General features: G+C 44.0%; 1 non-coding gene across 1 annotated transcript; it reads left to right on the top strand.

The window, feature by feature from the left end:
* Positions 1–635: 635 nt before the first annotated feature.
* trnaf-aaa (transfer RNA phenylalanine (anticodon AAA)) lies at positions 636–708 on the top strand. Its single transcript has one exon. It is a non-coding gene; the product is annotated as a tRNA-Phe (tRNA).
* The last annotated feature ends 71,381 nt before the right edge of the window (positions 709–72,089 follow it).

Genomic DNA, 72,089 nt, shown 5'->3' with positions numbered 1-72,089 from the left:
TTCTTGTTTTTCACTTTGTCGATGCCTTTGAATAATTGTGGATCCTTCTTCAGGGTGTCTTCTTTCACCAGGTAGTTCTGACCTCTGATGATGTTGATTGTAATCAGCTTCAATTCGCTGATAGTTTTGCAAGTGAGCAGATTTCCTTTGCTTGAGTCTACGACATGGAACTCAGTCTGACATGTGGACCCATGGGAGGATTTGAATGCCATCCCTGCGTTGGAGTTGCATCCATCCAATAAGAGACCGAGTAGAAGTGACAGTTCTGTCAGTCGAATATGAGACTTTTAATGGCAGGGTTGTGAGTTTGAGTGCCATTCTGTTTTTCCCTTTTTTAAGGCTTCATGAGCAGAGAGTACAGGGAGTGTTTGAAATGAGCAAGTCTCGCTTTGATTCAGGACTCTTACCTCTCAGCAGCATCTCACTATGAAAGATTGAATTTGATCTAATTTCATTCTCAGCTCGGGGTCTGTGCGGCTCGGTGGCACTTCTGGCTGTCTCCCGCTTCACAATCCATCAGTACTGAGAAAGCAATGGGGAATATTACTCACATGTCGTGTTCTTTAATTTTTTGGAAAACTTGAATGTATGTATTTTCTTCCAAAACAAGGACACCAAGCCGGTGCTAATGTAGTGCTGAAATAGCTCAGTTGGGAGAGCGTTAGACTAAAAATCTAAAGGTCCCTGGTTCAATCCCGGATTTCAGCAATTTCGCTTCCTTATGCGTCCCTTGCCTTGGTTCTGATTTTCCAGTTGCACAATTTACTTTGAGATTATTTCCCAAGCACCAGTGGATTGAATTTGAGAAACAACACAGAGTCATTTACAACACAGAAGGTGGTCATTTGGCCTATCACGTCCATGCTGGCTCTCCCCGGAGCAATCTAGTCAGTTCCACTCACCAGCTCGATCCCTTTCCTCCTGCAAGTTTCTTTCCTTCAAGTATCCATCCAATTTCCTTTTCAAATCATTGATTGTCTCTGCTTCCACCACACTCGTGGGCCAAGGCATTACCACCCACAACATAAAAAATTCCACCTCATCAAGGATGGGAAATACTTACATCTTCTATATTTGCTTATTCTCTATTTCTATGAGAATAGACTGGCAGTCAACATGAAAGGAAACCCAAAAATCTTCGAGCAGCATGTAAATGATAAGTGGGTAGTAAGAGGTTGAGTCGGGCCTATTAGGGACAAAAAGGATAATATAAGCTTAGAGGTGCAGGACAATGTTAATCTACTTAATGAGTACTTTGTATCAGTGATCACTAAGGAAGTGGAATTTGACAAAATATCAGTCGAAGTGAAGAAAGTAGAGGCAATGGAGAGAGTACAAATTAGGAGAGGGAGGTACTAAAAAGGCTGGCTGTGCTTAGGGAAGATAAATCACCTGGTCCGGATGGCTCACATCCCAGGTTGCGAAAGGAAATGCGGATGCAGATAACGGAAGGGCTTGCTATAATCTTCCAATCTTCCCTTTATACGGGGGAGGTGCCAGAGGATTAAACAGTGGCAAATGCGACACCCTTATTCAAGAAAGGGTGCAAGGACAGTCCGGGTAACTACAGGCTAGTTAGATTAACAGCAGCGGTGGGTAAGGTTTTAGAAAGAATAATTAGGGTAAAAAATCAACAGTCACTTGGAGAGGTTCGAGTTAATTAAGGAGAGTGAGCATGGATTTATAAATGGGAGTTCATGCTTGACTAATCTAACTGCATTTTCTGATGAACTAACAGAGCAGGTTGATGAAGGGAATGCAGTGGATGTTGTTTATATGGATTTCAAGGAAGCGTTTGACAAGGTACCACATAAAAGGGCGGTTAACAAAATTGAGGTTCGTGGTATAGGAGGGTCAGTGTCCAATTGGATAGAAAATTGGTTTAAGGACAGAAAACAGCGTGTCTTATTAAATGGTTCTTTGTCAGACTGGAGGATAGTCGACAGTGGTGTTCCCCAAGGGTCAGTGCTAGAACCATTGCTTTTTTTGCTCAAGGTAAGTGACTTGGATCTTGGAATACAGAGTAGAATCTCAAAATATGCCGATGACACCAAACCTGGAGGAGCGGCAAACAGTGAAGATGATATGAACTGCCTGCAACAGGACAGTGATAGGCTAGCAGAATGGGCAGACAGGTGGCAGATGGAATTTAATAGTGACAAGTGTGAGGTGATGTATTTTGGCATAAGGAATAGGGAGAGGCAATATATACTTAATGGCACATTTCTAAAGAGTGTTCTGGAATAGAGGGACTTGGGGTTCATGTGCATCAATCTTTGAAGGAGGCAAGAAATATTGCGAGAGTGGTTCGCAAAGCATATGGGATCTTGGGCTTTATAAATAGAGGCATTGAGTACAAAAGCAGGGAAAGTATGCTGAACTATTATAAAACTCTGGTTATGCCCCAATTGGAGTGTTGCTTCCAGTTCTGCTCAGCAGACTTTAGAAAGAATGTGAGGGTCCTTGAGAGGACGCAGAGGCGATTTACCAGAATGGATCCAGGGATGGGGGATTTTAGTTACAAGGTTAGGTTGGAAAAGCTAGGATTATTCTGCCTTTCTCAAAGGAGATTGAGTGGAGAATTGATAGAGGTGTATAACACCTCTAGAGAACAGGCCATCCTGGACTGGGTATTGTGTAATGAGAAAGGATTAGTTAACAATCTTGTTGTGTGGGGTCCCTTGGGGAAGTGCGCCCATAATATGATAAAATTCTTCATTAAGATGGAGAGTGAGAGAGTTGATTCCGAGACTCGGATCCTGAATCTAAACAAAGAAAACTATGAAGGTATGAGGCGGGAGTTGGCTATGATAGATTGGGGAACGTTACTTAAAGGGTGACAGTGGATAGGCAATGGCTAGCATTTAAAGAGCGCATGGATGAATTACAACAATTGTTCATTCCTGTCTGTGCAAAAGTAAAACAGGAAGGGTGGCTCAACTGTGGCTTACAAAAGAAATTAAGGAAAGTATTAGATCCAAGGAGGAGAAATATAAAATGGCCAGAACAAGCAGCAAACCTGAAGATTGTGAGCAGTTTGGAATTTAGCAGAGGAGGACAAAAGGATTGATTAAGAAGGGGGAAATAGAGTATGAGAGTAAGCTAGCAGAGAACATAAAAACTGACTGTAAAAGCTTCTATAGATATGTGTAGAGAAAAAGATTAGTGAAGACAAATGTGGGCCCCTTACAGTCAGAAACGGGGGAATTTATAATGGGGAACAAAGATATGGCAGACCAATTAAATACATACTTTGGATCTGTCTTCACAAAGGAGGACACAAATGATCTCCCAGAAATGTTGCGGAACATAGGGTCTAGTGAGAAGGAGGAACTGTATGAAATCAGTATTAGTAGGGAATGTTTGGGAAATTGATGGGATTGAAGGCCGATAAATCCCCAGGGCCTGATAATCTACATCCCAGAGTACTTAAGGAAGTGGCCCTTGAAATAGCAGATGCATTTCTGGTCTTTTTTCAAAATTCTATCGACTCTGGAACAGTTCCAATGGATTGGACGGTAGTTAATGTAACTCCACTATTTAAAAAAAGAGGCAGAAAGAAAACAGCGAATTATATACCGGTTAGCCTGACATCAGTCGTGGGGAAAATGCTGGAGTCCATTATAAAAGATGTAATAGCAGAGTGCAATAATAACTCGTCTCCACTCCTAGTATTTCTAAATCCCACACATTCAATATAATGTGAACAATTATTTCCTGTTGTGTCTGTCTCAGATTTGTGAACTTCACTGTATTGGAGTGAGGTGACATCTACTGGCGGGAAGCAAGAACTGCAATCAAGCAGCAGAAACTCCACAGTCTGTCAGGGTTAAAGAAACATTGCAATGTGAGGAGACAGCGAAGTGGTTTGATTGGGTAGATGGAGACATGATTCCACTTGTGGTGGTGTCTGAAGCAAAGGCCAGAAATACAAAATTGTCATTAATAAAAGAAATGAGGAATTCATGAAAAATGTAGCAACGTAGTGAATGGTTGGAATGTGGATAGAATAGAAAGTGAGATTGGATGGACAGAAGCAGTCTGAAAGGATGGCTGAAACAAAAGGTGAGTGCCCTGAAACGTTAACTGTGTTTCTCACAGCACAGATGCTGCCAGAGCTGCTGAACATTTCCAGCACTTTCTGTATTTATTTCAGCATTTGCAGGATGTTGCTTTGATCTGAAAATAAATGGATGATTGGCTGGGGGGTTCCAGTGAAATTCCACAGCAGCTAATAAAGCCCGACCTGTCAGTGGTTCGTTGGTCTAGGGGTATGATTCTCGCATTGGGAGTATGGTTAATTAACATGCGAGAGATCCCGGGTTCAAGTCCCGGACGAGCCCTGGTCTGCTGGCATTTTTAGATTAAGGTGATCTATTGGTTTCAGCCTTGCAGAAGGTGGAATTGACTTCCATGCGGAGCTGGCTTGAGGACCAGACAACTGGATTCAAAGAGCTTGTCGACAAAATTGTAATTAACTAAATGTACAGATAGCCAAGTGGGAATATAAAGTTGTTGCTGTAATTGTGACCTGACTCCAAAAACAACAGGACTGGGTTCTGGACTGGAATGGAATGGAATTCTTCAGTGTTTCTGTTGTTTGGCTTGCATTGACTCATCGATTTTCTTGTTTTTCACTTTGTCGATGCCTTTGAATAATTGTGGATCCTTCTTCAGAGTGTCTTCTTTCACCAGGTAGTTCTGACCTCTGATGATGTTGATTGTAATCAGCTTCAATTCGCTGATAGTTTTGGAAGTGAGCAGATTTCCTTTGCTTGAGTCTACAACATGGAACTCAGTCTGACATGTGGACCCATGGGAGGATTTGAATGCCACCCCTGCGTTGGAGTTGCATCCATCCAATAAGAGACCGAGTAGAAGTGACAGTTCTGTCAGTCGAATATGAGACTTTTAATGGCAGGGTTGTGAGTTTGAGTGCCATTCTGTTTTTCCCTTTTGTAAGGCTTCATGAGCAGAGAGTACAGGGAGTGTTTGAAATGAGCAAGTCTCGCTTTGATTCAGGACTCTTACCTCTCTGCAGCATCTCACTATGAAAGATTGAATTTGATCTCATTTCATTCTCAGCTCGGAGTCTGTGCGGCTCAGTGGCACTTCTGGCTGTCTCCCGCTTCACAATCCATCAGTACTGAGAAAGCAATGGGGAATATTACTCACATGTTGTGTTCTTTAATTTTTTGGAAAACTTGAATGTATGTATTTTCTTCCAAAACAAGGACAACAAACCTCTGCTAATGTAGGGCTGAAATAGCTCAGTTGGGAGAGCGTTAAACTGAAGATCTGAAGGTTCCTGGTTCAATCCCGGGTTTCAGTAATTTTGCTTCCTTATGCGTCCCTTGCCTTGGTTCTGATTTTCCAGTTGCACAATTTATTTTGAGATTATTTCCCAAGCACCAGTGGATTGAATTTGAGAAACAACACAGAGTAATTTACAGCATCGAAGGTGGTCGTTTGGCCTATCACGTCCATGCTGGCTCTCCCCGGAGCAATCTAGTCAGTTCCACTCACCAGCTCGATCCCTTTCCTCCTGCAAGTTTCTTTCCTTCAAGTATCCATCTAATTTCCTTTTCAAATCATTGATTGTCTCTGCTTCCACCACACTCGTGGGCCAAGTCATTACCACCCACAACATAAGAAAGTTCCACCTCAACAAGGATGGGAAATACTTACATCTTCTATATTTGCTTATTCTCTATTTCTATGAGAATAGACTGACAGTCAACATGAAAGGAAACCCAAAAATCTTCGAGCAGCATGTAAATGATAAGTGGGTAGTAAGAGGTTGAGTCGGGCCTATTAGGGACAAAAAGGATAATATAAGCTTAGAGGTGCAGGGCAATGTTAATCTACTTAATGAGTACTTTGTATCAGTGATCACTAAGGAAGTGGAATTTGACAAAATATCAGTCGAAGTGAAGAGAGTAGAGTCAATGGAGAGGGTACAAATTGAGAGAGGGAGGTACTAAAAAGGCTGGCTGTGCTTAGGGTAGATAAATCACCTGGTCTGGATGGCTGGCATCCCAGGTTGCGAAAGGAAATGCGGATGCAGATAATGGAAGAGTTTGCCATAATCTTCCAATCTTCCCTGGATACGGGGGAGGTGCCAGGAGTAAACAGTGGCAAATGCGACGCCCTTATTCAAGAAAGGGTGTAAGGACAGTCCGGCTAACTACAGGCTAGTTAGATTAACAGCAGCGGTGGGTAAGGTTTTAGAAAGAATAATCAGGGTAAAAAATCAACAGTCACTTGGAGAGGTTTGAGTTAATTAAGTAGAGTGAGCATGGATTTATAAATGGGAGTTCATGCTTGACTAATCTCACTGCATTTTTTGATGAACTAACAGAGCAGGGTTGATGAAGGGAATGCAGTGGATGTTGTTTATATGGATTTTAAGGAAGCGTTTGACAAGGTACCACATAAAAGTGGGGTTTACAAAATTGAGGTTCGTGGTATAGGAGGGTCAGCGTCCAATTGGATAGAAAATTGGTTTAAGGACAGAAAACAGGGAGTCTTATGAAATGATTATTTGTCAGACTGGAGGATAGTCGACAGAGGTGTTCCCCAAGGGTCAGTGCTAGAACCACTGCTTTTTTTGCTAAAGATAAATGACTTGGATCTTGGAATATTGAGTAGAATCTCAAAATATCCCGATGACAACAAACTTGGAGGAGTGGCAAACAGTGAGGATGATATGAACTGCCTGCAACAGGACAATGATAGGCTAGCAGAATGGGCAGACAGGTGGCAGATGGAATTTAATAGTGACAAGTGTGAGGTGATGTATTTTGGCATAAGGAATAGGGAGAGGCAATATTTACTTAATGGCACAGTTCTAAAGAGTGTGCTGGAATAGAGGGACTTGGGGTTCATGTGCATCAATCTTTGAAGGTGGCAAGACATATTGCGAGAGTGCTTAGCAAAGCATATGGGATCTTGGGCTTGAAAAAAAGAGGCATTGAGCACAAAGCAGGGAAGTTATGCTGAACCATTATAAAGCTCTGGTTAGGCCCCAGTTGGAGTGTTGCTTCCAGTTTTGCTTACCACACTTAAGAAAGAATGTGAGCCTCCTTGAGAGGATGCAGAGGAAATTCACCAGAATGGATCCAGGGTTGGAGGATTTAAGTTACAAGGTTAGGTTGGAAAAGCTAGGGTTGTTCTACCTGCATCAAAGGAGAGTGAGGGGAGAATTGATAGATGTGTTTTCAGCTATGACAGTTTTAAATAAGTTGGCAAGGAAACATTGTTCCCGTTAACTATTGGTACAAGGACTAGGGGACACAGATTGAAGGTTTTGGACAGGAGATACAGGGGGAATGTGCGCAATAACTTTTTTACACTGATTGGTGATGATCTGTAACTCGCTGCCCACGAGGGCGGTGGAAATGGAGACAATCGAGGATTACAAAAGGAATTTGAATGGGCACTTGAAGGAAATAATTTTACAGGGCTATGGGGATCGAGCAGACACGTAATAACTCGTCTCCACTCCTAGTATTTCTAAATCCCACACATTCACTATCATGTGAACAATTCTTTCCTGTTGTGTCTCTCTCAGATTTGTAAACTTCACTGTATTGGAGTGAAGTGACATCTACTGGCAAGAAACAAGAACTGCCGTGATGAGATTAGCCATGATTGTATTGAATGGCAGAGCAGGCTCGAGTGGCTGACTTGCCGACTCCGGCTCCTCGTTCTTATGTTCATCGAATCATACAGCACAGAAGGAGGTCATTCGGCCCCATTGTGCCACTGCTGACTCTCTGACAAAAAGATGCAATTAGTCCAACCCCCTGTCTATTTCCCCATAATCCTGGAGAATTTCACTTTGAAATATTTGTCCAATTCCTTTATGAAAGTTATAATTGAATCTGTTTCCACCACCCTGTCAGACAATTCATTCCAGATCCGAATCAGTTACTGGGTTAAAAGATCTCTCCTCACCTCCCCTTGACATTTTTGGCCAATTATTTTAAATCTGTGTCCTCTGGTTACTGACCCCCAGGACAGTGGAAACAGTTTCTCCCTCTCTACCCGATGAAAATCCTTCATGATTCTGAACACCTCTATTAAATCTTCCCTTAACCATCTCTACTCTGAGGAGAACAATCCCAGCTTCACCAGCCTGTCCAGAGAACTGACACCCCTCATCTCTGGTATCATTCTAGTAAATCTCCTCTGAACTGTCTCAGAAGCTTTGATGTCCTTTCTAAAGTCTGGTGCCCAGAACTGGACACATTACTCGAGCTGAGATCGAGCCAGCGACGCCCACATCCCACGAACGAATAAAAAAACGCTCCCGAACCAGTCCCCAATTCTTAAGCATTTATCGACGCTCCCTGCCCAGTCCCCAAATCTTATTCATTTAGAAACGCTCCCTGCCCAGTCTCCAACTCTTATTCAATTATAGACACTCCCTGCCCAGTCCCCAATTCTTATCCATTTACAGACGCTTCCTGACCAGTACCCAAATCTTATTCAGTTCGAGACGCTCCCTGCCCAGTCCCCCAATTCTTATCCATTTGCAGACGCTCCCTGCCCAGTCCCCAATTCTTATCCATTTACAGACGCTCCCTGACCAGTACCCAAATTTTATTCATTTAGAGACGCTCCCTGCCCAGTCCCCAATTCTTACCCATTTATAGACGCCGTTTCGGGAAGCCTCACCGGGAAAAGCTTCACCACCGCCATCCGCAGGGATACAGATGGGATTGTTCCATCTTATTGTGGCCCTGAGGCCCTGCTCCAGCTGTGTGAGCCCGCAAAGTCTTCTCGCACTTTGTGAATATCCCGCTCCAACTCCGAACCCGCAGCTCTTGCTGCTGACAAAGCTCTCTACCGCGCCTGCGCGCCCCGCTCCTGTCACAGATAGGTCGGATTCTAGGCCGCCGAGCATTCTGGGTATCACACCTGTCATTAATGCTATTCTTTCAGCTGAAAGGTTTTATTACGTACATTTCATGACCTGGTATCGTCGTGAGTGTTTTCTTCTGCACCTGTCAGTGCCTGGGAGGATAGAGTCAGCTTCATTTTGTAGCCATGAGTTTCTGGTGTGAGAAAGTGGTGTTTAACTCAGTATATTTCAGTTTTTGGTCTGTGACTGTGGGTTTTATTCAGTACTTGTTTGTTTCTGCTATTGCTCTGTGAGTTTCACCACATATCTTTCAACAACTTGTATGTGAGCATCAGCTTTTGTCTATATCTATCAGTTTCTGAGAAGTGAGAAAGGGTTTGATTCTATCCCTATCTGTTTCTGTTACATGCATGTGTCTTTAATCTGCACCTCCTCTGAGTGTGTCTTCTTCTCTGTACTTGTAGGTGAATATGTGTTTTGCTTTGTATCTCTCAGTCTTTAAAGTGTGAGACTGGGTTTGTACCTAATTTCCTTTGTACCTTGCAGTTGGGATATGAAAGAAAGATTTTTACACGTTACCTGCCAACTGCTGCTACGTGACTGTGGGTTTCACACTGTATCTGTCAATTTCTTGTCTGGTAATGCGAAGTTTACAGTGTACCTGTCAGTTTCTTGTATGTGAGTGTTGATTTCACTCTGAAAAGAATCATAGATCATAGAATAGTTACAGAACAAAAGGAAGCCATTCAGCTCATTGTGCTTGTGCTGCTTCTATGCACGAGCAACTCAGCTCATGCCACAGACTCATGTATTCCATGAAAACATGCAATTTTTCCACTTCAGATAATTATCTTATACCATTTTGAAAGCCATGGTTGAATCAGCCTCCATCACACTCTCAAGCAGTGCATATCAGATCTTAACCACTCGCTGTGCAAAATAAGTTTTTCCTCATGTTGCCTTTGGTTCTTTTGCCATTCACCTTAAATCGGTGTCCTCAGGTTACAGAGCCGTGAATAATATTCCCCATTGCTTTCTCAGCACTGATGGATTGTGAAGCAGGAGACAGCCAGAAGTCCCACTGAGCCGCACTGACCCCGAGCTGGGAATGAAATGAGATGAAGTTCAATCTTTCACAGCGAGATGCTGCTGAGAGATGAGTCCCGAATCAAAGTGAGATTTTCTCATACTTTTGCTGAATTTCATTTCAAACACTACTTGTACTCTCTGCTAATGAAGCCTTAAAAAAGGGAAAAACAAAATGGCACTCAAACTCACCACCCTGAAATTAAAAGTTTAATGTTTGACTGACTGAACTGCCACTTCTACTCGGTCTCTTCTTGGATGGATGCAACTGTATTCTCCAACGCAGGGGTGGCATTCAAATCCTCCCATGGGTCCACATGTCAGACTGAGTTCCATGTTGTAGACTCAAGCAAAGGAAATCTGTTCAGTTCCAAAACTATCAGTGAGTTGAAGCTCATTACGATCATCATCATCAGAGGTCAGAACTACCTGGTGAAAGAAGACAATCTGAAGAAGGATTCACAATTATTCAAAGGCATCGACAAAGTGAAAAACAAGAAAATCGATGAGTCAATGCAAGCCAAACAACAGAAACACTGAAGAATTCCATTCCATTCCAGTCCAGAACCCAGTCCTGTTGTTTTTGGAGTCAGGTCACAATTACTGCAACAACTTTATATTCCCACTTGGCTATCTGTACATTTAGTTAATCAAGCTCTTTGAATCCAGCTCTCTGGTCCTCAAGCAGGCTCCATGTGGAAATCAATTCCGCCTTCTGCAATTACCTTGAACTAAAAATGCCAAAGAAGAAGGGCTTGTCCAGGATTTGAACACAGGATCTCTCACACATTAATTAATCACTCACTCTAAGCAAGAATCATACCCCTAGATCAACATGCCACTGAAATCAGAACTTCCTTTTAGCTCCTGTGGAATTTCACTGGCAGCCAAAGCCGATCATTCATTTTTTTTTTCAGAGCAAAGCAACATCTTGCAAATTCTGAAATAAAAACAGAAAGTGTTGGAAATGTTAAGAAACTCTGGCAGCATCTGTGGAGAGAGAAACCGAGTTCACCTTTCAGGGCGTTTAACTTTTGTTTGAGCCACCCTTTCACACTGCTTCTGTCCACCCAATCTCACTTTCTATTTTATCGAGATTCCACCCACTCACTACCTAAATACATTTATCATGAATTCCTCATATCTTTTAATAATGATAATTTTATATTTCTGGCCTTTGCTTTGGACTCCACCACAAGTGGAATCATGTCTCCATCAACCCAATCAAACCCATTCACTATTTCCTCACATTGCAATGTTTCTTTCACCCTGACAGACGATGGAATTTCTGCTGCTTGATTGCAGTTCTTGCTTCCTGCCAGTAGATGTCACCTCACTCCAGTCCAGTGAAGGTGACAAATCTGAGAGCACACAACAAGAAGTAATTGTTCACGTTGTTCATTGTTCAGTGAACAGGTCCCTCTATTCCTGCAAACTCTTTAGAACTGTGCCATTAAGTATATATTGCCTCTCCCTATTCCGTCTGCTAAAATGCATCACCTCACACTAGTCACTATTAAAATCCATCTGCACCTGTCTGCCCATTCTGCTAGCCTATCACTGTCTTGTTGCAGGTGATTCATTTCATCCTCACTGTTTGCCACTTCTCCAAGTTTGGTGTTATCGGCATATTTTGAGATTCTACTCTATATTCCAAGATCCAAGTCATTTATCTGTCGCAAGTAAAAAGCAGTGGTTCCAGCAGTGACCCTTGGGGAACAGCACTGTCGACAACCTTCCAGTCTGAGAATGAATCATTTATTACGCCTTGCTGTTTTCTGTCCTTAAGCCAATTTTCTATCCAATTGGACACTGACCCTCCTATTCCATGAACCTCAATGTTGTTAATCACCCTTTTATGTGTCGTTTCTTAAAATCCATAGAAACAACATCCACTGCATGCCCTTCATAAACCTTCTCTGTTAGTTCATCAAAAAATGCAGTTAGATTAGTCAAGCATGAACTCCCATGTATAAATCCATGCTCACTCTCCTTAATTAACTCAAACCTCTACAAGTGACTGTTGATTTTTTCCCTGATTGTTCTTTCTAAAACCTTACCCACCACTGCTGTTAATCTAACTGGCCTGTAGTTAGCCGGACTGTCCTTACACCCTTTCTTGAATAAGGGTGTCACATTTGCAACTGTTTAATCCTCTGACACCTCCCCCGTATCCAGGGAAGATTGGAAGATTATAGCAAGCCTTTCTGTTATCTGCATCCACATTTCCTTTCGCAATCTGGGATGAAAGCCATCCGGACCAGGTAATGTATCTTCCTGAAGCATAACCAGCCTTTTCAGTACCTCCCTCTCTCAATTTGTACCCTCTCCATTGCCTCTACACTCTCCACTTCTCCTGATATTTTGTCAAATTCCACTTCCTTAGTGATCATTGGTACAAGGTACTTATTAACTAGATTAACATTGCCCTGCAGTTCTAAGTATATATTACCCTCTTTGTCCCTAATGGGGCCCACTTTACCGCTGACTACCTGCTTATTATTTATATACTGCTCGAAGATTTTTGGGTTCCCTTTCATGTTGACTGCCATTCTATTCTCCTAGAGATAGAGAATAAGCTAAATATAGAAGATATAAATATTTCCCATCCTTGGGTGAGGTGGAATTTTTTTTATGCTGTGAGTGGTAATGTCCTGACCCACGAGTGTGGTGGAAGTAGAGACAATCAATGATTTGAAAAGGAAATTGGATGGATACTTGAAGCAAAGGAACTTGCAGGAGGAAAGGGATCGAGCAGGTGAGTGGAACTGAGCAGCTGGCTCCGATAATTGCTGCAGTCACTGCGATCCCCCTTAATTTTGTACAAGGTGACAATGTTTGCATCACGCATGTTTTGAGCCCTTGTTGAGCTGGACTATGGTGGGCTCACTGTCCAGTTCCTCCATGACAGGGAAGTCTGGAATGGAACTGAGAGCTACTTCAATGACAATGTTCTCCATTATGTAGAGTTCAAGATAATGCTCCACTCACCTTTCCATCTGCTTGTTAGGTTCAGTGATGATCACCCCTCTCTTTGTCTTCAAAAGGTGCTGATTTAGTTACTACTGGGCCCATTGCTTTCTTCATTCCTTCATACATCCCTCTAGCATCCCCGGATTCATCAGCAGAGTTTCAAACAGTATTGATTGGTGCAGTGCCGAGCAGTCTGCAGAGACTTGTTTCTGGCAGCTCTGAGAGCAATTAGATGTTGTTTGCTGGGGACTTGTTTGTAGTTCATGAGGGCTCTCCTCTTAGTTACAGTAACTGACTCCATTTCAGTCCAATAAGCCTCAAACCAGTCAGCATTCCTCCCATCTCTTTTCCTATACACAGTGAGTGCAGAGATATAGATGGTGGTGTGCAGAGGATTCCACTTTGACACTGCACTGAGGCCTTGAGCATTGTTGTCTGAAAGAGCCTGATCGAGGATGTTGAGGAACTCCTGGGTCCTTTCTGGATCAGTGGTTCGGCAAGTGTTGATCAGAAGACGAGCTTTCATCATGGATGGATGAAGCTTCCTTGGCTGAAGCCTGACCTTGTTACACACCAGGGAGTGATCAGTGTCACAGTCAGCGCTGTGATAGCTGTGAGTGATGAGGACACTGCTGAGGGTGTTATGTCTGGTGAAGATAAGGTCTAGCTGGTGCCAATGGCATGATCTCGGATGTCTCCAGGACACCTTGTAGCACAGCTTGACCTGGAAGTAGCTGTTCATCACACAGAATCCATGGTGACAGCATAGCTCCAGCAACCTCTGTCCATTTTCGTTCATCTTGCAAATCCCCTTGTGCTGTATGCACATTGGCAAAGCTGTGTAGTCAGTACCCAAGCTTGTGTTGAAGTCTCCTATAAGGTACAGTCCCTCAGTGCTGGGAATTCTACTGATGGCAGTGTCAAGTGTCACATAGAATTGATCCTTGACATCTGGGGTGGAGGTGAGTGTCGGGACATAGATGCACATGAGATTAACTGGGCCCACACTTGTTGACAAGTGAAGAGTAAGAAGTCTCTCTGAGCCTACTGTGGCTGGTTCACTCATCTCAAGTGGCGTGTATTTTACTGTGAAACCCACTCCATGCTCACGAGTTGCCTCTTGGGCTTTCCCCTGCCGGAAGAAGGTGTAGTGTTTCTCTTTGAGGGATCCACTTTGAACGAGTCTAGTTTCTTGCAGCACAGCAATGTCCACATTGGGCCTTGTGAGTTCCTTGTCGATCACAACTGTCTTGTGTGTGTCATCAACCAGCAGAAGGATGTCGGTAAGGCCAGGACACATGGTCCTTACATTCCAGCTTGTGATGCAAAGGACTGGTGTCTTCTTTGTTGAGTTTGTTTTTATTGGTGCATAGATTATCGATCCGCCTGTTGAGAGATGACTCTCTAAGCTCCCAGCACCCATTGAAGCAAGCAGGTCGTGGCTCCACAGCACCTAACTGACTGGGGGCTGCCCAGCTTGGAGTGAATGGTAGCTATCCAATGAGACACTAAGAGCTCTCCCACTGTCCGAAGTAACCCCTGGCGCTCATACTCTACACCAATTCAATGAGAGCTTATAATCAGTAACTGTTTATTCCCGGGTTGTGCTCATGTTTAACCACGAAGCTGGAGTGTCCTCTCTAGGGCACAGGCCTGGGCAAACAGTATGGAGACCCTGAGCATCAGGACCCCCTCTCAGCATTGCTCGTATTGTCCAAAGGAAAGGAAAAACCAGTACTGTTTGTTACCAGTTCTGCTGTAGGGGTTGCTGGAAAACTGCCTGATAAGTAACAGGTAACTGCCTCCAGGACTCCACTCCGGATTTACTGTCCAGGTTTACTCCCTCAGCCTTCTTATTTATTTATTTAGAGATACAGTACTGAAACAGGCCCTTCCAGCCCACCGAGTCTGTGCCGACCATCAACCACCCATTTATACTAATCCTACATTAATCCCATATTCCTACCACATCCTCTCAATTCCCCTACCACCTACCTACACTAGGGTAAATTTACAATGGCCAATTTACCTATCAACCTGCAAGTCTTTGGCTGTGGGAGGAAACCAGAGCACCCGGCAGAAACCCACGCAGTCACAGGGAGAACTTGTAAACTCTGCACAGGCAGTAACCAGAATCGAACGCGGGTCACTAGAGGTGTGAGGCTGCCGTGCTAACCACTGCGCCACTGTGTCTTCTCGGGACACCCCTTGAGAAGTGAGACTTTTTGCCCAGAGATGGGGCTCTGTTTCTTGGCATCAGGATGGAACCACACACCAGTGGGCCTGTATGACATGCACAAGGATATCACACACTGCCCCATCTCTGGTACAGATCAGAGTCAGACACTGAACAGATTGCAACCCACAAGGACATCACAACCTTCCCGCTCTCTGGGACAGGTCAGTGTGATACACCAAACAAACAGCCCCCCACAGGGACCTCATAAATGCCACGTCCCTGTGACAGATCAAGGTCAGACACTGCAAATATTGCAACCACAGGAACATCACAAATTGCCCCATCCCTCGGACAGCTCGGGGTCTGACATTGAACATATTGCAACAACAAGGACATTACTGTATTACTCCCTCCATTCTGAAAAACAAGCATTCACCCTACTTTTTACCCTGCAGCCAATTTTGGATCCACACTGCCACTGCCCCTTTAATCCCATCTGCTTGAATTTTGTTAGCAAGTCATAGAGACATGCAAAACTGAAACAGGCCCTACGGCCCACTGAGTCTGTGCTGACCAACCACCACCCATTTATAGTAATCCTACACCATAATCCCATTTTCCCTACCACGTCCCCACCATTCTCTTACCTACACTAGGAGCAATTTACAACAGCCAATTTACCTATCAACCTGCAGTCTTTGCTTGTTGGAGGAAACCGGAGCACCCAGCAGAAACACACACAGTCACAGGGAGAACTTGCAAACTCTGCACAGGCAGTACCCAGAACTGAACCTGGGTTGCGAGAGCTGTGAGATTGCAGTGCCAACCACTGTGTCATTGTGCTGCCCCAAGTCTAGTTCATGGTATCTTTTCAAACATAATTTTGATGTCCAGACACGTACCATCAACCTCACCACCCTCGTCAACTCTCTCTGAAACTTCATCAAAGAAATTAATTCATTAATTATTTCAGACACAATCTTCTGTTAACCAATCTGTACTGGCTGTCATTTATTAGCCCATGTTCTACCAAGTGACAGTTAATTTCCTCTTGGATAATTGTCTCTAAAAGTTTCCCCACCACCGACATTAGACTAATTGGTCTGTAGTTCCTGGGTTTATCTCTCTTTTTAAACAGGGCTGTAATATTCACAACCCTTGCAGACTTATCTTTTAATTCTGGAAAGTCTATTGTAGACAATCACTTTGGGCATGACTTTAACCAATTAAAGCAACAGGATACTTGATTAATAAGTCCAGAACTTTTATTGAGAGTAAAATAGTACTTAATAATTGAAAGTAAAATTATACTTAACAAACTTGGGGAATATAACTTTACAGCTCTGGGGACTGGTCGAGCTTGGTCTCAGAGTGTCACGGTCCTCTTTGTCCAGTCTAGATCCCTCGTCAGATGGAGAACTTGGTTGATGATCTGAGTCTTTACCCCTGAGATCTTCTAGTGTTCCTGCACACTGAAACCTTACAAGATCCCTACTTTTAACCCCTGGATGGCCATCACACCACCATGTAAAATAATAATTGGTCCTAGCTGTTGCTAGGTACATTTAATTAGTTCTTAATAATGTCTTCCACTAACAGTCACCTGTCCTCAGAATCTCAGACATGAGTACAATGGAGTGGTTTCACACTGTCTCACAATCTGATCTGAAACAAGTTTCCTATTCATTAAATCTAGACTCTTGAAGGTCACGATGTACCATACCATTGGTTTTATCAGGGGTCCGAGAAAGGTCCATTGTTTGAATACATTTAGCTGAAACTGTCCTTTCCCACACAGACACAGAAACTCACAGTAATTAGATTGAACTAACTTTAAATGAAAACCCATTCTCTCTAAAATGTTTATTGATTCATTAATTATAACTCAATCAAGGTTCATTACTTTTACAATCATCTGTTTCAGGATGGGTAGCTACTCATTAATTATACAGGATATAAACGTTTGTACTGAACACAAAATGGTTCCTTTGGTCATGTGTTCATTATAAAATGGCTTTATTAACGTTGTTAGTTATGACAATGGATACATGATAAAAATGGTCAAGTTGAACTGAGATCGAACTACCCAAGCTTACCTCCATCCTCCAGTCCTCTGGCATCATTCCCATATTCAAGGAGGATTGAAAGATTGTGGTTCGAGTCTCTGCTATTTCCACCCTGACTTCCCTCAGCAACCCAGGATGCAGCCCATCCAGACCGGGTGACCTGTAGACAGGTGTGAGCACTGCTAACCTTGTAAATGTCTCCTCTTTATCTATTTTCATCCCCTCCACATTCTCCACTTCCTCCTCCTTTACTGTGACATTTGCAGCACCCGTTTGTTTTGTGATGACAGATGAAATGTACTTAATTAGTACCTCAGCCACACCCTCTGCCTCCACAGGATCTCCTAATTGACCCACCCTTTCATTGACTGTCCATATGTTGGTAAAAGACTTCAGTGTTCCCACTTATGTGACCTGCTAATCTTTTCTCATACATTCTCTTGCTAATCTCATTTCCTTTTTCAGCTCTCCTCTGTACTTTCTGTATTCTGCTTGTTTCTCTACTGCATATGAATCCTCACATGATTTTTCAGTGAATGATTTTTGAACTATTTTGTAAAAGGATTTAGTTTTGTAAATTTCTCCCTAGCTCCCCTCATGGTCAGGCAGAAAGTTTAACTGCTGTGTTTTCAAACAGCAACAGCTTTATTTGAAAAGCCATTTTGACAGGATTCCGGGTTTTAATCCAGTCACAAATCTGGTTCTGATGTCTTGTGGCTCCAGCTGTCATATGACCAGTCAGAGGATGACCTCATAATTGACCCAGTCATGGAGCTGTGGGTTGATGTTTAAATTGTTTCAAAATAATTTTCCAGAAGGACAATCAAAATGAATCGATATATAAAAGGTAGATTTTGTGAATTTGTGCTCCCAGTGGAAATTCCTGCAGAGTCTGCTGGTTTTCATATCCCCAATTCCCCACAGGAAGCTCTGTGCTCGGAGTCTGTATTCATTACATCAACATTATACAGAATCATTTCATGGGAGACCCCAGTGTGAATTGTAGACAGGTGGGTCAGTTTTAACTTTCAAAGTAACACAGAAGCAAAATACTGCTGATACTGGAAATCTGAAATAAAAACAGAAAATGCTGGAAATACTCAGCAGGTCTGGCAGCATCTGTGGAGAGAGAGACAGAGTTAACGTTTCAGATCTGTGACCTTTCATCAGAACTGAGCTGAAATTGTCTGAGGGACTGCGATTGTGGAATCAATTTCAGGGTCAAAGACATTGTACTTGGTAAGGATAGGAAGATGGAGATTATTAAGTACAGTGCAAAAATATAGATGCTTTTACATTATTTTAATCAAAATTGGTTTAAACTTTGTGCTCATGAATCCTATCTTTTGATCACAATGACACTGATAACAATGGAAAAAGCATGACTTGCAATTCACGACCACAGGACATTGCAAACCCTTTTACAGCCAATGAAGGAAGGACTTTTAAAGTGTAGTCACTCAACAGTACAATAGAGTACCCTACAATAAAGATGTATAAGATTCTCACCACACAACTGCCAGACAATGACCATCCCAAACAAGAAGGAATCTAACCATCTCCCTTTGACATTCAATGGCATTACCATCGCTGAATCCCCCACTCTCAACAACCTGGGGGTTACCATTGAGCAGAAACTGAACTGCAGTAGCCATATAAATATTATGGCTACAAGAGCAGGTCAGAGACTAGGAATCCTGCGGCAAGTAACTCACCTCCTGACTCCCCAAAGCCTGGACATTAGTAAGGGGTATGATGGAATACTCTCCACTTGTCTGGCTGGGTGCAGCTCCAACAATACTCAAGAAACTCAACAGGACAAAGCAGCCCGCTTGATTGGCACCCCATTTACAACATTCATGCCCTCCATCACTGGCACACAGTGGCAGCAGTGTGTACCATCCACAAGATGCACTGCAGCAATGTGCCAAGGCTCCTGAGACAGCACCTTCCAAACCCGCGACCTTTATCACCTAGAAGGACAAGGGCAGCAGATGCATGGGAACACCACAACCTGCAAGTTCCCCTCCAAGCCACACACCATCCTGAATTGTAACTGTATCACCGTTCCTTGACTGTTGCTGGGTCAAAATCCTGGAACTCTCTTCATAACAGCAGCACATGGACTGCAGTGGTTCAAGAAGGCAGCTCAGCACAACCTTCTCAAGGCAATTAGGGATGGATAATAAATGCTGGCCTAGCCAGCGACACCCACCTCCCATGAATGAATTAAAAAAATGATAATATCCTGTAATCCTCCAAAGTAGAAAATACAGATGGAAATGAAAAATAATAAAACAGTCAGCATGGATTTCATAAAGAAAGACTTGACGAACCTTATCTTTGAAAAATCTACAGCAAGAGTAATATAGCAGATGTAGAAGAGTTTAAGTTAATAAAGCCTCATCCATTTATGTGCTTGAACCATCAAATTGTGGGTTAACAAACAAACACACTAACTGACAGAGCTGCATGTTGTGTTTTCGAAATTACCCTAAAGTAGGGTGTTAATGAGTTAAAGCTTCAGGTTGCTGCAACCAGAATAGCCATTGTCCACTATCAGTTTTACTTTTATAAATAAAGATGGAACATTCATTGTGAATCTATAGAAACAGTCAGGTCCTGCACACTGCAGACACATCCACGTCATCACCAACCAGCTCTCCTATAATTGGTGCAGTTATTTGACTTTGCCCCATTCGCTCCATGGAATTACTTTTAAAAGATTTTAAATTACAAGCAGTTTTGTTAATGTTCAGCCTTTGAGAAGAAATCATTCCCTGGCCACAGTGGAAACAGCATTGAATATAAACAGTAGACTACCAGGTAACACAGTGAAAGCTGATCAGCTAATCTATAATTACTTACATTTCTTAATTTTGCTCTTGCTATTCGGTTTTTCATCATTTTCAGCTCCTGACTGTGGATATTATTGTGATTAAATGTGAAAAGATGCACTGTGTCTCAGCCCCGGTATATTGGCTCTTTCTCTGTACAGTGCTGTATGCACGCAGATACTGACAGTGTCTCTCCCTCCCTCAACTTTCCAGCCCTGACGGTGCAGAAAGCGCTGCTCAAAGTTACACATTCTGACTGTTTGCAGTTGATTAGTGAGAGATTATTAACGTATCCTTCTGCAGCGCTGCCTCGGTTAATAACAGCAGATCTAAGTCACATTTCAGATACAGAAACAGATGCATCAATTATTCACTCTTTCCCAGAGTGAGTGAGGCCGGGACAAGCAGCAACATTCCGGCCCCACACTCTGCAATTACCCAGCACCAGTGGAAAGCAGTGAATACAGATTCAATCAGTGGGTTAATGTCCATTACAGGGATGCAAGATTCCACAGCCCAGGATAAACATCCCCATACACCGAGAACAAGCTCAGGAAAACCCGGGGGAGTTAATATCCCAGTCACTGAGCATTCCAGCAACATTGAACAAGTTCCTGAACTGAGTGAACCTTTCAAAGTACAGAAGTGAGGACGAGGTCAAAAAGGTCTGAACAGTTGAGGTGACTGAGCGGTTTCAGCTTCTCTGTTCAGGTTGCAGCTTTCACTGGAGGCATGTGTTTAAATCCCACTTCTGACAACTTGATTTTCAGTTACTTTGCAGAGCTTCCTTGAAGGTTTGAGGTAGAGTAAATACTGAGGAACTGTTTCTAACTGCTGAAAGGTCAATAACCGAAGGTTATAGATTTAAGGTGACTCACAAAACCAGAAGGAACTTGAGGAAAAATCGATTTCTGCAACATGTGGTTAGGATTTCAGTTATGTGGATAGATTGGAGAAGCTGGGGTTGTTCTCTTTTGAGAGGAGATTTGATAGAGGTGTTCACAATCATGAGGGGTCGTGACAGACCCGATAGAAATTGTTGGTAGAAGGATTGAGACTCAGGTAAAAGCTGTGGCTCAGTTGGTCACACTCACCTCGAAATCACAAGCTTCTGGGTTCAGATTTCACAGCTGACACTCCAGTGCAGCACTGAGGGTGTTGAAGGTGCTGCCTTTCAGGTGTGATGTTAAACCAAGACCTGGTCTGCATGTTTGGGTGAATGTAAAAGATCCCATGCTGCAATGTCAAACAAGTGAAGAGCAATTCTCCCTGGTGTTGTGATCAATATTTGCCCCTCAATCAGATCAGTTGGTCATTATCACATTGCTGTTTGTGGATATTAGCTGCTGCATTTCTGACATTACTACAGTGATTACACTTCAAAAGTATTTCATTGTCTACAAAGTGCTTTGATATGTCCAGTGGTCTTGAAAGGTGCTATATAAATGCAAGTCTTTTCTTTCTTTATCACAACACATTGCTGTGTAAACAATGGTTCTTCATGTCACCTCTGGTTCTTCTGCCAATCACCTGATATCTGTGTCCTCTGCTTACTGACCCTTTTACCACTGGAAACAGTTTCTCCTGATTTAAACTATTGAAGAACTTCATGACTTTGAACAAATGTGTCAAATCTTTTCTGAATTTTCTCTGCTGCAAGGAGAACAACCCCAGCTTCTCCAATCTCTCCACATAACTGAAATCCCTCACCCTGCTACCATTGTGGTAAATCTCTTTTTTATTCTTTCATGGGATGTGGGCACTGCTGACACAATGTGATTCCTGTCAATGGAGCGGCCCGCTGACATCATTGGACTGTGCCAAGCTGTGCATAGGCACAGCTACATCTTGCCAGGATTAAGTGGCACATGTGGAGGATGATGTCATTGCGCAGCGCCAACATCATCGCATATCCGCGCTTGGTCCATCTTCGCACATGTGCGCTAAAGCATCATCAGGTATCCAGCCCCTCACTCAGCTGGAGGAAGCGGCTGAATAGGAGACTTTGAGGCTGGAGCTCTCCCCCGTCGGCAACTCGCTTCAGGCCTCGACGCTTCCTCCCCTCAGCCGCTCGCTGTACACCTCGATGCTCCCCTGGACAATTGTTCCCCACTCGCGTCATCCAGCTCTATGGCCGCTTGCTCTCTGCCCCCCAACCCCCGCTCCAGCCGCCAGCTCTAGGCCATGCCACTTCCCTCCTCTCGGCCACTCACTACTCACTCCTACGTCACACTTTGCAGCCCACCTTGCTTCTTCGGGCGGCGCGTGGAGACTGGACAAACGTGGGAGCAAGTGGCCGAGAGAAGGGAAGCAGCGCAGCCTAGAGCTAGTGGCTGGAGGGGAGGGGGGGGTGGGGAGTGAGCGAACGACTGGAGAATGGGGTGACATGATCGGGAGACAATCGGCCAGGGAAGTAGAGGGGGGAGCAGCGAGGTCTGGAGCGAGCCACTATGGAGGGTGGAAGCGGCCGGTGCAAAGCAGGGGGAGAAAGCGAGTTGTGCCACCTAGTGGTTGCGTTGTCAGCAAACGCAGCCTTTATTGTCCATCCTTAATTGCCCTTGAGAAGGTGGTGGTGAGCTGCCTTTTTGGAGCTGCTGCAGTCCATGTGTTGTACGTAAACCCACAGTGCTGTTAGGAAGGGAGTTCCAAGATTTTGATCCAGTGACAGTGAAGGAATGGTGATATAGTTCCCAGTCAGGACAGTGTGTAACTTGGAGGGGAGCTTGCAGATGGTGGTGTTCCCATTCATCCAATGTCCTTCTAGGTGGTCGAGGTTGGGGGTTTGGAAGGTGCTGTCGAAGGAGGCTTGGTGAGTTGCTGCAGTGCATCTTGTAGATGGTACACACTGCTGCCACTGTTCACTGGTGGTGCAGGAAGTGAATATTTAAAGTAGTGGATGGAGTGCTGATCAAGTGATCTGCTTTGTCCTGGATGGTGTTGAGTTTCTTTGGTGTTGTTGGAGCTCCACTCATCCAGGCAAGTGGGGAGTATTACATCACACTCCTGACTTGTGCCTTGTAGATGGTGGACAGGAGGTGAGTTACTTGCAGCAGAATTCCCAGCTTCTGACCTGCTCTTGTAGCTACGGTATTTATATGACTGATCCAATTCAGTTTCTGCTCATTGGTAACCCCCCGGATGTTGATTGTGAAGGATTCAGCAATGGTAATGTCATTGAATGTCAAGGGGAGATGGTTAGATTCACTCTTGTTGGAAATGGTCATTGCCTGGCATTTTTGTGGCGTGCATGTTACTTGCCACTTATCAGTCCAAGCCCAATCTTGCCCAGGTCTCTCTACATGTGGACACGGACTGCTTCAGTATCTGAGGAGTTACTAATGCAACTGAACATTTTGCAATCATCAGTGAACATTTCCACTTCTGACCTTATGATGGAAGGAAGTTTATTGATTCTAGACAGATACATGAATGGGCAGGAAGAAAAGAGATACAGACCCTTAGAAAATAGGCGACATGTTTAGATAGAGGATCTGGATCGGCGCAGGCTTGGAGGGCCGAAGGGCCTGTTCCTGTGCTGTAATTTTCTTGGTTCTTTGTTTGTTCATTGATGAAGCAACTGAAGACGGTTGGGGCCGAGGACACTACCCTGAGGAACTCCTGAGCGATGTCTGGTACTGAGATGATTGGCCACCAACAACCAGCACCATATTCCTTTGCGCAAGGTATGACTCCAACCAGTGGAGATTTTTCTCCGTGATTGCCATTGACTTCAATTTTGCAAGGGCTCCTTGATGCCCTTGGCAAGAGCAGTCACTGTCACCTCACCTCACCTCCCGAATTCAGCTCTTCTGTCCATATTTGGGCCAAGGCCATAATGAGGTCAGGAACTAAGTGGCCCTGGCGGAACCCAAAATGAGCATTGGTGAGTAGGTAATGGCTGTGTAAGTGCTGCTTGATAGCACTGTCAACGACACCTTCCATCACTTTACTGATGATCAAGAGGAGGCTGATCGGGCAGGAATTGACCGGGTTGGATTTGTCCTGCCTTTTGTATACAGAACATACCTGGGCAATTTTCCACATTGCTGGGTAGATGCCAGTGTTGTAGCTTGGCGGGCGGTGTGGCTAGTTCTGGAGCACAAGTCTTTAGCACTGCAGCCAGGATGTTGTCAGTATCCAGAGCCTTCAGCCATTTCTTGATATCATGTGGAGTGAAGTGGATTTAGCTGACGATTGGCACCTGTGATGCTGGGGACCTCAGGAGGAGGCCGAGGTGGATCATCTACTTGGCACTTCTGGCTGAAGATGGTTGCAAATGATTCAACCTTGTATTTTGCACTGATATACTGGTCTCCCTTATCATTAAGGATGGGGATATTTGTGGAGCCTCGTCCTCCTGTTAATTGTTTAATTATCCACCACCATTCAGGACTGGATGTGGCAGGACTGCAGAGCTTTGATCTGATCTGTTGGTTGTGAGATCACTCAGCTTTGTCTATTGCATGCTGCTTCTGCTATATGACATGCAAGTAGTCCTGTGTTGTAGCTTCACTCATTTTTAGGTCTGCTTGGTGCTGCTCCTGACATGCCCTCCTGCACACTTCATTGAACCACTATTGCTCCCTTGGCTTGATGGTAATGGCAGAGTGAGGGATATGCCAGGCCATGAGGTAACATATTGTGTTTAAATACAATTCTGCTGCTGCTGATGGCCCACAGTGCTTCATGGATGCCCAGTTTTGAGCTGCCAGTTCTGTTCATTTCTTCCCTCAGATATAATTGAAAAAAAAATTCTGAAGAAATGCATGAACTAAATAAAATGGAGAGAGAAATAAATACTGACAAAATAGATGGCAGAATTTGGAAGGTAAAAAGATTTCAGTTTTATTATTGATGAGTGAGAGGAATATATCACACTTTGGGGCTTCTGGAAGTGGATTTACTGATAATCTGGGGAATTGATGGGAAACTGCTTCATAGTTGGTGGAACAAATTCCCGCCCTTGGGGTGGAGCCAACAGCTGCACCCGTCCAATAACAGACAGAGTAGCAGTAATGTATCAGGAATTGTTAGCTCAGTTGGTAGAGTATGAGACTTTTAATCTGAGGGTCTTGGATTTGAGACCCTTGTTGTGTGGTTGTTCTTCCCTTTTTCAGTCTTCATCAGCAGAGAGTTCAAGGAGTGTTTGAAATTAAATTCAACAACATCACCAGATTTCAACTACTCCCACCCCGCCCCCTCCCAGTGTAATTGACAGGACCATCAACCTTTGCCTTCCCCCTTCCCCTCCCTCCCAGAACTGCGACAGGGTTCCCCTTGTCCTCACTTTCCACCCCACCTGCCACCACATCCAAAGGATCATCCTCCACCATTTCAGCCACCTCCAGCGTGATGCCACCACCAAACGCATCCTCCCCTCCCCTGTCAGCATTCTGAAGGGATTGTTGCCTCCGCGACACCCTGGTCCACTCCTCCATTACCCCCAATACCTCGTCCCCTTCCCAAGGCACCTTCCCATGCAATCGCAGGAGATATAATACCTGCCCTTTTCCCTCCACTCTGCTCATTATCTAAAGCCCCAATCATTCCTTTTAGGTGAAGAAGCGATTTACTTGTACTTCTTTCAATTATGTATACTGTATTCACTGCTCACAATGCGGTCTCCTCTAAACTGGGGAGACCAAACGCAGATTAGATGGAACACCTCTGCTCAGGCCGAAAGCATGATCCTGAGCTTCTGGTTGCTTGCCATTTCAACACTCCCCCCTGCTCGCATGTCAACATTTCTGTCTTTGGCCTGCTCCAGTGTTCCAGTGAAAATCAACCCAAGCTCGAGGAGCAGCACCTGACCTTTTGATTCGGCGCTCTACAGCCTTGTGGATTGAACATTGTGTTCAATAACATCAGAGCATGACTGGTGTTAGGCAACCACAAGCATTAACACACTCTTTACATTTGTCCCAGGACAGCTTTGTTATTTAATCTCTCCTGCCCTCTGCACTATCAAACACCTTCCCCTTTGTTCTCTCCCACATGCCCCTCCCCTTCACTTGTTCAAAACCTAATTCTTTTCTAACCGGTGTCAGTTCTGATGAAAGGTCACAGACCAGAAACGTTAACTCTGTTTCTCTCATCACTGATGCTGCCAGAGCTATTGAGTATTTCCAGCACTTTTTGTTTTTATTTCAGATTTCCAGCATCTGCAGTATTTTGCTTTTGTTGTGTCAGAAAGTCTTTCCTTGTTTCAGGACTCTTACCTCTCTCCAGAATCTCTCTGCTAAAGATTGAACTTTATCTCATTTCACTCACAGCTCAGGGTCAGTGTGGCACAGTGGGACTTCTGGTTGTCTCCCACTTCACAATCCATCAGTACTGAGAAAACAATGGGAATATTACTCACATGTTGTGTTCTGTAACTTTTTACAAACACTTTAATTGTCTTTAATTCACTTTAATGACACATATTGTCTTCCAAAGCAGTGACAGAATGGTGGCTTTAGTGTGTTGTTGAAATAGCTTTGTTGAGTTCGTGCTGTACTAACAGTTAAACAGTTCTTGGTTCAATACCAGGTTTTGGCACTTTCAACCTCTCCTGTGTCTTTTTCTTTGGCTCCAATTGTCAAGCTGCATGATTTACTCTGAAATTAGCACCAGAGAACCAAGGCACCAGCGAGCATGAGGAGCTGAAATGAGCACAGATCAAATCCACTTAATATTTCTGACTGAAGATGGTTGCAAATGCTTCAGCTTCATCTTTTGCACTGACGTGCTCAGCACCACCATCATTGAGGATGTGAATGTTTTTGGAGCCTCTTCATCTTGTTAGTTATTTAATTATCCACCACCATTCACGACTGGATGTGGCAGGACTGTGGAGCTGTGATCTGATCCTGAGGGAGATATCCGTGCGTGGAGTGGCGGGATGTATGGAGAGTGATCCTGAAGAGGGTGTCCGAGCCTGGAGTGGAAGCTTTCCGTGGAGGTGCAGGAGTCGGCCATTCAGCAGCAGTGTTTTATAAAGGTTTAGAATAACTTATTTGCTTTTACTCTATGCCTCTATTAATAAAGCCAAGTGTCCTGTTTGCTCTGAGCAACCTTTTCAAACCTTGATCAAAAAAGATTGGTGTACATTGTCTCATTCTTCCTCCCAAACTGTATCACTTCACAATTCTCTGTGTAAAATTTTATCTGTTGTGTGAAAGCCCATTTTACCAGTGTGTTTAAGTTCCTCTGAAGTGTGTTACTGTCACTGGCATAGGACGAAATTCACGAGCATTCTTTGATGCTATCTCCGTGGAAAGAGCAATCTTACACACTAGCTCAAATTGGGATTTTGTGTGTTTAGTATCTTTCCTCATCCACCAATATACGCCCAAATCTGTCTCATAATGTACGGTCTAAGAATGTGCCAATGTTGCAATGTGGTGATAAATTCTTCAGTGTCACAATGTACTCACCAACTGTTTCACTACTTTTCTGATTTCTGGATCCAAGTTTGTAGCTTTGCGCGATCTCCAGTGGATTAGGGTTGAGCCTCGCTTCAACGAAGAAATGGAAAATTATGATTTAAAGATTACACTGTCAATCATTCACATCTCTGTCTTCTCCTGAACTTCGAGTTCAAATTTGTTTGTGAAGTTGATTCACACGTTAAGACAGCACAATCTTTGTCTATGTGAAGGAAGTGATTTGGGAATGGCTGTTTGAACCTGTCCCTTCTTGCACAGAAATTCAGTGCAAATACTTGATCACTCACAATTTCCTCGAGAGACATTTTTTCACAATCGCATTCGACACGGAAACTGCCTCAGCATTAATCTCACTGAAGCAGAATGTGACAGTGTTGTATGTTTCAGAATGTTGGTGCCGTTATTTGTCGCTTTTAACCGAGACTGGGACACAGGGCAAGTTTGATCCGAGGTTGGAATATGTTATCATTCAAGAGCAAGAAAAATCAAAAGGAACAAAATAAGAAAACCCAGTCTCCAGATTTGAGAATCTGTCGATCTGCTTTGGGAAAGTGAATCAGAGCAGAATGAAGGGTGAACTGTCCAGAAGAGATGAAGACACAGCTCAGTCAACACGTTCCCCTGGTTTAAGATGCTGGAACATTCCTCACACAGAAATTATTCAACCCAATGACAAACATTCTTACAGCTGTTAATTTATGCTACTGATTTAAGGACTGTATCATGTGGTTACCGAGTGACGACGAAAAGATATTAAACTTTGTTCTATTCAATCTAGCTGTGATGGAGTTTGAATTTTTCTACCTTTTATAAACAGTATTTGAAGGGTCTCGGTAACAATGTTCCGTGTTGATGAGAGTGGGGTCTGGGTGAGAAGCTGCTGAGTGTGACAGGGTTAGGACTGGATGCAGGAAGTTCTCTGACAGTCTCCCTCTATCTCTCTAATGGGTTTGAGTTGATTTACGACTGGTAGCTTTTATTTTACTTTTCTTATTTAGAGATACAGCACTGAAACAGGCCCTTCGGCCCACCAAGTCTGTGCCAGCCAGCAACCACCCATTTATACTAATCCTACATTAATCCCATATACTGTACCACATCCCCACCATTCTCCAACCACGTACCTACACTAGGGACAATTTACAATGGCCAATTTACCTATCAACCTGCAAATCTTTTGGAGGTGGGAGGAAACCAGAGCACCCGGCACAGACCCACACAGACACAGGGAGAACTTGCAAACTCCACACAGGCAGTACCCAGAACTGAATCCTGGTCGCTGGAGCTGTGAGGCTGCGGTGCTAACCATTGCGCCACTTTGCTGCTGTTGGTGTTTTGATCAATGAAGGAAGTTCCCTCCACCCATTTTTTTTGGACAGACAGTGTGGTTTAAGGATGTAAAGGGTTAATGCTGAAGATAGTGGGATCAACCCCTCCTACTGTCAGAGTGATGATGGAACAGTCACATGAGATGAAGTTTGGGAGAAGAGAGAGCAGCACCAAGGATGCTAGCTTAGCAGGCTTGATGAGTGTGTCTGGAGTATTGTGTAAATTAGAAAAGAGTTCTTAGTTCTTACAGCAGGAACTGTGTCCAGAAAATATCGAGAAACTCACAATTTTATTATTCAGGAGTCGGAACACAGATATTAATTCCAAGTGACAGTTCTGCGACCAATTAACAAAAAAAGTAGAGAATAATATTGCTCACTGATTGAAATCCCCCAGTGATGAGACAGTTAAACAGGTGATCTGTTGGGGCATCCTTCGATCCAAGGTTTCAGCAACATTTAATCTCCCTTTTTGGTGAAATTCTCTGTTATTTGCAACTTGGTTTATCAGCTTTGATGGGCGAGTGAAAAAACTGAAAACATTGAACAGTTCCATCCTTTCTTTTCTTCTTTCTTCTCTTCTTTCCAACAGTTTCTCTTTTCTGTCCCAGATCAATATAATGATGAGAATCCCACTTTAATCTGCTGTTTCTGGTGTTTTATCCATTCCAATCAAAATTTCAACATTCCAATCAAATCTATTTGTTATTCCACAGTGTCTCTCCATGTGTTTTATTCTGTTGTATTCTCTCACAGTCTGTTTGATGATCAATGTTACATCTCACTCTCTGTTCTGGTGAAGATCAGAAGCAGTGATATCCGTTTGCACCACCACCAAGTCGGCCTGAGGCTGTGGCTCTCTGATCATGTGGAGTTTAAGCAATTCTTCCAGTCAGTTTGTTCAGTTGTAATTTCATGAGAAATCCGATCATCATGACTTCGTCAGTGACCTAATGGTTCAGATGTCTGAGTGATGTTAATCATGATGTGTTGAAATGATTGTTTGTTCCAGTCTTTCCGTGGTGGGTTTTCACACTGAGTAGAAACGTGTTGGACATGGTCTGGAAATGTTTCACACCGCTCCATTCCCAACTTCATTTACTAACAGAAGATATATTTCCATAATTCCACAGCTGGCTGCACAGCCAGAAGCTGTGCTGAAGGTGCCAACTATGTCTGTGCAACTGACAAGGTGGCTGCGAGGTTAAGGTGATGGACTGCTAATCCACTGTGCTCTGCACAAGTGGGTTCGGAGCTCATCTTTGTCGCTAGTTTGTGAACTGTATCGTGTATTGTTTATGTTAGGTGAGTTTATTTGTAAAGTCAGCCTCGAAACCTGTTCTTGTCGATGTCCAGACAGTGTTTCCGGAATTGGTTATACTTTATTAAAATTGAGACAGACAATTGGAATTCTTCACCCAAACTGCACTGGAATGAAGATCAAATAGGGATCACGAAACGGAACAGGATTTTTCCTCCCCTCCTTCCTTCCATCTTTACTTTCTCTCGATTTGCACCAAGTGAAAGACAAATGGGAAAAGCAAATGGTGAGGGAGCAGATGCAGAAAATTATCCTTTGGCAAAAAATTTATTTTCAAATCTTCTTGATAGATTAAGTGAGTGAGCAATGCTTTGGCAGATGGAGTTTAAAATGAGGGGTCATTTAGTACCTACGATAGATCAGAGTGATTTTTTGTCAGAGGTGAGATGTTAGAAACGGCGGAGCAACAGAGACCCGAATACTGAATTAATAAAAGCTCGTGGACTGGGAGAAAATAATGTGAAAAGTGAACAGAATATGAAGATTGGAACTCATGTTACAGTGATATAAAGCTCTGTGCTCCTGAAGTAAATGTCCAAGCCCAGATTGTGGGGAATCTGTGGAGAGTGATTTGGTTTTTATTCGTTCTTGGGTGTGAGTATCGCTGATAAGGCGAGCATGTATTAACCATTCCTATTGCCGTTGAGAAGGTGGTGGAGAGCTGCCTTCTTGAACTGATGCAGTCCATATGGTGCAGGAACACCCGCAGTGCTATTGGGGAGGGAGTTCCAGGATTGTGACCCAACAACAGTGAAGAAATGGCGATATCGTTCCAAGTCAGGATGGTGAGTGTCTTGGAGGGGAACCTGCAGGTAATGAGTTCCCATGCATCTGCTGCCCTTGTCCTTCGAGGTGGTAGTGGTCACGAGTTTGGAAGGTGCTGTTGAAGGATACTTGGCGAGTTGCTGCAGTGCATATGGAGATGGTACACACTGCAGCCACTGTTAACTGGTTGTGGAGGGATTGAATGTTTAAGGTGGCGGGTGAGGTGCCGATAAAGTGCGCTGCTTTGTCCTGGATGGTGTTGAGCTTCTTGAGTGTTGTTGAGTGGGATGTATTCCATCCCACTCCTGACTTGTGCCTTGTAGATGGTGGACAGGATTTGGGGTGTCAGGAGGTGAGATACTTGCTGCAGAATTCGTAATCTCTGACCTGCGCTAATAGCCACAGCATAGATGTGACTGGTCCAGTTATGTTTCTGGTCAAGATGTTGATGGTGGGGGATTTAACGATGATAATGCTTCTGAATATCAAAAGGTAGATTTTTTTTCTCTCTCATTGGAGATGTTCACTGCTTGGCACTTGTGTGGCCAGAAGGTTGCTTGTTACTTATCAGCTCAAGCCTGAATGTTGTTCAGGTCTTGCTGCTTGCAGGCACAGACTGCTTCAGTATCTGAAGAGTTGTGAGTCATCATCTAACATTCCCACTTCTGACTTATGTTGAAGAGAAAGTCGTCAATGAAACAGCTGGGATGTTTGGGTCTGTGACACTACCCTGAGAAACTCCTGAGGCAGTGTCCTGGACTGAGATGATTGGCCTCCACGAACCACAACCATCTTGTTTTGTGCGAGGTCCAACTCCAGCAAGTGGAGAGTTTTCCCCCGATTCCCAGTGACTTCAATTTTGCTCGGGATCCTTGATGCCACACTCACTCAAGGGCAATCACTCTCACCTCTCCTCTGGAATTCCACTCTTTTGTCTCTGTCTGGACCAAGCTGCAATGAGGTCATAAGAACAGAAGATCAGAAGAACTAGTAGCAGGAGTAGGCCATTTGGCCCCTCGAGCTTGCTCCGCCATTCAATAGGATCATGGCTGACCTGATCATGACCTCAACCCCACTTTCTTGCCTGCCCACATAACCCTTGGCTCTCTTGTAGACAAAAATCTTGAAGACATTCAATGACCCAGCCTCCACTGCTCTCTGCGGTAGAGAATTCCAAAGATTAATGTGCCTCTGAGAGAAGAAATTCCTTCTTAAATAAAAAACCCTAAATCTGAAACTGTGTCCCCCAGTTCTAGATTCCACCACAAGAGGAAACATCCTCTCAGCATCTACCCTGTCAAGCCCCCTCAGAATCTTATATGTCTCAATACATTCACCTTTCATTTTTCTCAACTCCAATGAGTATCGGTCCAACCTGCTCAACTTTCCTCATAAGACAACACCTTCATCACAGGAATCAATCCAATGAACCTTCTCTCAACTGCCTCCTATGCAAGTATATCCCTCCTTAAATAAGGAGACCAAAACTGTACACAGTACTCTAGGTGTGGTTTCACCAGCACCATGTACATTTGTAGCAAGACTTCTCTACTTTTATACTCCATCCCCCTTGCAATAAAGGGTAACATTCCATTTGCCTTCCTAATTATTTGCTGTACCTGCATGGTAACTTTTTGTGATTCATGTACAAGGACACCCAGATCCTTCTACACCGCAGCATTCTGTGATCTCTCACAATTGAAATAATATTTTCCTTTTCTATTCTTCCTACCAAAGTCGATAACCTCACATTTTCCCACATTCTACCCTATCTGCCAAATTATTTCCTGGAGCTGAGAGACCCTGCCAGAACCTAAACTGAGCATCGATGATCAGATTATTGCTAAGTGTGTGGTGCTTGATAGCACTGTTGGTGACATCTTCCATCACTTTGCTGATGATTGATAGTAGACTGATGGGGCTGCAATTGGTCAGATTGGACTTGTCCTGCATTTTTTTATGGAGAGGGCACACTTGGGCAATTTTCCACATTGTCAAGTAGATGCCCGTGTTGTAGCTCTACTGGAACAGCTTGGCTGAGAGCGCAGCTAGTTCTGGAGCACAAGTCTTCAGTACGAGAGCCGGCATGTTAGGGCCCATAGTCTTTGCTATATCGAGTGCCTTCAGCTGTTTCTTGCCATTATGTGGAGTGAAGCGAATTGGCTGAAAATGGAAGCTGTGATGCTGGGCACCTCAAGAGGCTGAGATGAATCATCCACTGAGCAATTTCTGACTGAAGATGGTTTCAAATGCTTCAGCTTCACCTTTTGCACTGACGTGCTCGGCTCCACCAACATTGAGGATAGGGATGTTTTTGGAGCCTCCTCATCTGGTTCGTTATTTAATTGTCCTCCACCATTCATGACTGGATACTTAGTTTCTCAGGGCAGTGTCCTAGGCCCAACCATCCTCAGCTGTTTCATTGATGGCTTTCTTTTCAACATAAGTCAGAAGTGGGAATGTTCGCTGATGATTCACAACTCCTCAGATACTGAAGCAGTCTGTGCCTGCAAGCAGCAAGACGTGAACAACATTCAGGCTTGAGCTGATATGTGACAAGCAACATTCTTTGATCTGATCCTGAGGGAGATATCCATGCGTGGAGTAGCGGGATGTATGGAGAGTGATTCTGAAGAGGGTGCCTGAGCTTGGAGGGAAGAATCTGTGGAGAGTGTTCCTCAAAGGATGTCCGTGTCTGGAGATTTAGGATCTCTGAAGAGGGTCTCCGAGCCCATAGTGCTGCGATGTATGGAGAGTGATCCTGAAGTGGGTGTCCGAACCTGGAATGGCGGGATCTGTGGAGACTGATCCTGATGAGTGGGTGTAAACCTGGAATGGAAGCTTTCTGTGGAGGTACAGGAAGAGGCCATTCATTCACAGTATTTTATAAAGGTTTAGCATAACTTATATGCTTTTACTCTATGCCTCTATTAATAAAGCCAAGTGTCCTGTTTGCTCTAAGCAACCTTTTCAATCCTTCTAACATTGGTGTACATTTTCTCTCTGCTCCTGCACCCAGTTTAGAACTGTAACGTTTCATTTATATGGCATTCTTCCTTCCAAATTCTATCACTTCACACTTCTCTGTGTAAAACTTCATCTGTTATGTGAAAGCCCATTTTACCATTTTTTTAAAGTTCCCCTGAAGTGTGTTACGATCACTGGCATAGGGCAAAATTCCTGAGCATTCTTTGATGCTATCGCCATAGACAGAGCAATCTTTTACACGAGCTCAAATGTAGGATTTTGTGTGTTTAGTATCTTATTTCACCCACCAATATAAGCACAAATATGTCACGTAAATCTTGTTCACTGCAGTCCCTGCTGCTGTTTGCTGCCTATATTTACAGACTTTTATCTCAACCTCGTCACCATGTTCTCTAATATATTCAGGGGGCATCAGCAGAGAAAATGTTCACCAAGCGTGGCAAGTGCAAGGAAATGTTTATTTATGTCATTATGTCATGAACATAATATACAAATCTTTACATGTGTGAATCATCAAGACGTGTCTTCATAAATGGAACCCCGTCACAATAAACACTGTCACCTTTCAATGTTTAGCAGACAGGTTTGACGGCCTGATGTGTGTGATTCCCATATTGTACAAAGTTCGGGGAAAGATGGAGATATGAATAATTTACAGGGAAATCTTTTAAACATATCTCCACATCTCTCACTCACAAAGATCTGCAAACACATGGATTCAGAAAGAACCTGAGTACAAAATCACCTAGAATAAACACAGCCAGAGAGTCTTGCAATAACCTGTAGCTGAGGGAAAATAAATGATGTTATGGAAGGGATTCTGTTTCTTTTAAAATATTTTTTGAAGAAGTCATAATCAAACTGAATAAATGTAGGACCAGTTCTTTTTCAAGAGGTCACCAAAAGAACCAATTTGGCAACTATGTTTACTGGTTGTCACATGATTCAAGTTAAATATAAAGCAGAAACCCTGGTAACAGGGAGAAATGTGGACCGATAAGTCAGTCATGCCCCTTGATTGGACAAGCTTGGCAGCAGCAGCGCAAACCTAAGACAGCAGAAAACTCACAACCTTCGGTTGTAGCAGTCAGTGTGTTTTACCTGCTGGAGTGAGCAGCTGATAAAGTTAGCCTGAAGAATCGTCAAGGAAGGAGAGAAGACCATAACCCAGTTTGTTTTCCAGAAAATCTTTAAAAGACCCTGAGAAGTCCACTGAGTTAATTCATCTTGTCGCATGTCTTTGAAGAAGGCCTGCTAAAATTAATTCTCAATGCCTTCTGAAAAGAACTGTTCCAAAATACCCTAGTGACCTGTCTACGTATACTTGGAAGTTAGACTGTATTCCAGTTTTGGAGCAACATATCTCATCTGATGATTTCTTCAAAAACGAGCAAATAAACAGCCCAAGAGGCTTTTTTTGTCTGTAACAGAGTGCTGAATTTAAAAAATATTCCCTTTTATTTTTTCAGCTATCCAGTGTGTGTGTGTGTGTGCGTGTGGCTCGAAGATAAAAAAAAGGACTTTAAAAGTTGTTCAAGGTGAAAAAGGAACTTTTAAAATTTCCACCTGTGTGTTTATGCTTTACTTCATGACTAGTTAAAACTTGTTCGACAATAAATTGATAATTTTCTTGTTCATTAAAGAAACCTGGTCAGTGTCTTCTATTCTCGGAAAAATAGAGTACATGATTGACTGTATCAGTATGTGGGAAAAGTTCACATCGATGTTGTGACCTGTGGAGAAGTGGGATGAGAATAAAGAGTGCCCTCCTCTGCCCTTAGTTGTCACAGCACTTGTGATCTGGCTACATAGCTTAATTGGTTTGAGTGTTTGTCTAATAATCAGAAAATCCTGGATTCATATCCTTGCTTCAAAAGTTTAGCTATCAATCATTTACATCCATTTTCTTATGAACTTTAACTTTTCTTATGCATTTTATTCACACAAGAAAACAGCTCAGTGGTTGCCTTTGTGAAGGATGTGAGTTTGAAATGGCTGTTCCTGCTCGTACAGATGTCCAGTGCTAATATTTCAACGGCAACTCAATCCCCTACAATTTCTTTGAGAGCAATGTGTTTGCAGTTGCATTTAACCTGGAAAACAGCTCAACATTAATCTCACTGAAGGAAAGTGTGACCGTGTTGTATGTTTCAGAGTGTTTGTGCCGTTTTGTGTCTCTTTTAACCAAGACTATAACACGACGCATAGGGGAGGGTTGATCCGAGGTTTAGAATATATTATCATTCAAGAGCAAGAAAAATCAAAAGGTACAAAATAAGAAAACGAGTCTCCAGATTTGAGAATCTGTAGATCCGCTTTGGGAAAGTGAATCAGAGCAGAATGAAGGGTGAACTGTCCGACTGCCCAGAAGAGATGAAGACACTGCTCAGTCAGCACGTTCCCCTGGTTTATGATGCTGGAACATTCCTCACACAGAAATTATTCCATCAATATTCATCTGCCGAGTCTGTCTGAGGCTGTGCCTTTCTGATCATGTGGAGTTAAATCAATTCTTCCAGTCAGTTAGTTCAGTTGTCATTTCATGAGAAATTCGAAGTCATCATGACTTCGTCAGTGACCTAATGGTTCAGGTGTCTGAGTGATGTTAATCATGATGTGATCAAATGATTGTATGTTCCAGTCTTTCAGTGGTGGGTTTTCACACTGAGTAGAAACGTGTTGGACATGGTCTGGAAATGTTTCACACCGCTCCATTCCCAACAGGCCATGACCTGATGTGATGGAAATGTCATTTACTTACAGAAGCTACTGTTCCATCATTGCACATATGGCTGCACAGTCAGGATCTGAGCTGAAGGTGACCATCCTGCATAAATTTTCATAGAGGCAAAAAAGACATGTGATGGGCTGTTGGCACAAAGCTGGGTGATGAAGTGTTTGAGAGGTTAAGATGATGGATTATTAATTCCTTCTGTTTTCCATGTATGAGTTTGAATCCCATCTGCATCAACAGTTTATAAGATGTTCAATACATTGTTTCTTTGTAATTCACCAACTTTTGCAGAAAGTAGGACTTAAGCTGTTGCAGTACCTGTTAGAAAGATAGTCTAAGTTATTCTGAAGCCATCTTCCAATGTCATCTACATGGAAGCAGGATTTTAAAGGATAAGATGTAGTTTTTAAAAGTCACTTCAATCTTACTCGAGTCTTTACAAAGAAGCCAGGTAAATCTTGATAAAAAGTCATATATATTTAGAGATCTTTTAAAAGCACTTCAATCTTGTTGATAAAAAGTCAGATGTAAATTTAAGAACTCTGATAAGGCCATGCTAAAAACTTACATACAATTAAGAAACAAAATACAACATTTAAAATGTCTGAACTCCTTTCTGAAAGTTGACCACTGCTGCTGCCGGTGTCTTCCTGGAATAGTGGAGCTGTTGTGTCAACAGAAAAGTCCTTCCCGAGCAGGCCCTAAGCCTGTTGGTACCGGCTCTAATCCAACCCAGGTAAAAATCAGGGTACATTGTGGGCAATGAGCCCAAATTGCTGAACTACAGGTCCCTGTCACTTTAAAGAGTTGGCTGGTGCGATTATGATCAGAGGCTCCTTCTCAGCACATTTCTCACCACCACAACTTCCAGATGCTGGTGTTAGTGTGTGCATGTACCGGCAGTTGCAGTGCTGTTCAGACCCTCAATAGCAGTGGAAGTCTCAGCGTTTGCTGCTATTGGGACTGTAAAATCCAGGCCAATATCTCACAGTCCTGTTAGATTTTCTCTCCCTCTGTCCAAAATCAAACTCCATGCAGTGTCTTTCACTCACTCCTGTTTCCAGCCCTGACGGTGCAGAAATCCCCTCTCAAAGGTACACAATCCAGTTGATTTCTGATCAAATGCCTCCTTCCTCATTCAATAGAGGAAACAGAGACATGAACAGGAGTCAGGTGCAAGAAAGTTTCACCAACAGAGCAAAGAAAGGCACCAACAAAAGTCACACCTCCTTTCCAAATCATTTCACTGCAATATTATTTCACTTGTTTTGTAAGATGACTGCAATAGATCTGAAAATGAGCACCATCAGGTTTGTGTTCACTAGTCTAAAAGCAAAATACTGCGGATGCTGGAAATCTGAAACAAAAACAAGAAATGATGGATTCACTCAGCAGGTCTGGCAGCATCTGTGGAAAGAGAAGCAGAGTTAACGTTTCGGGTCAGTGACCCTTCTTCGGAACTGGAGTTCCGAAGAAGGGTCACTGACCCGAAACGTTAACTCTGCTTCTCTTTCCACAGATGCTGCCAGACCTGCTGAGTGAATCCAGCATTTCTTGTTTTTGTGTTCACTAGTCATTTGTTCTCCTGTGTTTGTCTGTCAGGTTTGTAATTCAATTTGTTTTGGATATTGAAGAGAATCTCTTTTCAAGATGATTACACATCGTATTGTGTTTAAAGCAACCAACTTGTAAAATGGCAGATAATGAATGTTACAATACCTGTGTGACCAGATTCTTCCAATGCTTTTCAACAGCTAGATTGATGATGCTTGTAATCTGTATCCTGTGGAGAATGGGAGAGGAGAATAAAAACATGGTGCATGAACAGGACAGACTGTAAAATGGGAGCACAGAAATACTGCCACCTCATTGAAAGTTAATGAGATTTATTCGAAGTCAGACACCTGTCCACAATGAACAAGTGAATACATTAATTGTCCACTTTCAATCTAAATGGGACTGAGGTTCCAACAGAGAAGTTTTCTGGAAAATACCTGCTGCAGTTTTAAAATTGATGAACTAGAACATCTTATACTAACTTTCAAATAACTGGAGTGATTGTATAGTTCTCATAGTGGAGAGAAGGAGTTGTTTATAAATATAAGCTGAAAGACACATTTGCGGATTGGTGAATGAGCTTTATCTTTCTGAAATGTATTTGCCCATTGGTTGCAGGTCACTGGAAATTCTTTTTTACATTTCAATTGTAGCAGCAGCAGTTAGCAGCAAAATGTATGATTAATCAGAGTAGTGGGTCTGGGAAATACTTCAACAGCCGAGACCCTGTAAAACAGAACTCCAAGTAATAGTTTAAATAAGGCACTGAACTGGCAGAGCGGTAAAGGCCTGCTCAGGTCAGGAAAAAATACCCGACCCGAACCCGACAGAACCACATTGGAAACAAGCCCGACCCGGCACGAGTATCTCCATTTATTCCCGCGCCCGAACCGACCCGCGCCTTACCCGACCACCGGAATGTTCACTTTATCTACCTCCCGATTCCGAATCTACAGGAAGCTGCAGCATGAGCGCAATGACATCATCGAGATGCTCACTTGCTCACTGCGCAGACTCAGAGTTTCCCTCCTTAATGACCCGGACTCCCGGCTTTGGTTGGCTTTTCAACTTTTGACACTTATTAAACTCAACTTCCCAGCAGAGTTAAAAGTAATACTTACTGTGTGTGTCCGACCCGGACTCAGTCCAACCTGGACCCAGCCTGACCTGAACATGACCCAATCTGACCCGAGCCCGAAAGCCAGAACCGGAAGAGCGACCGGACATGACCCGAACCCGACACAGGTCGTCGGGTCCCGTCGGGTTCAGGTCCGATTGCAGGCCTTTACAGAGCGGAGGTCAGATGAGGATTGAATTAATTTCAATCACTGAATCTGAACAAGAAGTAAATCTGTCAGGAATGGAACCCTTTGCTTTATCTGTCTGCTTGTGGCACAACGGTAGTGCGCCTGACTCCAGATTAAAAGGTTGCGTGTTCAAATCACGTCAGTCTCAGTTGTGTTTTACAGCAGCTCAAGTTCCTGGATTTTAGATCAGAAGAGAGTTCGATCTATTGGAATGTTCAGTGAATGGTTGAATTTCAAGATCAACTTCAATAGATTAAAGTCCTGATTTCTGGTTCCGCTCCATTTCCATGCTCAGTTCTTATTTCACACTGTTTTATATCAGAGCAATGTTTTGGTAGAAAATATAACCCTGGTGGAATTGCCTCTCCCAATCACACCTCACTTCATAGAACATAGAAAATGGAGAAAATTGATGGCACAGAATGAGACCATTTAGCAATCGTGTCTGTGCCAGCTGAAAAAGAGTGATCCTGCCCAATCCCACTTTCCAGGTCTTGGGAATGGGATCTGAACAGGTCTCAGAGCTCACATTATGTGAATGTTCTGTTGAAGTATTGGTGAGCTGATATACCAGGGGAGATTCACACTGTTAGACACAGTGTGAAATACATTCAAGTATTTATAAAACATTACAACATGTGAGTAATATTCCCCATTGCTTTCTCAGCACTGATGGATTGTGAAGTGGGAGACAGCCAGAAGTCCCAGTGATCCACACTGACCCTGAGCTGAGAATGAAATGAGATAAAGTTCAATCTTCAGCAGGGAGTTGCTGCGGACAGGTAAGAGTCTTGAATCAAGGAGAGACTTTCTCATACTGCTGTTGAATCTCATTTCAAACACTCCTTGAACTCTCTGCCGAGGAATTCAGAGCTGGAGAACGCCTGTAAAATCAGCCTAAAAAGGAAATAAAAAACACCCACCGTGGGGCTCATACTCAAAAACTTGAGATTCAGAGTTTCATGCTTTCATCGACTGAGCTCACCAGGCCTGAGACAGTGTCCGCGTCCTGTCTGTTATTGGACGGTGCAGCTGTTGGCTCCACCCCAGGGGCTGCATTTGTTCTGTAAACCATGAACCAACTTCCTCTCAAATCCCAGGTTTATCAATAAATCCTCTTACAAAATCCCCAAAGTGTGATATATTCCTCTCACTCGTCCAGAATAAAAGTTACATCTTTTGCTCTTTTTACCTTCCAAACACTGACTTCTATTTTGCTCAGCATTTATTTCTCTCTCCTTTTCATGTTGTGCCTTTCCTAAGGAACATTACATTTCAATTATTTATGAGGGATGAAATGAACAGAAGAGATTTTCTGCAATGATACCAGGGGTGTGGGACAGAGCGAGTGGTTCGGATCTGGGATACACTGCCTGAGAGTGTGCTGGAGGCAGATTCAATCGTGGCTTTCAAAGGGAATTGGATAAACACCTGAATGGAGAAAATTTGCAGGGCTACAATGAAAGGGCAGAGGAGTGGAATTAGCTGATTTGCTCTTGCAAAGAGCTGTCATGGACATGATGGATTGAATGGTCTCCATCTGAACTGTAACCATTTGATTCCTTGATTCTAACTCTGTCAAAGTTGTTCTGAACTTGCTCTGCTCCAAGGAGAACAACCCCAGCTTTTCCAGTCTCTGCACATAACTGATGCTATGAGGAACCATGGGGAACCCACTGTAAACCTTCCTCCATACAGAAATGCAACTGTTCACCACCACACTGTGACCCAGCTTTTCACAGTATATATCAATGATTCGGATGTGGGGACCAAGTGTAGTATTTCCAAGTTCGTGGATGACACAAAACTTGGACAGACTTAGTGAGTGAACAAGAAAATGGCACATGGAATATCATGTGTAAAAATGTGAGGTTATCCATTTTTGTTGGAGGAAGAGATGTGCAGATTATTTCTTGAATGGTATGTGATTAGAAAGTGTAAATGTACAAAGGGGCCTGGGTGTCCTTGTCAATAAGTGACTGAAAGCTAACATGCAGGTGCAGCAAGCAATTAGGAAGGCGAATGACATGTTAGACTCTATCGCAAGAGGATTTGAGTACAGGAGTAGTGAAGTCTTGCTTCAGTTGTATATAACCTTGGTTGGTCTGCAGTTTGGAATACTGTGTGCAGTTTTGTTCCCCTTACCTTAGGAAGGATATCATTGCCATAGAGGGAGTGCAACGAAGGTTCACCAGACTTGTTCCCGGGATGGCGGGACTGTCATATGAAGAGAGATTGGGGAAACTGGGCCTGTATTCTCTAGAGTTTTGAAGAATGAGAGGTGATCTCATTGAAACTTACAAAATATTTAAAGGGATAGACAGGGTAGATGAAGCTGTTTCCTCCGGTTGAGGAATCTAGAACCAGGGGACACAATTTCAACGTAAGGGGAAAGCCACTTAGGACAGAGATGAGGAGAAATTTCTTTACTCAGTGGGTTGTGAATCTTTGGAATTGTCTACCCAGAGGGCTGTGGAAGTTCAGTTATTGAGTATGTTTAAAGCAGAGATTGACAGATTTCTAAATACAAATGACATAGGTGATATGGAGATAGTGTGGGAAAAAGGCATTGAAGTGGATGATCAGTTATCATCATATTGAATGGTGGGGTGGTCTCGATGGGCTGAATGGCCTACTCCTGCTTCTCTGTTCCTATCAGTCTGCTAACTTCATATGCATGCTGTCATTGTCCCTTTTATTACATGGGCTTCAGTTTTACTGGCAGTCTAGTATGTGACATCATCAAGAAGGTTTTCAATAAGTTTTAAATAAGGCGAAATTGTTTCCAGTGGCAAAAGGGTCAGTAACCAGAGGATGTATTTATCAGGTGATTGAGAAAAGACCAGAGGCGAAATGAGGAATGATTTTTTATACTGTGATGTGTTGTGATCTGGAATGCACTGCCTGATCAGGACTTGAAAGCAGATTCAGTAGTAACTTTGAAAAGCAATTGGGATAAATACTGGAAGGAAAATGTACAGATTACAGGAAAAAGCTGAACACCAGGACTAATTGGATAGCACAACCAAAGAGACAGCACTGACACAATGGACCAAATGGTCTCCTTCTTTGGGTATCAGTCTATGGTTTTATGAACATAATGTTGGTACAGTTGCCTGAGTTGGAAGGGAAGTGAACCCAGATTCTGGGTATTCTAAACACCAGAACCAAACCAACTGAACAAGCCTGTTGTTTAATCTCTGTTTTTCACACCAGCTTCTCCTCGCTCTTTCTGTGTTTCCAGCCTGGTCTGTTCCTCTGACCTTCATTCCTGACACTCTATTGAGAATGGCCAATTCACTGCGCCTCTCACTCCCACCGTCACTCCACCCCTTCACCCACTTCCAAACCTCTCTGTTCAACAGTACCTCACATCTGCTCCTCTGCTCCATTAATATATCAGGAAAACATTTTCAAACAGACATTTCCAGACAGTGAACGTTCCAGTAAGACAAGGTAAAGATCAGATTCATTCACTTTAAACACAGAGAGAGCAGCTCTCCCTGTTCAGTCTAAGGATCAGAGGTAGTTTCACTCCCATTAGTCTTAGAGACATGGGCCAGAATTTTAAGGGACCGTTGGAGACGGGAATGGAGGCTGGGGAGTGGGAGGGGGTGCATGAAATAGGGATGGAAGACGTCGGACCAGATTTTTCTGTCGGCGGCTAACATGGAGGGCAGACTTCGCACATCCACACGGCAAGAAGGCACGTAAAGTATTTATGAGTCCAATTGTCAGCAATTTTATTCACTGGGTCCAATTGAACTAATAGCACATGGGAACCACGGGGCTTCAGAGACTCGCCTGGTTAAAGGAGGTGACTGGGAGGTGGGAGCTGAGTGTTGGCTTCACTGGGAAGCTATCGGGTGAGGCAGCAAAACTTGGCAGCAAGGGTGGAGGGGGAAAGGGCATCGGGAAACACTGTCAGGAGTGGGGGCCAATGTGCCAGCTCTGCAGGGGGAACAACACCAGGGTGCCATTGGGGCAGTGCCACCTCATTGAGGATGACAAGTGAGGGAACTGTGGCTGGGTGTTGTTTACTGTGAAGGCCTTGCACTAAGGGAGGGGCAACCTGTCATCAGCCTCATTCACCCTGGATTTGAGGCTCCCATTGAAGAAGAGCAGTAGTAGAGAGGGAGCGCAGGCACCAGCAGGGGCACCACAGCTGCTTGTGGGCCCACAGGAGGGCCAGCCTCGAACAGGAGGCAGGAGAAGGAGGCAGAGAAACACGTCAGCCGAGGTTCAACTTCCTGCAGATGTCCGAGTGACAGTGTCTCCACAGACTGCACCTCTCCACGGAGGTCGTTTCTGCCATGATGCAGCTGTGCCCCATTGGACTTGGTGGGCACCTGATGCCATTGTCACTGAAGGTCACCGTGCCACTGAACTTCTACACCAGCAGATCATTGCGGGGATCCACTGGAGATATGTGTGGAATCTCACAGTCTGTGGTGAATCAGTGCATCAAGGAGGTCACCAATGTCCTCTTCAGGAGGGCCGGTGACTATGTGCACATCGATCCAAACAGTCACGCTGAGAGGGCTATAGGATTCGGGGCCATCGCTGGATTCCCCCAGGTGTAGGGTGTCATTGACTGCACCCATGTGACCATCAAGGCTCCTGCAGACCAGCCAGCAGCCTTCAACAGGAAGGGCTTCCACTTGCTCAGTGTGTAACTGGTCTGTGACCATCACAAATAGATCCTACAGGTGTGTGCACAAATCCCGGGAAGCAGCCACAACACCTGCTTACCAAGGCAGTCGCAGGTGCCAGAACTTTTCCGTGGCCCCATGCGCTTTCTGAGATGGATCCTTAGAGACAAGGGCTACCCACTGAGGACATGAGTACATACGCCTGTGAGGAACCCACACAAGATGCAGAGGAGAGGTACAATACTTGCTGCAGGTCAACCCGAGCGACCATCAAAGAGGCCATTGGTCTCCTGAAGATGGGATTCAGGCACTTAGATTGTTCCTGTGGAGCCCTTCAGTATGTCCTGGTGAGGGTCTCGCATATCATGGTGGTTTGCTGTGCTCTGCACAATCTGGCATTACAGAGGGGTGAGGTGTCGACTAGTGAGGATATCATGGAGTGTGATGCCTCCTCTGATGATGAGGATGTGGAGGAGGATGCTGCCCAAGCAGTGCCAGATGAAGAACCTCAGGCACAGCAGGAAAGCCACCATGAGATACACACAAGGGAGGCACGAGACACCCTTATAGATTCAAGTTTCCTTTGAGCCTTACCACCTTCTGGAACCACAGCAATAAAGCCTTAGCTTTAAGCAGCCCTGTTGTCACCTCTTTCCTTCTGCACTACAGCGCCCAGGTACACATCGCACAGTGACAAGGCCGAAGCTTTGTGAACTCAGGGCTTGGTCCCTCACTTCCATCCCCTTGGGAGGAAGGGTTGAAATGAAGTCCAAAAGGGCATCAACAATTGGAAGGAGACATAGTGAGAGAACATCATTTCTTTATTCTGTGTGACACCAAACACAACCCTATCCAAGTGGAATGTACATTCACCCGTGAACCCCTCAGTGAATCTAGGTGCTCTTCTAAAATCTTTTCCGGGTGCTCCTACGTGCTACTCCCCCTGCTCTGTCAGCTGAGGTGAAGACAGGCTGCTGACCTTGCTGCCCCATGGCTTGGGATGACATTGGCGGCCGTCCTCTCACTGCCTGAGGCCTGGAGGGCCCTGGCACACTGAGGACCTCCTGCACACGTACAGGGACCCCCTCTGTCAGCGAGGATGATGGAGGTGCTGGCATCACTGGTGTTACTGGCAGAGGGGCTTCAGAGCTACTGTCCACACCAGGAGACCCCTGAGAGGAGACCCCAGATGTAGCAGCCAGCTGCTCCTCCCCCTTATCAGACACACTTGTACCTCCCTGCTGACCTGAGAGGGACGTGGACCTGGTGGAGAGTTCAGGTGCCTCGTCCCCAATCTCACCTTGTCACCGCTGGATGGAGCTCAAGGAAAAAGTAATGGAGTGCAGGTCTGCGCACATCTCCGGCAGCCACTGATTGGTCGGCTGGATCTGCCTCTCCATGAGAGTCACCAATCTCTCAATGGAGGAAGCCAGACACACCCCCATCAGAGACAGTGCAGCGTCCAAGGCCTGGATGGACTCCTCCATTGTCCATGCTTGGGTACACATAGCGTCTGGCAAATCTGCCAGATGTTGCCTGACCTCTCACTGCAGCTGCAGCATTTCCCGTGTTGCTAGTAACACCAGAGGCATGTCACCAGCCTGGTACTCAGCGTGGGCCTGGCCTCCCACAGACCGCCAAGTGCCAGTGGCCTCGGCTGTCACAGCCTCCGTCAGCTGCCCGTGCCTGTCTGTGATGTGCTCATCAGTTTGTGTGCCCAAATCTAACAGCGAACGGATACCCACCAACGTGAGAGTTTCTGTTGTGGTGCAGGATGCGGGGGAATGATGTGACGGTGCACCCTCTGAGGCTTCCTCCTGCTCCTCAGATGTTTGCAGCTGTCTCCCAGTCTCTCCAGCTCTTCGCTCATGTCATTCATCCGGGCCTTCATGTGAAAACAGGGACATTGAAGTGTTAGGGTCTGCCCATCACGACATTCCAACCACCCCTACTGTGCAGCTCCATTGATGCAGTGGTGAACAGATGAGCAGTGTGGCTCCTTTGCAGCAGATGCTCCCTTGTGCTCCAGGAGATGTTCACTCACTCTCTTGGGTAGGTGCCCCTGTCTCTCCATCAGCTATGGAGCAGCTGCTTTGCTGCCCGGCCAGTTCCATGGCCTCCTCCTCCATCGGGATGAGGACATGGAGATAAGGCACTCCACCGTCGGTCTTGATTGGCTCTTTCCAATTGTGGGATGTCTTCTCCTGCAGACACAATGATGAACAAAGTTAGTCTCCCAGCGGGGACAAGATCTCTGATGGTGATAGCCCAGCAGTCCATGATGGGGATACACGTATTCCTCCTGCATGCGGCCCCTCTCGAGGGACTGTGTGAGGTTATACAATGACTGACATGCACCTCTCACCGAGATGCAGCCAAGCCTCAGGCGGCATGTCCTGCTGCCCTTCCCCAATACACATGACTGGGTGGTCACTCCCTTTCCACCAAACACCCCCTCTCACTCTGCCACACGCAATGTCCAAAGGGTCCAAAGTGTTTGGAGTTCTCACTTGAGCAGCCTGGATCAGGTCATTGACCCACTTCCTGCACTGGATCCATGTCCTGGGGGTGAACCCACGGCTGCTGACCTCACCTACTATCTTCAGCCAGCTTTGCTTGGTCAGGTGGACAGGTCTCCACCTCCCATCCCTGGGGAAGAGGATCTTCCACCCTTCTCTTGCCACCTGGAGGAGAACTGGCAGGGAGGCATCGCTAAACCGTGGGACCATGGTCACTGCAGGCTCGCATTCAGCTCCTTACCCATCAGGCAGCAGAGGCAGCAGAACGGGTCCTGGGGCATCAGAGGCAGCAGAACGGGTCCTGGGGCAGCAGAGGGCTCTCAGGAAGACACTCCTTTAAACCAGGCAGCAGTGAATGCAGGGCTGGCAACCCTTTAAATATGGTGCCAGCACCTGCCGTTGTGTCAGATGTCGGTGCCATCAGCGCCTCATTCCCTACCTCTGGTCCTTGCTTACATGGGCCCCACGTCTCCCCTTCATTAATTGGTCGGCTGCTCCGTGATCGGGGTCGGTCGGCCACATTTCACTCGTTTGGTGTCGACACCCACTTACGGTGCCTCTGCCAAGAGCCGCACCGTTAGTTTAAAATTCAGCCCATGGGGTCAAGAGTGGAAAATCTCCCCTCTGATTCTCTCTACTTAAACTGATGGAGACACCAAATTAAAACTGATGAAACCAGGGATGGTATCCTGGTTCTTCAATCTAGTGTTCTCCCAACTGAGCTATTCCATCCTCACTGTGAGCTCATCTTCATTGGAGACAAATATAACTCCAGGCGGAATTTCCCCACCCGTTCATTCCTCACTTCAGGGGAATGGGACCCGACCAGATCGCGGAACTCAGATTATGTTAATGTTCTGCTCTTGATATCTTAATATTATCTTGCGTTTGAGCCACTTTTAATCAGGTTCACGGACAAATTCTTCCATCATCCCTTCTCCCACATTCTCTCTCTCTCATTCATTCTTTATTCCTCATAATCCAGAAAGGGTGAGGAATCAGAGCTCACCTCCAAACCCTCTGCACACAGACCTCTGTCTGTCACCCTGTTTGATCCAAGATCCAAGAGACCAGTCAATAAATTACACTCTTTATAAACACAGAAAGCTGCCTCACAGTGTTGGACACAGAGTTAAACACACTGAAGTCTTTTGGAAAAAGTTCATCTTATGGGTTGTGTAATGATGGAAATATACCTTCTGTAAGTAAATGAAATAGAGAATGGAGCGGTGTGAAACATGTCCAGACCATGTCCTACACTTTTCCACTCAGTGTGAAAATCCACCACCGAAAGAGTGGAACATACAATCATTTGATCACATCATGATTAACATCACTCAGACGCCTGAACCATTCGGTCACTGCAGCTGGCTGCACAGCCAGGAGTTGTGTTGAAGGTGACAGTCATGTTTGTGCAATTGACCAGGTGGCTGAGAGGTTAAGGCAATGGACTGCTGATCTATTTGTTCTTCATGTATGGGTTTGAATCCCATTCTTATTGTTAGTTTGTGAGCTGTGTAGTGCATTGTTTAAAATGGGGCACTTTTTGCGTAAAGTCAGCCTGGAAACCTGTTCTTGTCAATTTCCAGACAGTGATTCCAGAATTGTTTATACTTTATTAAAATTGAGACAGACAATTGGAATTCTTCACCCAAATTGGACTGGAATGAAGATCAAATTGGGATCACGAAACGGAGCAAGATTTTGCCTCCCTCCCTTCCTTCCATCTTGAAATTTTCTGCATCTCCACCAAGTGAAAGACTAACGGGAAAAGCAAACGGCGAGGGAGCAGAAGCAGAACATGATCCTTTGGCAAGAAATGTATTTCCAAATCTTCTTGATAGATTAAGTGAGTGAGCAATGCTTTGACAGATGGAGTTTAAAATGTGGGGTCATCCAGGACCTACGAAAGATAGATCAGAGTGTTTTTTTGCAAGAGGTGAGATGTTAGAAACTTTTGGGGAGCCGAGACCCGAATACAGAATTACTAAAAACTAGTGGACTGGCAGAAAAATAATGTGAAAAGCGAACGGAATATGAAGTTTGGAACTCATGTTGCAGTGGTATAAAGCTCTGTGCTCCTGAAGCGAATGTCCAAGCCCAGATTGTGGGGAATCTGTGGAGAGTGATTTGTTTTTTATTCATTCTAGGATGTGAGTATCGCTGATAAGGCTAGCATTTATTACCCATTCCTAATTGCCTTTGAGAATGCAGTAGTGAGCTGCCGTCTTGAACTGCTGCAGTCCATATGGTGTAGGAACACCCACAGTGCTACTGGGTAGGGAGTTCCAGGATTGTGACCCAACAACAGTGAAGAAATGGCGATATAGTTCCAAGTCAGGATGGTGAGTGACTTGGAGAAGAACCTGCAGATTGCGAGTTCCCATGCATCTGCTGCCCTTGTCCTTCGAGGTGGTAGAGGTCACAGGTTTGAAAGGTGCTGTTGAAGGATACTTGGCGAGTAACTGCAGTGCATATAGAGATGGTACACACTGCAGCTGCTGTGTACTGGTGGTGGAGAGAGTGAATATTTAAGTTGGTGGGTTAGGTGGCGATCAAGTGGGCTTCTTTGTCCTGGATGGAATTGAGCTTCTTGAGTGTTGTTGAGTGGGATGTATTCCATCACACTCCTCACTTGTGCCTTGTAGATGGTGGAAAGGTTCCGATGTATCAGGAGGTGAGACACTTGCTGCAGAATTCCTAATCTCTGACCTGCACTTATAGCCGCAGCATAGATGTGACTGGTCCCGTTAAGTTTCTGGTCAATGGTAACCCCCAACATATTGATGGTGGGGGATTCAGCAATGATAATGCTTCTGAATATCAAAAGGTAGATTTTTTTCTCTCTCTCATTGGAGATGTTCACTGCTTGGCACTTGTGTGGCCAGAAGGTTGCTTGTCACTTATCAGCTCAAGCCTGAATATTGTTCAGGTCTTGCTGCTTGGAGGCACAGACTGCTCCAACTGAGGAGTTGTGAATCATCACCTAACATTCCCACTTCTGACCTATGTTGAAGGGAAAGTCGTCAATGAAACAGCTGAGGATGTTTGGGTCTACGACACAACCCTGAGAAACTACTGAAGCAATGTCCTGGGCTGAGATGATTGGCCTCCACTAACCACAACATCTTGTTTTGTGCGAGGTACAACTCCAGCAAGTGGAGAGTTTTCCCCCTGATTCCCATTGACTTCAATTTTGCTAGGGATCCTTGATGCCACACTCACTCAAGGGCAATCACTCTCACCTCTCCTCTGGAATTCCACTCTTTCATCTCTGTTTGGACCAAGCTGCAATGAGTGATAAGAGCAGAAGATCAGAAGACCTAGTCGCAGGAGCAGGCCATTTGGCCCCTCGAGCTTGCTCCGCCATTCAATAGGATCATGGCTGACCTGATCATAACCTCAACCCCACTTCCTTGCCTGCCCACATAACCCTTGGCTCTCTTGTAGATAAAAATCTTGAAGACATTCAATGACCCAGCCTCCACTGCTCTATGTGGTAGAGAATTCCAAAGATTAATGACCCTCTGAGAGAAGAAATTCCTTCTTAAATGAAAAACCCCTAAATCTGAAACTGTGTCCCCTAGTTCTAGATTCCATCACGAGGGGAAACTTCCTCTCAGCATCTACCCTGTCAAGTCCCCTCAGAATCTTATATGTCTCAAGACATTCACCTCTCATTTTTCTCAGCTCCAAGGAGTATCGGTCCAACCTGCTCAACTTTCCTCATCCGACAACCCCTTCATCACTGGAATAAATCTAGTGAACCTTCTCTGAACTGCCTCCAATGCAAGTATATCCCTCCTTAAATAAGGAAACCAAAACTGTACACAGTACTCTAGGTGTGGTTTCACCAGCACCATGTACATTTGTAGCAAGACTTCTCTACTTTTATACTCCATACCCCTTGCAATAAAGGGTAACATTCCATTTGCCTTCCTAATCATTTGCTGTACCTGCATGGTAACTTTTTGTGATTCATGTCCGAGGACACCCAGATCCTTCTACACTGCAGCATTCTGTAATCTCTCACAATTGAAATAATATTTTCCTGTTCTATTCTTCCTATCAAAGTCGATAACCTCACATTTTCCCACATTATACTCTATCTGCCAAATTATTTCCTGGAGCTGAGAGACCCTGGCAGAACCTAAACTGAGCATCGATGATCAGATTATTGCTAAGTGTGTGGTGCTTGATAGCACTGTTGGTGACATCTTCCATCACTTTGCTGATGATTAATAGTAGACAGATGGGGCGGTAATTTGTCAGATTGCATTTGTCCTGCCTTTTTCCGGACAGGGCACACCTGGGCAATTTTCCATATTGTTGAGTAGACGCCTGCTTTTGTAGCTCCACTGGAACAGCTTGGCTGAGAGCGCAGCTAGTTCTGGAGCACAAGTCTTCAGTACTAGAGCCGGAATGTTGCTAGGGCCCATAGTCTGCTGTATCGAGTGCCTTCAGCTGTTTCTTGCCATTATGTGGAGTGAAGCAAATTGGCTGAAAACTGGAAGCTGTGATGCTGGGGAACTCAAGAGGCCGAGATGAATCATCCACTGAGCAATTTCTGACTGAAGATGGTTTCAAATGCTCCAGCTTCACCTTTTGCACTGACGTGCTCGGCTCCACCTACATTGAGGATAGGAATGTTTTTGGACCCTCCTCATCTGGTTCGTTATTTAATTGTCCACCACCTTTCATGACTGGATACTTAGTTTCTCAGGGCAGTGTCCTAGTCCCAACCATCCTCAGCTGTTTCATTGATGGCTTTCTCTTCAACATAATTCAGAAGTGGGAATGTTCGCTGATGATTCACATCTCCTCAGATACTGAAGCAGTCTGTGCCTGCAAGCAGCAAGACCTGAACAGCATTCAGTCTTGAGCTGATAAGTGACAAGCAACATTCTTTGATCTGATCCTGAGGGAGATATCCGTGTGTGGAGAGGCGGGATGTATGGAGAGTGATTCTGAAGAGGGTGTCTGAGCCTGGAGGGAAGAATCTGTGGAGTGTGGTCCTCAAAGGATGTCCGTGTCTGGAGATTTAGGATCTCTGAAGAGGGTCTCCGAGCCCGTAGGGCTGGGATCTATGGAGAGTGATCCTGAAGTGGGTGTCCGAACCTGGAATGGCGGGATCTGTGGAGAGTGATCCTGAAGTGGGTGTCCGAGCCTGGAGTGGCAGGATCTGTGGAGAGTGATCCTGATGAGTGCGTATAAACCTGGAATGGAAGCTTTCTGTGGAGGTACAGGAAGAGGCCATTCATTCCCATTATTCTATAAAGGTTTAGCATAACTTATAAGTTTTTACTCTATGCCTCTATTAATAAAGCCAAGTGTCCTGTTTGCTCTTAGCTACCTTTTCAATCCTTCTAACATTGGTGTACATTGTCTCTCTGCTCCTGCACCCAGTTTAGAATTGTAACGTTTCATTTATAAGGCATTCTTCCTTCCAAATTGTATCACTTCACATTTCTCTGTGTAAAATTTCATCTGTTATGTGAAAGCCCATTTTACCAGTTTTTTTAAGTTCCCCTGAAGTGTGTTACTATCACTGGCATAGGACAAAATTCCTGAGCATTCTTTGATGATATCTCCATAGACAGAGCAATCTTATACGTGAGCTCAAATGTAGGATTTTGTGTGTTTTCTATCTTATTTCACCCACCAATAGAAGCACAAATATGTCACGTAAATCTTGTTCACTGCAGTCCCTGCTGCTGTTTGCTGCCTATATTTACAGACTTTTATCTCAACCTCGTCACCATGTTCTCTAAAATATTCAGGGGGCATCAGCAGAGAAAATGTTCAACAAGGATGGCAAGTGCAAGGAAGTGTTTATTTACATCATTATGTCATGAATATAATATAAAAATACATTACATGTGTGAATCATCAAGGTGTGTCTGAATAAATGGAACCCCGTTACAATAAACACTGTCACCTTTCAATGTTTAGCGAGTGGACAGGTTTGACGGCTTGATGTGTGTGATTCCCTCATTAATGTGTTTGCACAAAGTTCGGGGAAAGACGGAGATATGAATAATTTAAAGGGAAATTTTTTAAGCTTATCTCCACATCTCTCACTCACAAAGATCTGCAAACACATGGATTCAGAAAGAACCTGAGTACAAAATCACTTAAAATAAACACAGCTAAAGAGTCTTGCAATAACCTGTAGCTCAGGGAAAGTACATGCTGTTTTGGAAGTGATTCTGTTTCTGCTGTTAAAATATTTTTTAAAGAAGTCATAATCAAACTGAATAAATGTAGGGCCATTTCTTTTTCAAGAGAGCACCAAAAGAGCAAATTTGGCAATTATGTTTACTGTTTGTCACATAATTCAAGTTAAATATAGAACAGAAACCATGGTAACAGGGAGATGTGGTTCGTGAAGTCATTCGCGCCCCTTGATTGGACAAGCTCGGCAGCAGCAGCGGACACCTAAGACAGCAGAAAACTCACAAGCTTTTGGTTGTAAAGTCAGTGTGTTTTACCTGCTGGAGTGAGCAGCAGATAAAGTTAGCCTGAAGAAGTGTCAAGGAAGGAGAGAAGACCACAACCCAGCTTGTTTTCCAGAAAATCTTTAAAAGATCCTGAGAAGTAAAGTGTGTTAATTCATCTTGTTACATTTCTTTGAAGAAGGCATGCTAAAATTAATTCTCAATGCTTTCTGAAAAGAACTGTTCTAAAATACCCTAGTGACCTGACTACGTATACTCAGAAGTTAGACTGTATTCCAATCTTGGAGCAAGGTATCTCATCTGATGTTTTCTTCAAAAACGAGCAAATAAACAGCCCAAGAGTTTTTTTTTGTGTTTGTAACAAAATTAATTTTTTTTTTTTTAAATCCCTTTTATCTTTTCAGTTAACCGGTGTATGTGTGTGTGCGCATGTGGCTCGAAGATTTAAAAAAAGGACTTTAAAAGTAAAGGTGAAAAGGGAAATTTCAAAATTTCCACCTGTGTGTTTATGCTTTACTTCATGACTAGTTAAAACTTTTTCTGCAATAAATGAATCATTTTATTGTTCATTAAAGAAATCTGGGCAGTGTCTTCTATTCTGGGAAAAATAGAGTATATGATGGACTGTTTCAGTAAGTGGGGAAAGTTAAAATAGATGTTGTGACCTGTGGAGAAGTGGGATGAGAAGTTGTCACAGCATTTGTGATCTGGCTCTGCAGCTTTGTTGGCTCGAGTGTTTGTCTAATAATCAGAAAATCTTGGATTCATATCCTTGCTTCAAAAGTTTAGCTATCAATCGTTTACATCTGTTTTCTTGTGAACTTTAACTTTTCTTATGAATTTTATTCACACAAGAAAACAGCTCAGTGGTTGCCTTTGTGAAGGATGTGAGTCTTTGTTACTTGGTGTAAGTGTGTGTCTGTGTTACTGGGTATCAGTGTATGTCTTTGTTACTTGGTGTCAGTGTATGTCAAAATACTTGGTGTAAGTGTATGTCTTTGTTACATGGTGCAATTGTCTGTCTTTGTTACTTGGTGTCAGTGTATGTCTTTGTTACTTGGTATCAGTGTATGTCTTTGTGACTTGGTGTCAGTGTATGTCTTTGTTACTGGGTGTCAGTGTGTGTCTGCGTTACTTGGCATCAGTGTATGTCTTTGTTACTGTGTACCAGTGTTTCTCTGTGTTACTTGGTGTCAGTGTGTGTCTGTGTTACTGGGTATCAGTGTATGTCTTTGTTACTTGGTGTCAGTGTATGTCAAAATACTTGGTGTAAGTGTATGTCTTTGTTACTTGGTGCAATTGTCTGTCTTTGTTACTTGGTGTCAGTGTATGTCTTTGTTACTTGGTATCAGTGTATGTCTTTGTGACTTGGTGTCAGTGTATGTCTTTGTTACTGGGTGTCAGTGTGTGTCTGCGTTACTTGGTATCAGTGTATGTCTTTGTTACTGTGTACCAGTGTTTCTCTGTGTTACTTGGTGTCAGTGTATGTCTTTGTTACTGGGTATCAGTGTATGTCTATGTTACTTGGTGTCAGTGTATGTCTGTGTTACTTGGTGTAAGTGTGTGTCTTTGTTACTTGGTGTAAGTGTATGTCTTTGTTACTTGGTGTCAGTGTATGTCTTTGTTACTTGGTGTAAGTGTGTGTCTGTGTTACTTGGTATCAGTGTATGTCTGTGTTATTGGGGGTCAGTGTGTGTCTGTGTTACTGGGGGTGAGCGTGTGTTTCTAACTGGGTGTCAGTGTGTGTGTTACTGGGTGTAAGTGTGTGTCTGTGTTACTGGGTATCATTGTATGTCTTTGTTACTTGGTGTAAGTGTATGTCTTTGTTACTTGGTGTCAGTGTATGTGTTTGTGACTTGGTGTCAGTGTATGTCTTTGTTACTGGGTTTCAGTGTATGTCTTTGTTACTTGGTGTAAGTGTGTGTCTGTGTTACTGGGTATCAGTGCATATCTTTGTTGCTTGGTGTCAGTTTATGTCTTTGTTACTTGGTGTAAGTGTATGTCTTTGTTAATTGGTGTAAGTGTGTGTCTTTTTTACTTGGTGTCAGTGTTTGTCTTTGTTACTTGGTGTCAGTGTATGTCTTTGTTACAGGGTGTCAGTGTCTGTCTTTGTGACTTGGTGTCAGTGTATGTCTTTGTTACTTGGTGTCAGTGGCTGTCTTCGTTACTTGGTGTCAGTGTGTGTCTGTGTTACTGGGTGTCAGTGTATGTCTTTGTTACTTGGTGTCAGTGTGTGTCTGTGTTACTGGGTGTCAGTGTGTTTGTTTGTGTTACTGGGTGTCAGTGTGTGTCTGTGTTACTTGGTGTAAGTGTGTGTCTTTGTTACTGGGTGTCAGTGTATGTCTTTGTTACTTGGTGTAAGTGTGTGTCTGTGTAACTGGGTATCAGTGTCTGTCTTTGTTACTTGGTGTAAGTGTGTGTCTGTGTTACTGGGTATCAGTGTATGTCTTTGTTACTTGGTGTCAGTGTATGTCTGTGTTACTTGGTGTAAGTGAGTGTCTGCGTTACTGGCTATCAGTGTATGTCTTTGTGACTTGGTGTCTGTGTATGTCTTTGTTACTGGGTGTCAGTGTGTGTCTTTGTGACTTGGTGTCAGTGTATGTCTTTGTTACTTGGTGTAAGTGTGTGTCTATGTTACTGGGTATCAGTGTATGTCTTTGTTACTTGGTGTCAGTGTGTGTCTGTGTTGCTTGGTGTAACTGTGTGTCTGTGTTACTGGGTGTCAGTGTGTGTCTTTGTGACTTGGTGTCAGTGTATGTCTTTGTTACTTGGTGTAAGTGTGTGTCTGTGTTACTGGGTATCAGTGTATGTCTTTGTTACTTGGTGTCAGTGTATGTCAAAATACTTGGTGTAAGTGTATGTCTTTGTTACTTTGTGTAATTGTCTGTCTTTGTTACTTGGTGTCAGTGCATGTCTGTGTTACTTGGTGTTAGTGTGTTTCTTTGTTACTTGGTATCATTGTATGTCTTTGTGACTTGGTGTCAGAGTATGTCTTTGTTACTGGGTGTCAGTGTGTGTCTGTGTTACTTGGTATCAGTGTATGTCTTTGTTACTGTGTACAAGTGTTTCTCTGTGTTACTTGGTGTCAGTGTGTGTCTGTGTTACTGGGTATCAGTGTATGTCTTTGTGACTTGGTGTCAGTGTTTGTCTTTGTTAATTGGTGTCAGTGTCTGTCTTTGTTACTGGGTGTCATTGGGTGTCTGTGTACTGGGTATCAGTGTATGTCTTTGTGACTTGGTATCAGTGTATGTCTTTGTGACTTGCTGTCAGTGTATGTCTTTGTTACTGGGTATCAGTGTATGTCTTTGTTACTTGGTGTCAGTGCATGTCTGTGTTACTTGGTGTAAGTGTGTGTCTTTGTTACTTGGTGTAAGTGTATGTCTTTGTTACTTGGTGTCAGTGTATGTCTGTGTTACTTGGAGTCAGTGTATGTGTTTGTGACTGGGTGTCAGTGTATGTCTTTGTTACTTGGGGTAAGTGTGTGTCTGTGTTACTGGGTATCAGTGCATGTCTTTGTTGCTTGGTGTCATTGTATGTCTTTGTTAATTGGTGTAAGTGTGTGTCTTTTTTACTTGGTGTCAGTGTTTGTCTTTGTTAATTGGTGTCAGTGTATGTCTTTGTTACTGGGTGTCAGTGGGTGTCTGTGTTACTGGGTATCAGTGTATGTCTTTGTTACTGGGTATCAGTGTATGTCTTTGTTACTTGGTGTCAGTGTATGTCTGTGTTACTTGGTGTAAGTGTGTGTCTTTGTTACTTGGTGTAAGTGTATGTCTTTGTTACTTGGTGTCAGTCTATGTCTGTGTTACTTGATGTAAGTGCATGTCTTTGTTACTTGGTGTCAGTGTAGGTCTTTGTTACTTGGTGTAAGTGTGTGTCTGTGTTACTGGGTATCAGTGTATGTCTGTGTTACTGGGGGTCAGTGTGTGTCTGTGTTACTGGGGGTCAGCGTGTGTTTCTAACTGGGTGTCAGTGTGTGTGTTACTGGGTGTAAGTGTGTGTCTGTGTTACTGGGTATCATTGTATGTCTGTGTTACTTGGTGTAAGTGTGTGTCTTTGTTACTTGGTGTAAGTGTATGACTTTGTTACTTGGTGTCAGTGTATGTCTGTGTTAATTGGTGTAAGAGTATGTCTTTGTTACTTGGTGTAAGTGTATATCTTTGTTACTTGGTATCAGTGTATGTCTTTGTGACTTGGTGTCAGTGTATGTCTTTGTTACTGGGTGTCAGTGTGTGTCTGTGTTACTTGGTAACAGTGTATGTCTTTGTTACTGTGTACCAGTGTTTCTCAGTGTTACTTGGTGTCAGTGTGTGTCTGTGTTACTGGGTATCAGTGTATGTCTTTGTGACTTGGTATCAGTGTATGTCTTTGTGACTTGCTGTCAGTGTATGTCTTTGTTACTGGTTATCAGTGTAGGTCTTTGTTACTTGGTTTAAGTGTATGTCTTTGTTACTTGGTGTCAGTGTATGTCTGTGTTACTTTGAGTCAGTGTATGTGTTTGTGACTGGGTGTCAGTGTATGTCTTTGTTACTTGGGGTAAGTGTGTGTCTGTGTTACTGGGTATCAGTGCATGTCTTTGCTACTTGGTGTCAGTGTATGTCTTTGTTACTTGGTCTAAGTGTATGTCTTTGTTAGTTGGTGTAAGTGCGTGTCTTTTTTACTTGGTGTCAGTGTTTGACTTTGTTACTTGGTGCCAGTGTATGTCTTTGTTACTGGGTGTCAGTGTGTGTCTTTGTGACTTGGTATCAGTGTCTGTCTTTGTTACTTGGTGTAAGTGTGTGTCTGTGTTACTGGGTATCTGTGTATGTCTTTGTTACTTGGTGTCAGTGTATGTCTGTGTTACTTGGTGTAATTGTTTGTCATTGTTACTTGGTGTAAGTGTGTGTCTGTGTTACTGGGTATCAGTGTATGTCTTTGTTACTTGGTGTCAGTGTATGTCAAAATACTTCGTGTAAGTGTATGTCTTTGTTACTTGGTGTAATTGTTTGTCATTGTTACTTGGTGTCAGTGTATGTCTTTGTTACTGGGTGTCAGTGTGTGCCTTTGTGACTTGGTGTCAGTGCATGTCTTTGTTACTTGGTGTAAGTGTGTGTCTGTGTTACTGGGTATCAGTGTATGTCTTTGTTACTTGGTGTCAGTGTTTCTCTGTGTTACTTGGTGTCAGTGGGTGTCTGTGTTACTGGGTATCAGTGTATGTCTTTGTGACTTGGTGTCAGTGTATGTCTTTGTTACTGGGTATCTGTGTATGTCTTTGTTACTTGGTATCAGTGTATGTCTGTGTTACTGGGGGTCAGTGTGTGTCTGTGTTACTGGGGGTCAGCGTGTGTTTCTAACTGGGTGTCAGTGTGTGTGTTACAGGGTGTAAGTGTGTGTCTGTGTTACTGGGTATCATTGTATGTCTGTGTTACTTGGTGTAAGTGTGTGTCTTTGTTACTGGGTGTCAGTGTATGCCTTTGTTACTTGGTGTAAGTGTGTGTCTGTGTAACTGGGTATCAGTGTCTGTCTTTGTTACTTGGTGTAAGTGTGTTTCTGTGTTACTGGGTATCAGTGTATGTCATTGTTACTTGGTGTCAGTGTATGTCTGTGTTACTTGGTGTAAGTGAGTGTCTGTGTTACTGGCTATCAGTGTATGTCTTTCTGACTTGGTGCCTGTGTATGTCTTTGTTACTGGGTGTCAGTGTGTGTCTTTGTGACTTGGTGTCAGTGTATGTCTTTGTTACTTGGTGTAAGTGTGTGTCTGTGTTACTGGGTATCAGTGTGTGTCTTTGTGACTTGGTATCAGTGTCTGTCTTTGTTACTTGGTGTAAGTGTGTGTCTGTGTTACTGGGTATCTGTGTATGTCTTTGTTACTTGGTGTCAGTGTATGTCTGTGTTACTTGGTGTAATTGTTTGTCATTGTTACTTGGTGTCAGTGTATGTCTTTGTTACTGGGTGTCAGTGTGTGCCTTTGTGACTTGGTGTCAGTGCATGTCTTTGTTACTTGGTGTAAGTGTGTGTCTGTGTTACTGGGTATCAGTGTATGTCTTTGTTACTTGGTGTCAGTGTATGTCAAAATACTTCGTGTAAGTGTATGTCTTTGTTACTTGGTGTAATTGTTTGTCATTGTTACTTGGTGTCAGTGTATGTCTTTGTTACTGGGTGTCAGTGTGTGCCTTTGTGACTTGGTGTCAGTGCATGTCTTTGTTACTTGGTGTAAGTGTGTGTCTGTGTTACTGGGTATCAGTGTATGTCTTTGTTACTTGGTGTCAGTGTTTCTCTGTGTTACTTGGTGTCAGTGGGTGTCTGTGTTACTGGGTATCAGTGTATGTCTTTGTGACTTGGTGTCAGTGTATGTCTTTGTTACTGGGTATCTGTGTATGTCTTTGTTACTTGGTGTCAGTGTATGTCTGTGTTACTGGGGGTCAGTGTGTGTCTGTGTTACTGGGGGTCAGCGTGTGTTTCTAACTGGGTGTCAGTGTGTGTGTTACAGGGTGTAAGTGTGTGTCTGTGTTACTGGGTATCATTGTATGTCTGTGTTACTTGGTGTAAGTGTGTGTCTTTGTTACTGGGTGTCAGTGTATGCCTTTGTTACTTGGTGTAAGTGTGTGTCTGTGTAACTGGGTATCAGTGTCTGTCTTTGTTACTTGGTGTAAGTGTGTTTCTGTGTTACTGGGTATCAGTGTATGTCTTTGTTACTTGGTGTCAGTGTATGTCTGTGTTACTTGGTGTAAGTGAGTGTCTGTGTTACTGGATATCAGTGTATGTCTTTCTGACTTGGTGCCTGTGTATGTCTTTGTTACTGGGTGTCAGTGTGTGTCTTTGTGACTTGGTGTCAGTGTATGTCTTTGTTACTTGGTGTAAGTGTGTGTCTGTGTTACTGGGTATCAGTGTATGTCTTTGTTACTTGGTGTCAGTGTATGTCAAAATACTTGGTGTAAGTGTATGTCTTTGTTACTTGGTGTAATTGTCTGTCTTTGTTACTTGGTGTCAGTGTATGTCTGTGTTACTTGGTGTTAGTGTGTTTCTTTGTTACTTGGTATCATTGTATGTCTTTGTGACTTGGTGTCAGAGTATGTCTTTGTTACTGGGTGTCAGTGTGTGTCTGTGTTACTTGGTATCAGTGTATGTCTTTGTTACTGTGTACAAGTGTTTCTCTGTGTTACTTGGTGTCAGTGTGTGTCTGTGTTACTGGGTATCAGTGTATGTCTTTGTGACTTGGTGTCAGTGTATGTCTTTGTTACTGGGTGTCAGTGTGTGTCTGTGTTACTTGCTGTCAGTGTATGTCTTTGTTACTGTGTATCATTGGTTTTCTGTGTTACTGGGTGTCAGTGTGTGTTTGTTTGTGTTACTGGGTGTCAGTGTGTGTCTGTGACACTAGGTGTCACTATTTAGTTTAGTTTAGAGATTAAGCACTTAAACAGGCCCTTCGGCCCACCGAGTCTGTGCCGACCATCAACCACCCATTTATACTATTCCTACACTAATCCCGTATTCCTATCACATCCCCACCTGTCCCTATATATTTCCCTACCACCTACATATACTAGGGGCAATTTATGATGGCCAATTAACCTATCAACCTGCAAGTCTTTGGCATGTGGGAGGAAACCGGAGCACCCGGAGGAAACTCAAGCAGACACAGGGAGGACTTGCAAACTCCGCACAGGCAGCACCCAGAATCGAACCCGGGTCCCTGGAACTGTGAGGCTGCGGTGCTCACCACTGCGCCAATGTGCCCCCCCCCCCAGTGTATGCCTGTGTTACTGGGGATCAGTGTATGTCTTTGTTACTTGGTGTCAGTGTATGTCTGTGTTACTTGGTGTAACTGTGTGTCTCTGTTACTGGGGGTCAGTGTGTGTTTCGAACTGGGTGTCAGTGTGTGTGTTACTGGGTGTCAGTTTGAGTCTGTGTTACTGGGTATCAGTGTATGTCTTTGTTACTTGGTGTAAGTGTATGTCTTTGTTACTTGGTGTAAGTGTGTGTCTTTGTTACTTGGTGTAAGTGTGTGTCTTTGTTACTTGGTGTCAGTGTATGTCTTTGTTACTTGGTGTCAGTGTATGTGTTTGTTACTTGGTGTAAGTGTATGTCTTTGTTACTTGGTGTAAGTGTGTGTCTTTGTTACTTGGTGTCAGTGTATGTCTTTGTTCCTTGGTGTAAGTGTGTGTCTTTGTTACTTGGTGTCAGTGTGTGTCTGTGTTCCTGGGTGTCAGTTTATGTCTTTGTTACTTGGTGTATGTGTGTGTCTGTGTTACTGGGTGTCAGTGTGTTTTTTGTGTTACTGGGTGTCAGTGTATGCCTTTGTTACTTGATGTAAGTGTGTGTCTGTGTTACTGGGTGTCAGTGTATGTCTTTGTTACTGTGTATCAGTTTGTGTCTGTGACACTAGGTATCAGTATTTAGTTTAGTTTAGAGATACAGCACTGAAAAGGCCCTTCGGCCCACCGAGTCTGTGCCGACCATCAACCACCCATTTATACTAATCCTACACTAATCCCGTAGTTCTATCAACAACTTTGCTTCCAATTTCCACCCTTCTCTCACCTTTACATGGTCCATCTCTGATACTTCCCTTCCCTTCCTCGACCTCTCTGTCTCCATCTCTGTGGATAGGTTGTCTACCAATATCCATTATAAGCCCACTGACTCCCACAGCTATCTCGACTACACTTCTTCACACCCTACCTCCTGTAAGGATTCCATTCCATTCTCCCAGTTTCTCCGTCTCCGACACATCTGCTCTGATGATGCTACCTTCCATGACGGTGCTTCTGATATGACCTCCTTTTTCCTCAACCGAGGATTTCCCCCCACTGTGGTTGACAGGGCCCTCAACCGTGTCCGACCCATTCCCCGCACCTCTACGCTCACCCCTTCCCCTCCCTCCCAGAACCGTGACAGGGTTCCCCTTGTCCTCACTTTTCATCCCTCCAGCCTACATATCCAAAGGATCATCCTCCACCATTTTCGCCACCTCCAGCGTGATGCCACTACCAGTCGCATCTTCCCCTCCCTTCCCCTGTCAGCATTCCGAAGGGATCGTTCCCTCCGCGACACCCTGGTCCACTCCTCCATTACCCCCACCACCTCGTCCCCGTCCCAGGGCACCATCCCTTGCAATCGCAGGAGGTGTAATACCTGCCCATTTACCTCCTCTCTCCTCACTATCCCAGGCCCCAAACACTCCTTTCAGGTGAAGCAGCGATTTACTTGTACTTCGCGGCACAGTGGCGCAGTGGTTAGCACCGCAGCCTCACAGCTCCAGCGACCCGGGTTCGATTCCGGGTACTGCCTGTGTGAAGTTTGCAAGTTCTCCCTGTGTCTGCGTGGGTTTTCTCCGGGTGCTCCGGTTTCCTCCCACAGCCAAAAGACTTGAAGGTTGATAGGTAAATTGGCCATTATAAATTGCCCCTAGTATATGTAGGTGGTAGGGAAATATAGGGACAGGTGGGGATGTGGTAGGAGTATGGGATTAGTGTAGGATTAGAATAAATGGGTGGTTAATGGTCGGCACAGACTCGGTGGGCTGAAGGGCCTGTTTCAGTGCTGTATCTCTAAACTAAAACTAAACTTCTTTCAATGTAGTATACTGTATTCGCTGCTCACAGTGTGGTCTCCTCTACATTGGGGAGACCAAGCGCAGACTGGGTGACCGCTTTGCGGAACATCTCCGCTCAGTCCACAAGCAGGACCCTGAGCTTCCGGTTGCTTGCCATTTCAACTCTGCTCTCATGCTCACATCTCTGTCCTGGGATTGCTGCAGTGTTCCAGTGAACATCAACGCAAGCTCGAGGAACAGCATCTCATCTACCGATTAGGGACACTACAGCCTGCCGGACTGAACATTGAGTTCAATAATTTCAGAGCATGACAGCCCCCCACTTTACTCTCATTTTTAGTTATTTTTACTTCCTTTTTTTTGCATTCCTTTTTACATTTTTTACAATCTTTTTTTGCATTTATTTCATTTCATCTTAGTTTGTTCAGTTTGCTTACCCACTGTTTTTTTCAGGTTGTTCTTCTTCAGGTTTGCACTTGCTGATGTTCAATATTCAGTATATTCACACCTAATCTGTACTAATGCTTTGTCTTTCAACACAGCATTAACATATTGTTTGCCTTTGCTCCGTGACCTTTTGGTCAGCTATGTGGCCTGGTCCAATCTGCACCTTCTCCTTTGTTATCTCTTGCCCAACCCCCACCTCACTTGTTTATAATCTGTGACTTTTCTAATATTTGTCAGTTCCGAAGAAGGGTCACTGACCCGAAACGTTAACTCTGCTTCTCTTTCCACAGATGCTGCCAGACCTGCTGAGTGAATCCGGCATTTCTTGTTTTTGTTTCAGATTTCCAGCATCCGCAGTATTTTGCTTTTATTTTAGTGTTTAATTCACTGCCACTTCTCTTCCAGGAATGCCTACCTTGAAGAAGTTGTGCTCTTCTCTCCGACGGGATTTTCGTTTGTCTCTTTTACCTTGTTCACCTTTATTGCTTTCTATTTCCCTCCTGGTGTTTGATAAGGTATCTACCAAAACTCGTTTTCACAGCCACATCTCCTTCCTCAGTGACTGTCTCCGGCTCTGACTGATTCCACGTGGATTCCAACTGCAGTTTCACCCATCATGCTTTGAAACCACCCAGGATCACAGGTATCTCCGAGAAATACAACGTTCCTCGGACTGCTACTCTCGCCGCATCCTGAGATCCACACTCAGTGCTATGCGCCGCCATATGCACACACTGGACCTCTCTCTCCAGCAGCACCGTCTCACCTTATCTCAAATCTGTTCTACTCCGCAGTTTCATCTCATCTTACGTCTCATCCGACGCATTAACGAAAAACTTTTTTTCTTCCTTTCAGGTGTTAAGGAACGCAAGCTCCAGCAGCTGATGGGGACTAATGCCCCTCCAGATCCTCCTTCCGCTTCACTTCCCTCTGACCCCACCCCTTCTGATCTGACCCCTTGCCGTGTATTAACTATACCCTCTGACCTCCCCTTCTCTGATGCTGAGCGTTCTGTACTCAGCAAAGGTCTCAGTTTTATCCCCTTACGCCCCCACCTCAATGAATTTCACGCTCGGCATGACGTTGAGCTCTTCTTCCGTCGCCTCCGCCTCCGGGCTCACTTCTTCGACCAGGAGTCCTCCCCCCGACCAGCAGACCCATTTACCCGCCTCCAGCATTCTCCCTCTATCTGGACCCCTCACCCTGGCCTCTTACCCGCTCTTGATCTCTTCATTGAAAACTGTTGGCTGACATTGGTCGTTTCAATTTCTCTGCCCCCCTCACTCACTCTAACCTGTCCCCCTCTGAACTTGAGGCACTCCGTTCTCTCAGGTCTAACCCCGACATGGTCATCAAACCTGCAGACAAGGGTGGTGCTGTTGTTGTATGGCGTACCGACCTCTACCTTGCAGAAGCTCAACGCCAACTCACAGACACCTCTTCCTACCTCCCTCTGGACCATGACCCCACCACCGAACATCAAGCCACCGTCCAAAGGACTGTCACTGACCTCATCTCCACTGGAGATCTTCCCTCTACCGCTTCCAAACTCATAGTCCCGCAAACCAGGACAGCCCGCTTCTACCTCCTTCACAAAATCCACAAACGGGACTGTCCCGGCAGAACCATTGTGTCAGCCTGCTCCTGCCCAACTGAACTTATTTCTTCCTATCTAGACTCTATCTTTTCTCCGCTGGTCCAGTCTCTTCCCACCTACATCCGTGACTCTTCTGACGCCCTACGTCATTTTGACAATTTCCAGTTTCCTGGTCCCAACCGCCTCCTCTTCACTATGGACGTCCATTCGCTCTACACCTCCATCCCCCACCAGGATGGTTTGAGGGCTCTCCGCTTCTTCCTGGAACAGAGGCCCAACCAGTCCCCATCCACCAACACCCTCCTCCGCCTGGCTGAACTTGTTCTCACATTGAACAACTTCTCCTTCAACTCCATGCATTTCCTTCAAGTAAAAGGTGTCGCTATGGGTACCCGCGTGGGTCCTAGTTATGCCTATCTTTTTGTGGGATATGTCGAGCATTCTTTGTTCCAGTCCTACTCAGGCCCCCTCCCCCAACTCTTTTTCCGGTACATTGATGACTGTATCGGTGCCGTTTCCTGCTCCTGCCCCGAACTAGAAAACGTTATCAACTTTGCTTCCAATTTCCACCCTTCTCTCACCTTTACATGGTCCATCTCTGACACTTCCCTTCCCTTCCTCGACTTCTCTGTCTCCATCTCTGGGGATAGGTTGTCTACCAACATCCATTATAAGCCCACTGACTCCCACAGCTACCTCGACTACACTTCTTCACACCCTACCTCCTGTAAGAACTCCATTCCATTCTCCCAGTTTCTCCGTCTCCGACGCATCTGCTCTGATGATGCTACCTTCCATGACGGTGCTTCTGATATGACCTCCTTTTTCCTCAACCGAGGATTTCCCCTCACTGTGGTTGACAGGGCCCTCAACCGTGTCCGACCCATTCCCCGCACCTCTACCCTCACCCCTTCCCCTCCCTCCCAGAACCGTGACAGGGTTCCCCTTGTCCTCACTTTTCATCCCACCAGCCTCCATATCCAAAGGATCATCCTCCGCCATTTTCGCCACCTCCAGCGTGATGCCACTACCAGTCGCATCTTCCCCTCCCTTCCCCTGTCAGCATTCCGAAGGGATCGTTCCCTCCGCGACACCCTGGTCCACTCCTCCATTACCCCCACCACCTCGTCCCCGTCCCAGGGCACCTTCCCTTGCAATCGCAGGAGGTGTATTACCTGCCCATTTACCTCCTCTCTCCTCACTATCCCAGGCCCCAAACACTCCTTTCAGGTGAAGCAGCGATTTACTTGTACTTCTTTCAATGTAGTATACTGTATTCGCTGCTCACAGTGTGGTCTCCTCTACATTGGGGAGACCAAGCGCAGACTGGGTGACCGCTTTGCGGAACATCTCCGCTCAGTCCGCAAGCAGGACCCTGAGCTTCCGGTTGCTTGCCATTTCAACACTCCCCCCTGCTCTCATGCTGACATCTCTGTCCTGGGATTGCTGCAGTGTTCCAGTGAACATCAACACAAGCTCGAGGAACAGCATCTCATCTACCGATTAGGGACACTACAGCCTGCCGGACTGAACATTGAGTTCAATAATTTCAGAGCATGACAGCCCCCCACTTTACTCTCATTTTTAGTTATTTTTACTTCCTTTTTTTTGCATTCCTTTTTACATTTTTTACAATCTTTTTTTGCATTTATTTCATTTCATCTTAGTTTGTTCAGTTTGCTTACCCACTGTTTTTTTCAGGTTGTTCTTCTTCAGGTTTGCACTTGCTGATGTTCAATATTCAGTATATTCACACCTAATCTGTACTAATGCTTTGTCTTTCAACACACCATTAACATATTGTTTGCCTTTGCTCCGTGAACTTTTGGTCAGCTATGTGGCCTGGTCCAATCTGCACCTTCTCCTTTGTTATCTCTTGCACAACCCCCACCTCACTTGTTTATAATCTGTGACTTTTCTAATATTTGTCAGTTCCGAAGAAGGGTCACTGACCCGAAACGTTAACTCTGCTTCTCTTTCCACAGATGCTGCCAGACCTGCTGAGTGAATCCGGCATTTCTAGTTTTTGTTTCAGATTTCCAGCCTCCGCAGTATGTTGCTTTTATTCCCGTATTCCTATCACATCCCTACCTGTCCCTATATATTTCCCTACCACCTACCTATACTAGGGGCAATTTATGATGGCCAATTAACCTATCAACCTGCAAGTCTTTGGCATGTGGGAGGAAGCCGGAGCACCCGGAGGAAACCCACGCAGACACAGGGAGAACTTACAAACTCCGCACAGGCAGTACCCAGAATCGAACCCAGGTCCCTGGAGCTGTGAAGCTGCGGTGCTAACCACAGCGCCGATGTGCCCCCGCCCAGTGTGTGCCTGTGTTACTGGGTATCAGTGTATGTCTTTATTACTTGGTGTCAGTGTATGCCTGTGTTACTTGGTGTAAGGGTGTGTCTTTGTTACTGGGTGTCAATGTGTGTCTGTGTTACTGGGTGTCAGTGTATGTCTTTGTTACTGGGTGACAGTGTATGACTTTGTTACTTGGTGTAAGTGTGTGTCTGTGTTACTGGGTATCAGTGTCTGTCTTTGTTTCTTGGTGTATTTGTGTGTCTGTGTTACTGGTTATCAGTGTATGTCTTTGTTACTTGGTGTCAGTGTATGTCTGTGTTACTTCGTGTAAGTGTGTGTCTGTGCTACTGGGTGTCAGTGTGTGTCTGTGTTACTTGGTGTAAGTGTGTGTCTTTGTTACTTGGTGTCTGTGTGTGTCTGTGTTACTGGGTGTCAGTGTATGTCTTTGTTACTGGGTGTCAGTGTATGTCTTTGTTACTTGGTGTATGTGTGTATCTGTGTTACTGGTTATCAGTGTCTGTCTTTGGTACTTGGTGGAAGTGTGTGTCTGTGTTACTGGGTATCAGTGTATGTCTTTGTTACTTGGTGTAAGTGTGTGTCTGTGTTACTGGGTATCAGTGTATGTCTTTGTTACTGGGTGTCAGTGTATGTCTGTGTTACTTGGTGTAAGTGTGTGTCTTTGTTACTTGGTGTCAGTGTATGTCTTTGTTACTTGGTATCAGTGTATGTCTTTTTTACTTGGTGTAAGTGTGTGTCTTTGTTACTTGGTGCAATTATATGTCTTTGTTACTTGGTGTCAGTGTATGTCTGTGTTACTTGGTGTAAGTGTATGTCTTTGTTACTTGGTGTCAGTGTATGTCTTTGTTACTTGACATCATTGTATGTCTTTGTTACTTGGTGTACGTGTGTGTCTGTGTTACTGGGTAACAGTGTATGTCTTTGTTACTTGGTGTCAGTGTATGTCTCTGTTACTTGGTGTAAGGGAGTGTCTTTGTTACTTGGTGTAATTGAATGTCTTTGTCACTTGGTGTCAGTGTATGTCTTTGTTACTTGGTGTAAGTGAGTGTTTGTGTTACTTGGTGTAAGTCTGTGTCTGTGTTACTTGGTATCAGTGTATGTCTTTGTTACTTTGTGTAAGTGTGTATCTGTGTTACTGGGTAACAGTGTATGTCTTTGTTACTTGCTGTCAGTGTATGTCTGTGTTACTTGGTGTAAGTGTGTGTCTTTGTTACTTGGTGTAATTTTATGTCTTCGTTACTTGGTGTCAGTGTATGTCTGTGTTACTTGGTGTAAGTGTATGTCTTTGTTACTTGGTGTCAGTGTATGTCTTTGTTCCTTGGTGTATGTGTGTGTCTGTGTTACTGGGTATCAGTGTATGTCTTTGTTATTTGGTGTCAGTGTATGTCTTTGTGACTTGGTGTCAGTGTATGTCTTTGTTGCTGGCTGTCACTGTATGTCTGTGTTACTTGGTGTAAGTGTGTGTCTTTGTTACTTGGTGTAAGTGTGTGTCTCTGTTACTGGGTAACAGTGTATGTCTTTGTTACTTGGTGTCAGTGTATGTCTCTGTAACTTGGTGTAAGGGTGTGTCTTTGTTACTTGGTGTAATTGTATGTCTTTGTTACTTGGTGTCAGTGTATGTCTTTGTTACTTGGTGTAAGTGAGTGTTTGTGTTACTTGGTGTAAGTGTGTGTCTGTGTTACTTGGTATCAGTGTATGTCTTTGTTACCTGGTGTAAGTGTGTATCTGTGTTACTGGGTAACAGTGTATGTCTTTGTTACTTGGTGTCAGTGTATGTCTGTGTTACTTGGTGTAAGTGTGTGTCTTTGTTACTTGGTGTAATTGTATGTCTTTGTTACTTGGTGTCAGTGTATGTCTGTGTTACTTGGTGTAAGTGTATGTCTTTGTTACTTGGTGTCAGTGTATGTCTTTGTTCCTTGGTGTAAGTGTGTGTCTGTGTTACTGGGTATCAGTGTATGTCTTTGTTATTTGGTGTCAGTGTATGTCTTTGTGACTTGGTGTCAGTGTATGTCTTTGTTGCTGGCTGTCACTGTATGTCTGTGTTACTTGGTGTAAGTGTGTGTCTTTGTTACTTGGTGTAAGTGTGTGTCTCTGTTACTGGGTAACAGTGTATGTCTTTGTTACTTGGTGTCAGTGTATGTCTCTGTAACTTGGTGTAAGGGTGTGTCTTTGTTACTTGGTGTAATTGTATGTCTTTGTTACTTGGTGTCAGTGTATGTCTTTGTTACTTGGTGTAAGTGAGTGTTTGTGTTACTTGGTGTAAGTCTGTGTCTGTGTTACTTGGTATCAGTGTATGTCTTTGTTACCTGGTGTAAGTGTGTATCTGTGTTACTGGGTAACAGTGTATGTCTTTGTTACTTGGTGTCAGTGTATGTCTGTGTTACTTGGTGTAAGTGTGTGTCTTTGTTACTTGGTGTAATTGTATGTCTTTGTTACTTGGTGTCAGTGTATGTCTGTGTTACTTGGTGTAAGTGTATGTCTTTGTTACTTGGTGTCAGTGTATGTCTTTGTTCCTCGGTGTAAGTGTGTGACTGTGTTACTGGGTATCAGTGTATGTCTTTGTTATTTAGTGTCAGAGTATGTCTTTGTGACTTGGTGTCAGTGTATGTCTTTGTTACTGGCTGTCACTGTATGTCTTTATTACTTGGTGTCAGTGTATGTCTTTGTTACTTGGTGTAAGTGTGTGTCTGTGTTACTTGGTATCAGTGTATGTCTTTGTTACTTGGTGTAAGTGTGTGTCTGTGTTACTGGGTAAATGTGTATGTCTTTGTTACTTGGTGTCAGTGTATGTCTGTGGTACTTGGTGTCAGTGTATGTCTGTGTTACTTGGTGTAATTGTGTGTCTTTGTTACTTGGAGTAATTGTATGACTTTGTTACTTGGTGTCAGTGTATGTCTGTGTTACTTGGTGTAAGTGTATGTCTTTGTTACTTGGTGTCAGTGCATGTCTCTGTTACTTGGAGTAAGTGTGTGTCTGTGTCACTGGGTATCAGTGTATGTCTTTGTTAATTGGTGTCAGTGTATGTCTTTGTGACTTGGTGTCAGTGTATGTCTTTGTTACTGGGTGTCACTGTATGTCTTTGTGACTTTGTTGCAGTGTATGTCTTTGTGACTTGGTGTCAGTGTATGTCTTTGTTACTGGGTGTCACTGTATGTCTTTGTGACTTTGTGTCATTGTATGTCTTTGTTACTGGGTGTCAGTTTATGTCTTTGTTACTTGGTGTCAGTGTATGTCTTTGTTACTTGGTGTAAGTGTATGTCTGTGTTACTTGGTGTAAGTGTGTGTCTGTGTTACTTGGTGTAAGTGTGTGTCTGTGTTACTGGGTATCAGTGTATGTCTTTGTTACTTGGTGTCAGTGTATGTCGTTGTTACTTGGTGTAAGTGCGTGTCTGTGTTACTTGGTATCAGTGTATGTTTTTGTTACTTGGTGTAAGTGTGTGTCTGTGTTACTGGGTAACAGTGTATGTCTTTGTTACTTGGTGTCAGTGAGTGTTTGTGCTACTTGGTGTAAGTGTGTGTCTGTGTTACTTGGTATCAGTGTATGTCTTTGTTACCTGGTGTAAGTGTGTATCTGTGTTACTGGGTAACAGTGTATGTCTTTGTTACTTGGTGTCAGTGTATGTCTGTGCTACTTGGTGTAGGTGTGTGTCTTTGTTACTTGGTGTAATTGTATGTCTTTGTTACTTGGTGTCATTGTATGCCTGTGTTAATTGGTGTAAGTGCATGTATTTGTTACTTTGTGTCAGTGTATGTCTTTGTGACTTGGTGTCAGTGTCTGTCTTTGTTACTGGGAGTCAGTGTCTGTCTTCGTTACTTGGTGTCAGTGTTTGTCTTTGTTACCGTGTGTCAGTGTCAGTCTTTGTGACTTTGTGTCAATGTATGTCTTTGTTACTTGGTGTCAGTGTATGTCTCTGTTACTTGGTGTAAGGGAGTGTCTTTGTTACTTGGTGTAATTGAATGTCTTTGTCACTTGGTGTCAGTGTATGTCTTTGTTACTTGGTGTAAGTGAGTGTTTGTGTTACTTGGTGTAAGTGTGTGTCTGTGTTACTTGGTATCAGTGTATGTCTTTGTTACTTTGTGTAAGTGTGTATCTGTGTTACTGGGTAACAGTGTATGTCTTTGTTACTTGGTGTCAGTGTATGTCTGTGTTACTTGGTGTAAGTGTGTGTCTTTGTTACTTGGTGTAATTTTATGTCTTCGTTACTTGGTGTCAGTGTATGTCTGTGTTACTTGGTGTAAGTGTATGTCTTTGTTACTTGGTGTCAGTGTATGTCTTTGTTCCTTGGTGTAAGTGTGTGTCTGTGTTACTGGGTATCAGTGTATGTCTTTGTTATTTGGTGTCAGTGTATGTCTTTGTGACTTGGTGTCAGTGTATGTCTTTGTTGCTGGCTGTCACTGTATGTCTGTGTTACTTGGTGTAAGTGTGTGTCTTTGTTACTTGGTGTAAGTGTGTGTCTCTGTTACTGGGTAACAGTGTATGTCTTTGTTACTTGGTGTCAGTGTATGTCTCTGTAACTTGGTGTAAGGGTGTGTCTTTGTTACTTGGTGTAATTGTATGTCTTTGTTACTTGGTGTCAGTGTATGTCTTTGTTACTTGGTGTAAGTGAGTGTTTGTGTTACTTGGTGTAAGTGTGTGTCTGTGTTACTTGGTATCAGTGTATGTCTTTGTTACCTGGTGTAAGTGTGTATCTGTGTTACTGGGTAACAGTGTATGTCTTTGTTACTTGGTGTCAGTGTATGTCTGTGTTACTTGGTGTAAGTGTGTGTCTTTGTTACTTGGTGTAATTGTATGTCTTTGTTACTTGGTGTCAGTGTATGTCTGTGTTACTTGGTGTAAGTGTATGTCTTTGTTACTTGGTGTCAGTGTATGTCTTTGTTCCTCGGTGTAAGTGTGTGTCTGTGTTACTGGGTATCAGTGTATGTCTTTGTTATTTAGTGTCAGAGTATGTCTTTGTGACTTGGTGTCAGTGTATGTCTTTGTTACTGGCTGTCACTGTATGTCTTTGTTACTTGGTGTCAGTGTATGTCTTTGTTACTTGGTGTAAGTGTGTGTCTGTGTTACTTGGTATCAGTGTATGTCTGTGTTACTTGGTGCAAGTGTGTGTCTGTGTTACTGGG

This window comes from Heterodontus francisci, unplaced genomic scaffold (genome assembly GCF_036365525.1).
Source record: "Heterodontus francisci isolate sHetFra1 unplaced genomic scaffold, sHetFra1.hap1 HAP1_SCAFFOLD_184, whole genome shotgun sequence".
Lineage (NCBI taxonomy): Eukaryota > Metazoa > Chordata > Chondrichthyes > Heterodontiformes > Heterodontidae > Heterodontus > Heterodontus francisci.
The sequence above is the reverse complement of the archived record's forward strand: the minus strand, read 5'-3'. Positions and strand labels throughout refer to the sequence as shown.